Raw genomic sequence first — 72,089 nt, forward strand, 5'->3', positions numbered from 1 at the left:
ATTACGTTTTTAACTAATTACCTCATGGCCCATATTGCAATTTACAAACTGTAGCAGTGGAGTTCGCAAGACGGATCCACTTGAAATTAATTCTCAGGATGACACCAGTTTCAAGATATTAACTTCCGAACTTTGCGGAGAAATGCATTGGCGTTCCAGTTAATTTTGTGCTTCAGTGCAAAAAGCGACGTTTTGTTAAGAACCTAACTGGAACGCCAACGTATTTCTCCGCAATATTCGGGAATTAATATCTCGAAACTGGTGTGATCCCGATAATTCGTTCCAAGTGGATCCGCCTTGCGAACTCCATTAAAACAATTTGTAAATTGCAATATGTGCCATCAGGTAATTAGTTAGAAACTAAAGTAGTGAATTTCTGTTAATTATTCAATTATGCATTTCAATTTCTTGTGCAAGTAATGTCCGCCTCTTCGAGTAGACTAGCTCATGAACTAGAATTGTGCTATCTGCCACAGGCAACCTTTTAGAATTTTTGAAAGTGTTCGCTGAAACAACCTGTATATATATATATATATATATATATATATATATATATATATATATATATCCTCTGCTCACAATTTCCTATTTCTAGCTTTATGGCGAAAGCACTTATATCAACACTTCAGGCAAATTGTCGCGTTTGTCGTCGCCGTGATGTTCCGCATTAAATCCAAAATCCATATACATGAGCAACCCATACCCTGTGGGTGCGGGAAAAAGCACGTAACAGTGAGCCGAAAAGGATGGAGGCTTGATGGGCATTATTTCCCACGCGCTCAATATTCGGGTTAGTTGTAGGTCACGTAATCAAACGCGAACGGGAAGGAGAGAACGTGTCTTTTCCTCTAGCCCTGCCGTAACTGTGAATGCGCAGTTGACGCTTATGACGCTCGAAAAAGCAGGCAAAGTATTTTGAAGTGAAGTGAACATACATCAACATATTCATTCTCTAGGTATAGGCTATCCATTTAGTTGACTACCTCCTTCTCTTTAAAAAATAGAATAAACTTTGTCCTTTGTATATATTTCAATATATTGTCTCTGTGCGTGGTGTTCTCAGCGTGAGGAAACACGAATGAGGTAGCCGCCGCTGGTGTTTCTCATGCACTAGTCCTGCTATTGTCAGGATTTGGCGAAATAAAGCGAAAGTATAAATTAAAGCCGTGCACGTTCGCGCCAACAATAATGCCTTAAGCTTTTCGCCACAATAAAAGTGAAAATGTAGAGGCAACGCAAGAGAATCCTCAAATTATGTGGGTAACAGAACTCCGGTAATGACATTTTAGAAGCGGGGGTGGGGGGCTCGGCCCCCCCGGGAAAATTCCAGAGGAAGCTCGAGCCCCCCCCCTCCGTAGTCGGCGCCTATGAAAAGCTGCATACTGTGCAGCTCTCATAATCCACTTCATCATATCAGTCTCCTTCTTCCTTAGATACTGTCTCTGTTGCTTCCCCCAAACCCCTTTCCTAGCGGAGTAGAGGCTATTGCACTCAGGCCGAGCTCTTTCACTGTCAGCCATTAAATTTTCCCTCTCTCTCTCTGGACAACTTAATTTTAGATCGCAGTGCCAGAGTTCCTGTTAGTAATTTATAGAGGTGTGCGAATATTAATGTTCGACACTGAATTGAATATTATTCGAATAGTTTTCGAATAATGAGCCGCTGGTATCGTCATAACTATCGTCATAATGTTCACACTATTAGCATGGACGTTCTCAAGCGTCATTTGTGAAAGGCACAAATGTAACATTAAGAATAAATAAGCAGTTTATTTGTATACTCAGGGCTAATAGGTTGGTGCAAATGACAGCGGTTTAGCCAAACAAGCTTTGCTCTGTGAGCGACGTAGTGGGCTATGACCACAGCACGCTACGTGTTATGCTATCATAGTGTTGCAATTATGGTGTGGTTCAGGGCACAGCGTGCTATCACCAGGATGAGCATTACTGCAACTTTGCGACACTTTTATGTTTGATTGTACACAGTTGGCAGTGTGAATGAAAGGTCTGCAAACATTGTCGACAAATATTCGTATTTACGAATAGTGACTATTCGGTTTGAAGGCCGGGTAGAATAGGGCAGCATGGTATTGGTTGTTATGAAGTTTTGAATATTCACGCACCTTTACAGATAATATTCGTAGAATGCTCTGGTCGTGGGTACGTGCCATTTCAGCCCGCGGCAACAACGCCGACAAGGTGAACTTGGGCGTGTGCCTGCAGATCGCGAGACAGAAGAAGAGGGACAGCCTCGAGCTCGCGCGGCTCCAGTCAGAATTCCAGGGCCGCGGTAGGGACGCCTGCCACCCCGAAAAACAGTGAGTCGCCGTCGCTTTGCCTTCATTTGTCTTTCGTTCTTCGGGGGTGCTCGATGTACCGTTGTGGGGCGGAGGCCTCGACGGCGTTTCGTTGCTCTATTGCCGCTCGGCTCCTCTGCTCGGGCTAACCCTGGGCTCGGATTTGGTAGCGATCCACATCATTTTTAATTATCTTAAGCTTTAATTCTTAGCATGGATGCCACCGTTACGACTGAGATGAGCCGCTTGGCGTGAAGGATAGGAAACGAATTTAAAATTAAATGGATTAGCGCAAAAAGAAGCTACTGGTCGATTTTTTGCAAGGATTCGCATTAAAAAAATATAATTGCACTAGTGGCGCAAGGCTAAAGAAACAGCGGAGCTGATCGGTACCTAGCTGGTCCTGGCCTTACGGGTTGTGCTTTGCCAAAATTTATTGATTATTGATTGATTATTTATTACATATTGATTGGCTATCGCAAGGTATTGGCCACGTGTTTGGGCTATGCTAAGCACTACCAAGTCATTCCCAGTATTTCCCGGAATTTATTGATTATTTATCAATTATTCATTGGCTATTGATAGGCTATCGCAAAGTCGAGCGAGGCGCAGCTGTGCGCAGTGACGTCGTCGCTAGGCGAGTTTTTGCGAACGCTACACGGGAAAACGAAAAGCTTAAACAGCTCCACTTTTAATAGAGATAAATGGTATAAACCTTTACAAGATGCGGCCATTGGGCACTGTTTTGTGATGGTTCATTTTTTTTCTCGTGGCTTTTCTTAACATCCGTCGCGCTCAGCGACCGATCTCAGTGATAACGGCGGTGGAGTGTCGTCTGAACTAATGATCGACGAAAGGTAAGGTAATGGCAACGGTAAGCAGCTGAGACCAAGGGCGCGAGATCAAAACCCGGACGCGGCGTCCGCATTTCGAGCTTGCGCAATGCAAAAAGCTCTCGTGTACTTTGACGTGGGTGCACGTTAAAGAACCAAGGTGGTCAAAAACTAATCCGGAGTCCCTCACTACGACGTGCCTGATATTCATGTTGTTGTTCTCGCATGCAAAACACCAGAATTGAATATTATAGCGAAGCTGCTAACCTCTAAGTTGGTCAGTGTTTATCGCGGAGCGTTCTCGCGGAAAAATATACCTTCAGCGATTGAGGCGGAAAATGCGTACCTTCTTTGGCATTATGGATAAAGCATGCAACACGGCATTCGTTTCAATGAAGAACAAGCACAAAACCAGCCTCTAAACCATATCATTGATGATAAGGCTCTCCTGATAACAATGCAAAGCACGTAGCGCTCCCCGCATACGTTTCCCGGTACCGATTACTGTTGCACACGCTGCCACGGCGACGGCAGCTTTCGACGTGGGGAGTGACGTCACTATCCTTCATATATGCAAGCGCCAGGCTAGCAACTCATTTCATTCTTGTTGCAGCACCACTATGGGTATGCAACGCATGGTTAGGACTCCCGAGGAGCAGCGTGAATAGGAGGTGTCGCAAATAGAAAAGAAACGGCAATACAACCAGCGGCGGCGTGCTGCTGCCAAAATTACCTTTACTCTCATTACTATAAATTACCATTATTGTAAAGCAATAAAGCATTGCCTAACCCTCAGCAGTTGTAGTGGTGGTTCTCAACAGTTTCGCTGGACGTCCACTTTCGCAGGGCCGTGACGGCGAGTCAGTGTTTTCAATAATGATAAGCATTGCGTTATTGCCATAAACCACGAGAAAAAAAGAAATAGCCAGTATCGCCCAATGGGCGAAGCGCAGCCTTCGATCTGCGTTGCGCTCGAGCTCCTCGGACGGTGTTTCGTAACAACAGGTGGATACGACACGTTGACGCGACGCAACACACGAATAAATTGCTTGTACGCATCAGGAACAGCACCTAGGCAGCTGACGGGCGTCTCACAACGATCGGCCGTGATGAGCGCTACCGGCGGCGTTGCAGGCATCGCACATCGGTGATGTATATACGAGCTAAGACCGACGGAAAATCGTCTTCTGGCAGCGTCCAGTGAAACGATTAGATATATCGCTATAGCTTGACGTTTGCTGTCCGTTCCACAAGCCACTGCATGCACCTAGGTGTGGCATGCACGCAGCAGCTCAGCCGGGACGCAAGTGTGCGTGCGCGCAACGCTAGTGGCAGCAGCGGAAAGTAGACACGCTCTGTCCTGGAGTGCGACCCTATATGATGGTTCGGAAAGCGCGCTTGCCCTCGCGTGATTGGCCAGAATGGCGCTTTCGTCCTTCTTCCCGAATAGCAAGCGAACGGTTTGCCTTCCGAGCCCTTATGAGATCGCGCTCCTGGCTCCCCTGCCGAAACAACCAAGCGTAGCGCGACGGTGCGTTCAGGGGGCCTCGGAGGTTTTGCAGCCGAACGCAATGCGGGCATCAGCACGCGTTTTTAGGCGCCCGCGCGCTCACCGCGCGTGCGCCATCAATAAATAGCGCGGCAGAACGCCGGCTGCGGCGCCGACAACGGGAATATTCGTCGAGTATTCGTGTAATTGATGTCGCAACAAAAGTTGCTCCATTGGTTGAGTTAGCCTTGGCGGCCGAAAATACTTGGTTGGCGGGGGTATGATCGAAATGCGTAAGGGCCAATGTCCCGTTGCGACGGCTCGACCTTCCTCGGCAATCCCCGGACTTACACGGGGCGATAGTGTTCAGAATTTTTCGGAGCTGCGATACCCACCCAAGCAGACTTGGCATTGCCGTTTCACATGCACCAATCACAGCGACCGTGATTTCCGCTTTCGCAAGCACCGAGCTGAACACTACATTATTGTTAGCGTGTTCAGCCTGCTTCTGCGAAAAGAGAGTGAAACAAACTAAAAACTATTCTCGGTGCACTTTTTGGTAACTCCTTACTCCATAGATAAAGATAAGACAGAAAAGAAAAGAAAGAAAAAAAAATGTAGGAGAAACGCTGGTTCTGTTCATCGCGTCAGAGGAGTTTTTAACTTCGATGGTATGCTCTTGTTCCTTTCCATTGCATCTGTGCCACATTCTACGCGCGTGGCCTTCCTTTATATGCACGCGCTTATACCTTCCGGCAATAATGCCCTCGCAAAAGATATTAAAGAACTAAAGTAATTATCTGTGCAAGCCCATCAATTGATCAATCACCTACTTTCCTCGCTAAGCGGACTCAGAATCCGCATACCTGACCGGCACATTTTTTACAAAAATAGATTATTTCAACCATAGCCGATGTAATAGGATTCGAGTTGCCATTTTATTGCGAGACAAGACACTATACTCCGTTTCAGACATCAGGTGCAACGCTGCGTAGGCTAGAGATGCTTCCTTCAGTGGCTGCGTCCGCACCAAGGAGTTAAAAAGAACAAACCTGGTTCCCTCAACACAGCAGCCCAGTATGCTACCCATTAGGCCATGGACTACGTAGTGCCCAAGTTGGGTGGAAGATGTTTAGACAAAGAATGCCAAATGTAATGGTAAACTCGACGGTAAATGTAATGCCAGTGTAATCCAAATGCAATGGCAAACCCGATGGTAAATGTAATGCGAATGTAATCCGAATGCAATGGTAAACTCGGCGCTAATGCAATCGTAAACTCGGCGCTAATGCCGATACTGAACGTGGAAGCTGGGGAAGTGCGGAGCAGTGATGCGCACGAGGCTGGGGTGGGCCTGTCGACACTAGCAGTCCTCTTGAGCATTTCGGGCCAAGGCTTAGGGGTTGGCCTGTCGACGCTGGCGAGCAGCTTGTGTTTGGGCTTTCACGATGTTGGGATTAGCTTGCCTGCGCTGGCGAACAACTTCAGCTTCTCGGGAGCGAACCGCTTGATCAGCCCTGCGTCGGCGCTGTCTTTCACGGGAGAGCGCCCGCTGTAGCTCCAAGTGTGCTTGCTTCTCGGCATCCATGGCGGGAAAGAGTGACCCGGAGCACGGGAACGGCTTTTCTAGACGCGCCCCTACTCTCCTGCCAGATGTCGCGTGTTAGAAGTGATTTTAACGAATTTCAGTTAAGTCGATTAATTTATGAGCATTCCTGTATATTTATATTATTCTCGATCTAGTTAGTTTAATTTTACCCGGTTTCCCGCTGGTATATGCATGTTTTGGCCCTGTTTAGCGTTTGTGTTTTTGGACCGTGACATGACACATTAGACGCCGATTGCCCGGGCCACTAAAGTGCTCCGCACTTACGAGGTGGGCACTTCACCGCGTTGTTCGTGACGATCTGCGTTGTCTTTGATTCCCCGTTCATGACGCACTAGTGATTTCGCCAGCGAAGTTCAAGCTTCTACCGCCGCAACATCGCGCGCAAGAAGGCGTCCATGGCTCGTCTTACGCACCTGAGAGGTCACGCGTGCAAAATTGCAGGTGCGGTGAAAGGGCCGTCTGCCTCGTCATGTGTGATGTTCGCGGTGGTGTACGTTTCTGCGAAAACGCACATGCGTCGCTTTTTAATACCAAAGCAGTCCTAGGTTTCTTGAATGACGTAGTACTACATGTAATTAGCCCTAGATATTCGTAGCACATCCTCCCGCCAGAGGATGCTGTTGCGATAGTATTCAGTATAGCACATGCCTCCAGGTCTTTATGCTCAAGGGCTCTGTTGAGGCAATAGTGCTTCATGCCAATTTTCGCATCGGACATATTTTGCAAATAGTAAAATTTATTTGCAATGCATATTTCATGCTCATAGCACACGCCATTAGTCATTTCCGTAATCCTATTGCCTGTAGATTTCATGCACTTTACAGAGACTATTTTTAGGCCCCCTTACAGCCACGTCATATCCACCACTCGTAATTCATCGCTTCAATTCAAACTCATCAACACTGGCCTGGCGCTATTTGGCCATTATTGGCCCTTGCGCCATTAAAACCCATACATCATCATCATGCGGCGAGGACAGGGAACCAATGACAACGTGGATCGTCAGACACGTCACTGTGGCCTGCCTGCTGAAATTTTGTTTTGATAAAGTAACGATCTCAAACACGCACACTCACACACAACAATGGCACGAAAGCAATTTCTAACTTGTTTTACTTTTGTTTTCACCGAAGCGGAATGACGACAGGAATTATTCAGTCCTTCACTAAAGGTGCTCGCAAATGCGAAAATGACTGCTGTCGTCATTGATGCATGTGTAATCGTAATGCGAAGCTCGCTGTTGCGGAAATAGTAGCTGCGAAAAATACAATGTAACATCATATCATATGAAACATGTTTCAGACTGGCGTGACGTGCATGGCCGCTCCTTCACCCGCACTTTCGCATGCAGCTGTTCAAGCAACGACGACGAACGTTGAAGGAAAGTTGTCGCCATAAGTGAGCTATATAATTAGAATGTGGTGCGTCAGAGCGCCTTAAAAATTAAATTATGAGGTTTTACGTGCCAAAACGACGATCTGATTATGAGGCACGCCGTAGTGGGAGCCTCCGGAAATTTGGACGACCTGGGGTTCTTTAACGTGCACCTCAATCTAAGTACACGGGTGTTTTCGCATTTCGCCCCCATCGAAATGCGGCCGCCGTGGTCAGGATTCGATCCCGCGACCTCGCGCTCAGCAGCCCAACACCATAGCCACTGAGCAACCACGGCGGGTCAGAACGCCTTTGTCAAAGTTTTTGACAAAAGTTGAAAGATGGAACTCTGGCAATAGTTTCTACGGGAGCTGTAAATCGGGTGATTTAAGCTGAATTAGCGTTCTAATTCACGGCGGCCGCATTTCGATGGGGGCGAAATGCGAAAACACCCGTGTACTTAGATTTAGGTGCACGTTAAAGAACCCCAGGTGGTCCAAATTTCCGGAGGCTCCCACTACGGCGTGCCTCATAATCAGATCGTCGTTTTCGCACGTAAAATCTCATAATTTAATTTTTTAAGGCGCTCTGACGCACCACGTTCTAATTATATAGCTCACTTATGGCGACAACTTTCCTTCAACGTTCGTGTCGGCGTTGCAATGAATATATTACCGCGAAATAGCAAGAATGTAATTTTCATAGAATGGTTTATCGGCATATACTTATTTAGGGTTTTTGCGCACACTCCTTTGCTACGAAGTCATCGCTCACGCCAGTTGGCAGGAACGGGTACCCGGAATCATAGGGGTAGTGCGCGCTCAGTGGTCAGGATTTCGACTGGCACTGTAGGAGGACCCAGGCCAGAGACAGGGCTTCCGCCGCGGATTTTCGGCAATAACTATAGCATATGTAATTTATGTGACAGACAACAATCGCATTCATGAACATTTTTTTTTTCGTTTCGGTGCATTTATTACGTTGCGGGGCTGCTTCTCCCCCCCCCCCCCCCTTCCCCCTGATCGCTAGACTAAATATAGCACGCTATTTTACTGCTGCAACAGTACAATGACTTATTGATCTAATAATATGCCCTTGTTTCAACACGCAATTGCGTTGCGGTCGCCCGTGTTTCATTTATGGCCACCGCCAGCTGTAGTATTCTGCAAAAGTTTGACGGCAAATAAATTTACGCCGTTACGACTGTTAACTCCGTGATGCCCGACGCATCATTTATGCCACGCTGAGTTTGGTACAACAAAATTGGGATTTAAGTTCTGGAATATTAACGTGTTCCACATAGAAGTGTTTTTGATACGCTGGAGCGCGTTTCCCTCCCGCCTCCGCCCTCCTCCTCGATTAGGAATAGTTCATTAAACCAATTGCTAAATAAATACTATACTAAGCTAAACTCGAATTCCATTTCCTGTATTGTTCCTGCAGAAGTGTATTCTCCATGTATTTACCTTAAAAAGTGAAGAAGTCTTTTAAGAAGCTTCCTTGATGTCGAATTGCGTTTGGTATTAAAGGGTTCACGTGTTTAGTGCGTGTGCAACCCGTCTTACTTTTCTCGCACGCAGAACATGGCTGAAGAATCGGCGATGTCGACGGCGGAGAGCGGCATCGAACCGCCACCAGGAGCGGCGTGAGTGCTTTCGCATCGGTTATACGCGGTGACATTGCGGGTTGACTGCTGTTTGAGACTTTATCTCGTAATCGGTTGTGTCTGTTTCTATGCAGAACATGCATATTCATGTCAGAGTACATCTTAAATTAACTACAAAACTTGTTTGAAATAGGCTGTTGAGTGAAGGCCAGGCTGCGCAGCAGGTGGCGTTTCCAAAGCAACTAGCTTCTTTCTCGGCAACTGCCGGAATTTAAGATATGCTGTAGCTGTATTAGTAGTTAACAGTTATCGAGAATGTCGAGAAATGGAGTCCCAATAGGAGTTAATCCGAAAACCAATCCAATACGCCGTACGTTTTGAGGCCATGAAAGTGCTGCCAGGCCCGAGGTTGCTTACGAATGGGTATGCTTTGTATACTAGATGGCTTTAATTTTGCAATACAATACGCGACATAATTGTTTATTATAAGCCTAATTAGTATTAATTTTTGGTATATATGTGCTTGAGGTGTAGAAATGTTCGCGTGCGTAATTTTCATCAGGGAGCATAAAACAAGCCGCACTGTGCCACTCACGTATACCTCTGTATAAAGCGTCTATGTTTCCATCACCGATAAATGTAAATAATGAAAGGCCAACTGAAACAAAATTTTGAACAGCGTAGAAAGTCTAGTTTAGCATATTGGGGATATAAAGGAGGGCCTCCGCGCAAACGTTTACGTTTGAAACACAAGTGGAAGCGTCGCAAGAAGCTCGCAAAAATAGCCGTTTTTTTATAACGAAACCGAAAAAAAAAAAGAAAACGCCACCATAAACACTCGCCGGAAGTGACGCATGACCCGGAAACGCGGCTCCTGGCACGACATCCGGGATCGGGCAACGAGCACGGCGCACTGAAAAATCTCGAACCCGACGTGCTGGGGGTTACGTAATGGCCACTAACCACCTGGTGCGCGCGTCGTCTGCTTAGGTGCTGTTTAGAGGTTGCTAGTAAGAAAATTGTGCAAACGTAGGCGTAGGCGAGAGCTTGCGTATACAAGGAATGCACGCTTAACTCAGGCTCGTGAGAGCGAGATAAGGAGTGGTTGTGAAGAGGAACATGAGCTGTTTTCTGCACCATTAGGGGAGCACGACTCAGCACCTTGGGGTAGTGGAGGGGTATACTGAAGAAGAAAGAAAAGAGAGAAGGTAAAGGAGATCACACAGTCCTTGACGGTTAGCGGTAGACAGGTGGCGCATTCACAATTTACAAGGCACCTTCTCGTGAGAGCCACAGCGAGGGTGACATGGCTTCGCAGCGATGCAACACTTCCCATTTCGACCGCACTGCTCCATCGAGGCGCGCTCGTGCCCGGCGTTCTGGCGGAATTGGTACGATTGCACTGAAGGGGTCGGATGCAGCTAGAAAATCTGAAAATTGTCTACTAAAGCCTAAGCATTCTTCGCCAACGGAAAGGCTATGGGTAGACGCGCATAAATGGGAAAAGCAAGTAAGCAAAACTAAGCAGAAACGAAGTCACAGCCGAAGCAAACAATGCTTACACATTAGTAGAGAATTCTCAGAATTTGTGTTATATTTATTTTTTGCTTTAAATTCTTCCTTATCGCTTAAAAGCTACCAATCACCGACATTCACACTATGGTAACAAGTAAATGCCTTTAATTTAATTTTTACGCATTTTTGTGCTTATACGTACGAGGCATGACACTTTTGTCAATAGAAATGAAGGCTAATTTGGTAAATTATTCATCATTGCGCTTGTACTTCTGTTATTGTCGCTCCCAGAAATTAAGAAAATATATAGTGTAACTATCTTTTAGTCAATTGAAGAAGGTAACAAGTAGAAAGTTAGGGACAACTTCATTTGAAGAGGCCTATATAACACTGAGTCTAACCAGACCCGTACGCGGGAGATAACCGGTACACTATTTCGAACACAACTTCATCGAGGACCAATTTGGAACCCCGTACAGCGTCTGCCCACTAATTGAATAAACAATGCAGCCACCATACTTCCACCTATAAAACCCCTAACCTCACCCATAACATGAAGTGCAACATAGTGGCACAAATAAACAGCTGTGAAAGCATACTAAACGCATTCTTTTATAACAACCGGAATTGGTTCTTCATAAATTTTTATAGTTGAATGCCGGAGTTTGCTACAAACGACCATCGGTTTACGTTCAGCGCATACCTATAGTGACAGTGACGAGCATAATTTGCACTACATGATGGTACGATGTTAGCAAACCGTAACATGCCAACTTATCGTTTATTTCTGAAATGAACAAACTCGTTCTTATACAATGGTTTACAGCTGGTTTAGTAGTTCCGGTGAACCAGAAATACATTTTTTTCAGTTATTTTGTCAATATGTGGCACCATATAGGGTTAAGGCCGGATATCTCGAAAGTCGTGCTAGACGTATGATTTCTTCTAAGCAAACGTGACGTCACTATGCATGCTATTTTTTATTTTCACAATTGCGACAGGTGCTCTGAAGTGAATAATAAAATAATAATTAGTGATAGTTTTTGTTTGGATACATGGACATTGCTGTTTTTCGCGCAGAGAACATCCGCCTGTTCCACAAGTACTTCTAAAAAGGTGGAACAGCTATACGAAACGTAGCGTTCAAACTAAAAAGAAAAAAAAAGAAGAAAACCACGGACTGGGTGGTGGTACACTTGAAATCTCACGAGGGCTTTCACTGCAACACCCGAAATTTCAGCTGAAATGACGTGGCAGAATAAGTTCGCTCGCACGTTCTCTTTTCCACGATGAGAGGCACTCGCAAAGTGCTAAAGCTTTCTTTCTGTTTTGGCGACGCAGAGCCGGGGCACCAGCGGAAATGATCACAAAAAAACTGGCCAATTATTGGTGTCTAATTGGATCGATTCCGCTGATCCTGTTCCTGCTGGTCGCCATCCCGACCATCTTTTACGTCAAAAAGTTTTCAGGTAAGCGATGTTTGACTCTCTTGTTTCTGTTTCGCACTCTTCAGCCTCCTCGAAAATCGAGCAATCTAAATAGCCCTTATTTCAACAGCCGTACAGGAGCGCTGTTGTGTTGGCCTGTGGCTTAAGGGGAAGCTTTCGCCCACGGCGAATTCCTACGTTCCGATTCAAATATGTGTGAAAAACTGAAATGCTCTCATGAGACGACTGGCTGGACCAATTTTAAGGGGGTGACGAGGCACTCTAAATTACTTACTTTTTGAACCATTTGTATGAACTGTGCGTAGATATATGTATTTTACGAGCAAATTTCAGAAATCCAATTATTTTTTTGTTATGATATACATTACTTATGGTATACAATACAGATGTGCTTTCTTTATGGCCTGATTAGCTAATTAACAGCAACTTGCAAGGTAACGTACAGCACACGGAATCAATTCTGAATGTTTATAGTGTGTCTTAAACTATAAATCTTTGTTCTTGAACGTTTCGAAGCGAAGTTATAGGTTTTCAAACTTAGTGATAAAACATGCCCACCTTCATAATAGAAAAATATTAGGGTTGTCATTTTTTAAACCTAGTAATACAGCTCATAGTATTTTTGTGTTTAGTACCTCTTTCAGCAGCAGCAACTGAAGAATGAAACCAAAAAACAACCTCTAAATCGATCCTCACAAAATGTGCGCCTGGTTCGGACTTGATGCGCGCCTAGGAATGGTCGCTTTTCATGGGCGCAGCCATCTTTGCTGACGCGAAACATTTGGGGCAGGTTTGAATTGGCCCGCTATGCCAGAAAAACGAGGGAGATTCAGAAATACGAAATCCAAAGGCAGGAGGTCCCTATTTGCCAGGTGGACACTAAAGAACGCAAAAAGCATGCACAAGTACCCAAACGAAGCCGTTTTTTGCATGCGCTATTAGCCACTTGAATAAGCTGTTTCTCCTCAACAACACCGCGTCAAATTCATGCATGGGAGAGACGAGGCTAGTTTCTAAGGTTCCAGAACATTATTCTAAAGCTACATAATAACTTAGATAATGCTCGGTGAATAAGTGGGTATGTCTCTGAGGCCTCAAACTCAAGTGACCTCAGTGAGGCAGTCTTCAGTGTGCCACCCATGCGCGAAATGCATAATTATTAGGCAACTTTAGAAAATCGTTTGGGGACCCTGATAAATACCGCATGCGAGATGCAAAGTTATTGAAGAGCTTTAGAAGAACGTTTTTTTCGTCCATAAAGATAGCCTCGTGTTCACCGCGCACACGCGAAGTCCTTAGGAAGATAATAAAAACATTTGGTGAATCTCTTATATCTACCGCTCATGCGCGAGATGCGGATGCATTGGGGGGTTTTAGAGAAACTTTTGGAGACCCAGATAAATAGACTCGTATCCAACGCGCACGTGCAAGATGCCAATCTTCAAGGATATGTAGGAAGCGTTGGGGACACGATTTAAGGCTGCTGTAGACTCACCCTCACGTTATCTTTTTTTTTTAGAATATGTGAACGCCGAGTACTGCGACACCAAGTCCTGCAAGGACCTGGGTAAGTGGAAAACGCGTACACAACGCGTTTCCGATCACTTTATTGTATAGTCGTAGACGCGGAAATATCCCGCAGTGAGAACCGTTTCGTTATGCTGTTGCTTGTTCCTCCTTTCCGCCCAATTCTACCGAAACATAGTTGTCTCCAGAATCGTTCAATTTCATTTTTCTTCGTGAAATATTTGGGAAAGTGTCTTAAGTAACATGAAACGTTGAATACATTACTACAGACAATGTTATCTGTAGATTTGTGATATTGGAAATACGTAACAGAATGCTAAGAAAATTATACTCCCGGAAACGTATTAAAACCTCATTATAACAAAGCCGGATGGGGAGCCGAAATTACTGCGTTATATCCATTTTGGTTCTTTGCTCGCAACATATGCCCAACGTATGCAACATATGCTCTAGAGTCTGTACAGGAGTAAGTTTATCTAGGTGAATTACTCACAGGGGATCCTGATCATGAGAAAGAAATTCACAGAAGGATAAAATTGGGTTGGAGTGCATACGACAGGCATTGCCAAATCCTGACTTAGAGCTTACCACTGTCGTTGAAAAGAAGTGTGCAATCATTGTATGCTAGCGGTGCTGACATATGGGGCAGAAACTTGGAGGATAACAAAGAAGCTCGCGAACAAGTTAAGGACCGCACGAAGAGCGATGGAACGAAAAATGTATAGGCTTAACGTTAAGAGACAGGAAGAGAGCGGTGTGGATCAGAGAACAAACGGGGATAGCCGATATTCTAGTTGACATTAAGCGGAAGAAATAGAGCTGGGCAGGCCATGTAATGCATAGGATGCATAACCGGTGGACCATTAGGGTTACAGAATGGATACCAAGAGAAGGGAAGCGCAGTCGAGGTCGGCAGAAAACCAGATGGGATGATGAAGTTAGGAAATTTGCAGGCAAAATTTGGAATACGCTAGCGCAAGACAGGGGTAATTGGAGATTGTAGGGAGAGGCCTTCGTCCTGCAGTGGACATAAAATATAGGCTGGTGGTGATGATGATGAGAATGTACTACACTGCAAGCATGGGTCATAAATGTGACCAAGTTCGTTGTTGTGGAGCGCCCTGATACAAAGCCATGCTGTTTATCTATTAAAATGTTCTTAGCACGAACAGAAAGCATGGAATTCAATACAGACTCACACACTTCTGGAGCAGCGCAGAGGATAGAGATAGGCCGGAAGTTAGGAACTGCACTTCGAGCACCCGATTTATATACGAGTACTTACCGTGCTACATTCCAAGCGCCAGGAAACCTACTAGACTTAAAGGAACTGTTGAAGAAGGATGCGAGAACAGGCAAAAGTATGCTCCCATACGTCTTACGCAGTGTGGTAGGAATACCGTGAGGGCAACAAGAAAGGGAAGGTTTCATCGGCGCTTCATAACCTTGAAAACCAGGTATTCATTGACTGACAGCGTACACACCGCTCCAGGCGGAGAAGGAAGGTTACTTCAGGTAGAAACGTCTTTTACACCCAATACAAAACGAAAATGTTCTGCAAAGGCATCAGCAGTGTTCGAGACAACATCGCCATTTTCATCAAGAAGATGACTTGAAAGAGCACGTCAGTAGGACCCTAACAGTAGCTAAAGGATGGAGGTGTAGGATGAGAAAGCCGGCAGATCCCACGCCCTGTCGAAATCGATGTTATGAGAAGCAGTGTGCGGGGAGCTGGCTATGCCGCATCACGAACCTCAGCCATGTTCATGACATGTCATGAGATGTAGCTTCATTACCGCATGCTTGTCATGCATGCACATTCTGATCTATGCGGTGTTATTGAAGTGAAACACGACAAATAGCTCGTCATTAGTGCCATTCGTGTCACGATATATGACAAGCATGTCATGGACATTCGTGTCGTAAATTGCCATTTATTTTTGTCATAAGTGGACGCCATGTGATACCAAGTCAACGAAACAACCATGAGAGCACCAAGACCTAGGCGGCTGCTTTATTCCCTACATGAGCCTGTCATGACATGAATGTCATGACATGTCATTTATGTTCGTCATACACTCTTGTCATACTGTGCCAATTTTGGTACCTACCAAGTTAACGAAACGACCAGGAGAGTACCAAGATGTAGGCGGCTGTTTTATCACCTACATAGCACACATGTCATGACCTATCATTTATGTTCGTCATACACTCTGGTCATACAATGCCAATTTTGGTACACACCAAGTGAACGAAACGACCATGAGAGCACCCAGACGTAGGCGGCTAGATAGATAGATAGATAGATAGATAGATAGATAGATAGATAGATAGACAGATAGATAGATAGATGGATAGATAGATACTCTCAAAGTGGCAAATGTTCGCGAAGAAATGCGTCGCATTTAATATTCAGACTTAAAAAGTTGGTGCCTGAGGTCAGAAAACGATGTTCATGTCTACTCATGAAAATTTTAAATGCGAAGCATTTCTTGGCGTACATTTGCGAATTTGATAGTACCTATCTATCTATCTATCTATCTATCTATCTATCTATCTATCTATCTATCTATCTATCTATCTATCTATCTATCTATCTATCTATCTATCTATCTATCTATCTATCTATCTATCTATCTATCTATCTATCTATCTATCTATCTATCTATATATATATATATCTATCTAGCCGCCTACGTCTTGGTTCTCTCATGGTCGTTTCGTTAACTTGGTATGTACCAAATGCCTCTTGGAGAAGCAGCACACTGTGCCCTTTCCGCTCCTTTGCACATTTTCCGGGATCGGCCCACGATGACGTAACGTGATTACGCAATCACGTCAAACGTCACATGATGACGTGATCACATAAATGGTCGCGTCAAGACATCATCACGTCAAACGCGATGTCACGTGCTGACGTCTTCGTCAAGTGATGATGTCACCTAATGTCACGTCACGTAATGTCTCTTGTAGAAGCAGCACAATGTACGATGCCCGCTTCTTTGAACTGTCTGCGAGATGGGCCCACATTTTTGCATGAGCGTGAGCCGCGCATGCGTACACGAAAAATCCCGACCAACTAGAGGCTAACAGCTTCGCTGTAAAAGGAGGAGAAGGCAGTTAAACGATATGTGAAACAATGACACAACAATGCAAAACTCGGAAAAGAACAATGACAGCGAGTTATGAAAAACATCAAGGTCATGAAAATAAACATTAGAAAGATTCTATTCTGTGGACGGTTGAGTGTTGGTTATGACAGGCAGAAACATGGAAATGTCTATGTTCTCTGGTGATCTTGCGCGGAATACGAAACATGATACAACTGAAGAGTTCGGGGCAGGTGAGGATCCCGCGAAGGAGCTTGAAAAGAAACAGAAGGTCGGTGCGATTACGTCGGCAGCGAAGTAAAGGCAATGATAATAATCCAACAGTGCTAGAACAAGGTCGAGTGTCCGTGTTAACAAAGTGGTGTTGACATATGCTTAGAAACGTTTACTGTAGGAGATCTATAATGTCACTGTTAGACCTAGAAATGCCATTTCCAGACAACCGACGCGATTTCGAGTTGAGGAAGACAGATCGTTGTGTGCAACTTGGGGAATGGTGTAGGCGAATTGAATTCTCCCGATAGTGTGCAAAAAGAGCCAAGGGAGCTCAAACCCCGCATTCTAACGCGCTTAGTGTGAGCTGAAAAGTGTAAGGTCGTACCAAAAAGTGCACCAAGATCATTGATCTCACAGACATTACACAAAGGTACAGAAGCGACAGAATAAGAAAAAGAAATACTTGCTGTTGTGCATGTGAAACGCAAAACAGCAAGTAGCATGGTGAGGTTATTTGCACCATTTATAAAAAGAAAAGAGGTCACACTGCAGGATGCGACAATCACCAACAATATGAATGTCCTCGAAAATCTTTGTCATCGGCATATAACAGGAATAAAGAATTCCGAATAGTGGAAAGAACGTCATAAATAAAAAATAATCGCCCTTGCACTTCGTACACATGGTTAACCAGGGAAGCTGAAACGTGCGCAGTCCCGGTGTTTACCACTGGGTTAATCGCGACGGTACATTGAAGTGTTTCTCAATTATTGGTTATGTTTTTGTGTTTCTTAATGAGGTTACACACACGTTCGGCGGCGACAGAGTAAACGGCGTCACTGACGGTATGCCCGCAGTCCACCGTTGTCACTTTGCCGCTTGCGATTCTATAAAATTAAATTGTTTCAAAATTAAATCTGTCCGTCACGTGAGACAGTGAATTGTTCATACCCCCTTAAGCTCATGCCCCAGTAAACGCGGCCTCCCCAGAAGCGTAGAAGTGAAATTCTACACTAAAATGACGAGCGGCAACGGAGCCAGCTCTAGAAGAAGACGACGACGCTCGAGACATTGCTGATGATGATAGTTTCTTCGCACAGGCGACGAACGAACGAATCGGCTAGCCATATACAGATTAGTTGTAAAATTAAGAAAAGGAGCCATTCTAATACTGATCCTTGAGGGGACTATGCTAGTTGCCATGGAAAAAGAAGTTGGGCCATTGACATTAACATGACATGATCTATCAAGAAGATAACTGCGGAAGAGAGTTACAATACACGAGTCAACACCAAATTATGTAATCTTGATCAGGCGCAGTGAGTGGCTGACTACATCAAAAGCCTTGCTGAGGTCCCCCGCCCCCCCCCCCCCCCCCAAAAAAAAAAAAAAATGAAAAAAAACTTGTCCCCTTTGAAGAACCGGCTTGAAGTCATGAAACTTGCGAGATTTGTGATAGTGGAGCGGCCGGTGAGAAATACATCTTGATTCGGAATAAATGAGTTATTGACTGTAAAATGGAATATGCAATATACAAATAACAATATGTTGTGAAGAGCGAGCTCAAAAATCTTAAACGAGGCATGGATAAGAGAAATTGGTCGATAACTCGAGACATTGGTTTCACAACCAGACTTAAATACAGAAAAAAACACACACAAGCAGTTTTCTACGTGTGAGGGGAAGTGGAAGTATTCAGAGAGTTATTGAATATAGATGTCAGTACTGGGACAAGTATACTGCCGCATGCTTTTAGAATTGCAGACGGGGTGCCTTCAGGGCCGCAGGATAGGGAAGGCTTGAAGCACTTAAGGCATTGGCTGATGAGCTTTTCATCAAACAACACAGCACTAGATGTAAGAACCGTCGTGTGCTGCTGACTGAGACCATTATTGAAACTTGCAGCTTTATAAAAGGATGAGAAATGGGCCGCAAGACAATCCGGTAGTGCTCCTACAGAGTTGAGCAGGCAAAAACGCTCTCCGCGTTTACTAGAGCGCTTGCGGATATACTTCCAAAATTGCGCCGGCCGGTAAGAGGCGCTCTTTTAAAAGAATGCAATATATGAGTAGTGATCCCGCTCGTAGAGGCGCTTGCAGAGAGTTCGAAAAAAGTAGAGTTCTCTCCACGAATTAGGCACGGGACTTCTGGATTTACGGTGCGCGCGATCATTATACTTTAGGGCAGTTACAAGTTCACATGAGAACCCGCAGGGATATTTAGAGCGTTTAGGACTGTACTGCGGAATGTATTTGCCCATACTGCTTAAATCAAGGTTAGTAAATTTATCTACTTGGTCATAAAGTAATCAATCAATCAATCAATCAATCAATCAATCAATCAATCAATCAATCAATCAATCAATCAATCAATCAATCAATCAATCATTTATCGTGCCCAGGAACAACCATGAGGTCTAAGTGCTGGCGCACGTATACATAGAAAAGGAATACAGCAGGGGAATATCAGTAAAAAAAAACAATGAATAAACAACAATGTTGAAAACAAAAGTGTACATTCAACAAGGCACAAAATGCTTACATAAGAAAAAGGAGGAGAAGGAAAGTTGAACGATATGTGAAACTACGTAAGAGACAACAACGCAAAGCTCGGAATAGAATAATGACAGCGAGTTGTGAAAAATATCAAGGTCATGAAAGTGGGCGTTATAAAGACTGTATTCTGTGGACGGTTGAGTATCACCAATAATAATAATAATAATAATAATAATAATAATAATAATAATAATAATAATAATAATAATAATAATAATAATAATAATAATAATAATAATAATTGTCATCTTACACTGCAATACATCAAAAGAAGGCTTGTCAAAGCCAAGAAGTGGCCTGCATGACTAGGCCCGGAACATCGGTAGACGACCAGACGACATAATCATTAACATTGCAAATCTGAACTGATCATTTGAGTACGAGAGCTCGAAAGGAAAGAGATCTGGCTCACTTAAACCAGTGAGAAAACGAAAAAAGGCATAATCTAAACATTGGTAATATGAAATATACTGATTTATAATGCATGCAACATATTTATAACGAAACTTTGAACGGCGGAGAAACTTGCTTTACAAGCCAGACTTTAGAGCGAAAGTTCGCATAAAACCCGCGCCCCAACTTTCTTGTTCAAATCATTGACTTTTTAGTGCGCGATATACGCGCGAAAATGCGGTACGTTAACCACTGTGAATGGAAGTTATCACTAACGAGTGATTAAGTTATAGTATTATTTACTGACTCACAGAGGTAATTGCGAGTTAGAAAGTTACAAAATTAGGTCACATTAACTTGAGTATTCAAGGTACACGTACACACTGCCTCTAACCAACCCATCGATGCGCTCGCTACGTACGCGATGGGAAATACCGTCGGGCCGTGGTCCTGCATATGCCTCGATCACCGCCATCACCACGAGTGCCACAGTGTCAGTCGATCGCAAGCGTTCCACAACTTATAGTTACTCTTGAAGTGTAGGACTGTGTGAGTCGTAGTTTTGAAGACAGAATCGAATACGAATCGAGCCCCATAAGCGGATCAAATTTACCGAATATTGGATACATTTCGAATAGCTCTGGAATAATGAGCAGCCGTTTTCACAAATATGAAAAGATGGTAACATCTTAGTATTCATTACGTTAGCAACTTTATCCCATTACATTGCATATTACGAAGTGTTTTTCGCCACACCCACGACCAATGCCTGTAGAGAGAGGGGGCGGACAAGCGCTTCACCGGAGAGGGTGAGGCGGGAATTGGGGACTAGGCGAGCCCAATAAGTAAACTGACATTTCGGGAGGGGGGGGGGGGGGGGCAAGCGCCCGGTGTGTCCCACCCCTGGCTACGCCCCTGCCTAGGACACTTCAAACAGTACTACTGATCGCCCTTTTGCCGGTAAAGCTTAGTTCCTTGAGCAACGCTACTGGCTACCCTATACAAAATGTCATTTTTTATGCCTATACCTAATGCCCGCGGGATAGTATTCTGCTTTGCTCCATTTTATGTTTGATTGCGCGCTGTTGACTTTGAAATAGTCGAAATTTATTCGAAAGGTATTCGCATTCACGAGTATTGACCAGTCTATTCGAAGACCGAATCGAATAGGACATTATTCGATTCATTATTCGAAAGTTTCGAATATTCGCACGCCCCTACTTGGAAGTGAACGATCCATAGAACGGCGTCAGGACGGTGGAGAGCAGACATCTGATAACTCTCTCTTCCTTTTTTCTCTGTGATGCGATGGGGTGCGAGTTGACTTGTGGCTCCTCTGATGCGCCATTCTGGCACACTATCTCTGCGGATGAAACCTTGAGGGTCAGCACCTCGTGGTAGCGGCTCGATCCGATAAACCACTTAGCGCCGTCGCCACCCCCCCAGCACCATCGCATCGCTTTCAATTACCCGCAGACCCGTTGACTCTCATTAGCCACGCGACTTTATATTTAGGACGTCGAGAGGCAGGCTTTTTAAAAGCGCGGTCGCCTGTTGGCGAAGCACTCAGCAACTCGAAGAGCGAAATTACGAGAAAACAAAAAGGAAAAGAAGTTACAAATACGAAAGCAAATTAAGAACACTTACAAGTATTTGAAGCACGTTTACGAACGCAACGCGAGGGAGCGTCATCAATCTTAAGATCTACGCACACGCGTGCACAGGGTATTTTTAGAGCGCAGGTATTAAGCGCAGACCACACGTACGCTTGCGGACGCGCGCTAGGTCACGTATACTCGCCTTTCGCCTGCCGCGCCTCGCGAGGAATGGCGGTTTGCATCCACAAAGACGCGCGACAGCGCGCGCTCACTGCGATCATTCATAGACGCCTTGGCAGACGCCACTTCGTACTTTGTTATTGACAGTGCTTCAGAATGCGTCGATAACTATAAACGTAGTTGTTATATCTTTAGAGCTGTTACATCAGCACGAAAAGGAAAGAAGCACTTTGTCGCATGATATAAATCTGCCTCACTGAGAGTTGAATGTACCGCACCGCAGCTGCGTAGCCAGGCGCGCCGACGCGAAGCCGCCCAAGCGCGCAATAACAGAGAGGAACTGTTCACCGCATAGAGTTTCTCACTATTGACCCTTTTCGCGGAGCAGTTTGTTTTAGAGAAACGAGATGGCGCTCACGGCGGCGCGCCATACCTCTCCTCGGCGACCGCGCACGAATACGAAACCATTAGCCCTTCTACCTTGCTTCTGTGCGATCAGCTGTGGGAAATGCAACTGAGTTTTCGCTAACACACTGTGCTCAAATCATGCTAGATTGAATAATGTGGATTGAAGACGTGTACAGTAGTTGGCTGCAGAAATAGTGACTGGCATGTTAACGAATAGAATTAATCTTTGTGGCCAAGTTCGCGGACCGCTGCTGCAACTGTCCGAACGTGTCACCGGCACTTCGTGATGTACGGCTTTCCTCGAGGATACAGAAATTTGCTCATCCGCCAGCCTTGTATCCCTAACCTTCAAAGAAAGGGCTTCATCCCCAGAACGTCGGCAAGAGTGAGTACCACTCGTTAACAATGACAAAGGAAGTAGCACCGCCTCCTGTCATAGTAAGTTTCGCGCACATTATCTATACACATCTGTCCCAAATGGCAGGAGAACTTACGCCCACTCTATCGCCGACGTATCAAGAATAAGTGAATGGGCGCACACTTGAATATATGCGCACTATAAAGTATATACGCACAATAAGTGACGGTACTACATCGATAGCGCACGAATGGTCGAAGCTGAATGTTTCGTGACGGTCCAAAAGAGTAAGCGAGTTACTCGCGATAATACGCATTTGCTACAAGGTATTGAAATGTGCAGAACAGCTACGTTTCGAGCCTTGTGCGCAGCAAGAAAAAAATCTATCGGAACTGAGCACACCCGCGAGCCATTAGGCAGAAAATAATCAGATAGTGGCCGCACCGAGGAACTTCACTGAGTCAGAAACTGGCAAGCCACTGCTTCAAAATATTTGCCGAATAAAGAACGAGGAGCAAAGCACACTAATCCTGACTGAATTCATAATCGGAAAGCTTGGATAGCTTGGAACACATATTTAGCCCCGCTTTTAGAACAAGCACCATATACGCTGCTTGCGCCGTTTGGGCATAGCTTAATCAGCTCCGAAAGCGCTTTTGCATGTTTTCTGAAGCTGTGATCAAAGCTTCGTGTCGTCCACCTAGTCACAGACTACGATATCTCCGAAAACAGAGGTTTTCTAAGCCGCGCCGGCGTCATACACTTCCATTGTAAACAAGGAGGCAACGGAGGCAGTTGAGGCAAGCAATGGACGCGTCACCACGTGATCAAATATGGCAGCGCCCACGGGATCGCCGCGAAAAGGGTCAATAACACCTAGAGGGTAGCCTGGCGCCACCGTCTATGCGATTTTCTTAAAGGGCGATGTGCCGTCATGGAAATGATACGATATGTGCCTGCGAGGCTTGTGTTGGCTGGTGTTGTACGAGGCTTCGTCTAAAACGTGGATATGGCTACACAAATAACGCGTTCTTAAAATCTACACAAAAGGCTTCCTTTCACCCATATTACATCTCTCAATAAAGTTTACTCACCTAAAATGCAGAATCAAGCGAAGAAAGGCAAGAAAAGACAAGTTGTTCCAAAGGGCGCGAGAATTTTGTCGTCTGCCCTCCAACTTTAGCGGCCAGCTGATACTTTTTACGTTTCATATAATTGTACATCCCATAGTAAGTCCTCAAAATTAAACAAACCGTGTTTTTGTGTAATAAAAAAGCTAAAACAGCTTTTTACGTGCTGTTTTAGCAGAAAATAAATCATTGTGACAGACGGAACGGTGCTAGCCAGGCGCGTCTTCAAGGCTTTCTGGCTCTCCCGAGTACGATGCCAATCCGAAGTCGCAATTTGCCGGCATTCCCATGGATACCACAGCGCAGCAGCGCCAGCTTTTCCTGTAGGTAATATAGTGAGAAACTCTATGGTTCAGCGACATCGCGCCGCGTTTCGCCGCGTACGAGCCCTGCCGCACCGTTTGCGCATGCGTGGGCGTGCGGGCGCGAGCTTGCGTGCGTCCGCAAGCGTACGTCTGGTCTGGGCATTAGGCGCCCGTACGTGGTTTAAGCCTCGGCGTGCCTCGGCGTCCCTCGGCATACCTCGGCGTAACGGAGCGAACGAGCACAGCGAGGGATGAAAGAACGAACGCGGAGCGCGGTGGGAGATCAAAGACGGCGAAAGCGAAGGGAGCACGAGGAGCAAAGCAGAGGTGAAGGGTGCAGCGGCACCATGAGGCAGAAAGCGGAGGAGGTGGGTAGGGCGAAAGCCCGAGAAGAAGATCATAATGCCTCGCAAGACGGGCTCTGCGGCGACGACCTCTACAAGATAGCGCCAGAGTAGCACACATTCGTCTGTTCACCAATGGCATGCGGCGAGCGCGTGCAACGATACCATATACGGAAAGAAAGCTCTGCATGAGGGGAGGTCTGTCTGCGGCGGCTGCTGTGAATCGCGCCCACGCGTCAGCCACGCGCTTCCTCTCGCGATCTCCCGATTAGCGAGGCAGTCGCGCCACACTTCGCTACATTTGCAACGTGCCGCACGAGACAGGTTGTCCGCGTTATCCAATATATTGCGATATGAAAACACGTATATAGCTGCGCTCAAATTTGGCATAAGGAGGTATCGTAATCATCGCTGAAGTTTTGGGCACTCAAGGGCAATGGGTCGGTTGAAATAAATGAAAAGTGTTTTTCCGGACAGTGGAGCTTCCACATTCGCGGGCCACCCCGACTGACTGATGGTTTTCTCGTTTCAGCCGACATCATCGGAAAGATGGGCGACCAGAAGGACGCGTGCAAGAGTTTCAGCGCTCACGTGTGCAAGCCCAAGCTGGACTACTCCTTTGATGCGCTCAGCAAGATGGCCAAGGAGGTTGAAGTGCTTGAGAGTACGTGACCTGTAACCGGAGAGGTTGTACATAATCAAGAGTGTTTCAGCTTGTTCGTAAACGTCTTACCATTTACGGGTTAAAGGGTTACCGTGGTTGGGGGTGGTAGCGACCTCTTGCGACGCTTTGTCTAGCTACAATATGTTTGACTCGTTTTTGTGTGTGTGTGTGTTTCGTGATCGTTCACTTTGAAGGAAAGTCGATAAAGGACTACACTTGATTATACCACTACCAACGCTTTAAACCAATGGTAAAGTAGAACAAGGTAAAAGTTGCCTGCTGTGTTTCGGCAACATATCACCATCACTTATGCTTGAAAATTGTCACAGCAGCTGAAGCGCAACGCTAAACCTTAATATTTCTACCAATGCATCGCCCTTCGCGCGCAACTTGCCAGCTTGCTCACCCCAACGTTTTGACAGCGAGTGTCAGTGGTCATCGAGTGGGATGTGTTCATGTTTGCCTGTGCGCGCTGAAACAGTCATACTTGTTAATGCAGTTAGTAAGCGAACTGTTGTTCCTTCAATGGTGCGAAACATTTCCTTCGTCTTCGTAGCTGATTCGACTTCTCACAGCGTACATTCGCGTGAACTGCTGTCAGCGTTCGGCGTGGCTTGTGAACTGTGTCGTACGTAAGCATTGAACGACATTACAATTGTGACCTGTGCTATGCGTAAACAGAATCGTAGCGTGAGATATTAAATGTTGCATACTATCAGGTATAAATACACTTTCATGCATTGCATATTGTTTTATGGTATCTAACCGAGGGCTTCACGAAAACTTCACAACGATACCAACGTAGGCGTTGGATCTGTATAACTTTTTTTTTCTCTTTTATAATCTCTTGCAGGCAAAGGAGACAACCCGGGCTTGGCAACATCCACGTTTGCGAAGCAGTTCGTCACTGCTTGCCAAGGCGAGTATGCGCTTCGGAACCAAGATGTGCAGTAGCGTGGACAAGAATTGAAATAATATAAAAGGTGGCGACCAAAGCGTGTTCTCCCAGCGAAAATGTTCTTAAAATGGCACCAAATATAACTACCAAATCAGTTTAGATTGATTAGGCATTTTTTCAATACCCTATTTTGTTTATTTTATCAGTAAGAGGTTCATTGCTAGAAGAAAACACGGAGGCAAGCTTAAAAAAACGTGTTTAAACTTCGCGACAAAGCTTGGCAGTCGGTACGTAAGGGTGACCTCATGCACAATCAGCAGAAATCGAAACGTATACAGAAAGGAACTCATAATTGATAACACCTGTTAGGCGTAATAACACGGGAGTACAATGCGTAGGCAATCACTCCGTAGCTGGTTTATCAGCATCTGTTTATCAGCATCACGGAGGAGAAAGTCCGCCATGTCTGTAGCACAGCTGGTCGCCAGCGCTCGTGTCATTGCGTAGCGCGTCGCGTAATCAGTAACGACGGCAACCCATTTGTTTCCTGAAGAAGATGTAGGAAAGGGTCCGAGAAGGTCCAAACTGACACGGAAGAAGGGCCCAGGTGGGACGGCTCATGGGTTGAAGATACCCAGCAGGAAGCGTAGACGGTTTCGTTGCACTGAGTGGGCTAGGCCAGGCCAATAGAAGCGACGGCGCACGCGGTCATGTGTGCGAGTAGCACCAAGGTGGCCAGCGGTTGGGGCGCCGTGAAGCTTACGAAGAACTGTGGAGCACAGGTGAGATGGTATAACTTGGAGAAAGTCAGGACCGTCAGGGTACACGTTACGCCGCTTAAGGCACCGTCCTTCAGGGTGAACATGCGCGCGGAGGCGTCGCTGGGACAGGATTCCAGGCGCTCAATTATTTCTCGGAAGTAGGTATCCTGACGCTGTTCGTCGGCGCTGTTAAGCAATTGGCTCACGGAAAAGACGCAATCGAGGGATTCAGTGGGCGAAGAGTCACAGCCGGGCACAGAGTAGCGGGACAAACAATCCGCATCTTTGTGCAGGCTCCCGGTCTTGTATACGACCGTGTAGGTATACTTTGCAGGCGCAGCGTCCATCGTGTGAGTCTGCCTGTAGGATCATTCAAAAAGGCAAGCCAACAGAGGGCATGGTAGTCGGAAACTACAGTGAACGGTCGGCCGAATAGATAAGGGCGAAATTTTTCAACTGCTCATACAAGAGTGATACACTCACGTTCTGTAATTGAGTAATTTCGCTCCGATGCGGACAGCAGCCTGCTGGCATAGGCGATGACGCAGTTCGCTCCACGATAACGTTGGGCCAAGACAGCGCCTATTCTGTAACCACTCGCGTCAGTGTGGACTTAGGTTTGGGCTGATGGATCGAAGTGATCCAAAATGGGCGGCGTTGTGAGGAGGGTGGTTAACTCTGAGAAAGCCGCGGTTTGTGCAGGACCCCAGCTAAAAGGGGCGGATTGTTTAAGAAGATTTGCGAGCGGTTTCGCAATCCTTGGAAAGTTCTTCACAAACCGGCGAAAATAGCGGTGGAACCCCACAACGCTGCTAACATCGTTGGCAGACTTGGGCACAGGGAAGTCTTTCAGGGCTGGAACTTCTCGGGAAAAGGTTGCATGCCGGCAGCGTCCACAATATGGGGAAGTATCGTAATGCGGCGATGGCGAAAGCGGCACTTCGACGAATTCAGCTGAAGTCCGGCCCGGCGGAACACGTCAAGAATCGCCGAGAGGCGTTCGAGGTGGGTATCAAACGTACACGAAAACACAATTACGTCATCTAAATAACACAAGAATGTATACCATTTGTACTCATGGACAATAGAGTCCATCATTGGCTTGAATGTGGCTGGGGCATTACACAAACCGAAAGGTATGAACTTGAACCAGTAAAGCCCATCAGGAGTTACAAAAGTCGTTTTCTCTCGGTCCATTGGGTCCACAGCAATCTGCCAATATTGAGATCTAAGGTCGATAGAGGAGAAGTAAGCGGCACCATACAGATAATCGATAGCATCATCAATTCGCGGTAACGGGTATATAAGCGCCTTTCTTTCGTAATGTTGTTGAGGTGGCTATAGTACACAAAAGCGCCAAGATCCATCCTTCTTTTTAACTAAAACACCAGGGGTGCCCATGGACTAGAGGATGGTTCAATAATGTCTTTTGCAAGCAACTTGTTGACTTCCTGCTTAATGACGCTTCACTCAGACGCAGACAACAGGATAGGGGCGTCGGTGAACAGGGCTGGCGTCGCCTGTGTGTATCCGATGCGCGACAACGGACGTCTGGCCCAAAGGCCGATTACCGAAGTCGAAATTATCGCGATGCGATCGAGAATACGTTTAAGGGCTTCAGTGTGCTCAGGTGGAAAGTCATTCGCAGTCATGCTGCGAATTTCGCGGCCGCCACACGCGGAACCATCAATCAAAGCCGAATTGGAGCCGAATTGGCAGAAAGAAAATCAAGTACAAGTATGAGGTCGTGAGGGCACTGCGAAAGGACCGTCAAAAAATTATGCGTGGCTCTGCTACCGCAAACACCAGAGACCAGCGGAGCTGGGGAAAGCCTAGTAAAGTAGTGGCAAACCACACACTTGGTTTCCTGGCGATCAGCATTTCTTCGCGATGTTCTGCGCAGTATCGCGATGAATTCAACCGGCCATGTTCTCAAGCCTCCGGATCTTCATTTCATCGCCTACGCGAACTCTCAGCTTCCCTCAATCTAAACTCGGGATGTTCTCTTCTGCTTCCCTAGCTCTCGCTTCAGTTTAGTCTTTCGGAAGCAACTAGTGTCCAGTTCTCTGGCCGAAACCTGCCGAGCCGCCGCCAGAGGCATCGTCTGCAGTCACGGACACCAGGCGCGTTCCGCGCGAACGCGGGGAAACGCGATCGACGTCGGCAGCAGCTTTACACGTCCCACTACCACATGCCTCACTCTTCCTCTCCACCTTGCATCCACTATGCTGCGCGATGCTATTTTTATACTCTGCTTTCACTCTATCTCAGCTCTGTCTCCCCCAGCTCGGCGAAGCTATCGCACATCTGGTATGGGGTGGCTAGGCAACGCAGGGACGTCATAGCTCGGCGAGGTTTTGCGGCTCGCGGCACAACTTCCGGCCGGCTTGAACAGCTCCGCTGTTAATAACTACCACCTGATGACCCGTAACGGTAACCCGAGCTGTGCACATCCCAACAACAGCGACCGTCGCACCGTCAGGAATACGTAGGACTCGGGTCGTGGGAGGTGTAAGGATCTTCTTTATGCGACGACGAAAACTGGCATTCGTGACAGAGACGTGCGCAGAAGTATCAACCAAAGCTCAGACTGGGACGCCGTCAAAGTGGACTTCAAGATTGTTCCGATGGGAACGTAAGGGAAATAGGATTTTGGGTCAAGGTCGACAGTGCAGCTTCACCTCCAGAAGCTGCGCAGTCTAGTTTTCCGGCGAGAAGCGACGGCTAAAGCACGGCGAAGGAGAACGGCGGCGAGTCCATGAACGAGATGGACGGCGATGCGGCGGAGGTGACAGGGAGTAGCGGGTACCTTCCTCAGAGACAATAGGTGCAGAGGACTCAGCGCGCGGCAGATAGTGGCTCGGAGTATGGAAGGGACCAGAGTAAGTGGGAAATGGGCTAGAAGGCTCAGAGGGTCACTGGCTGCAGCAATAGCGAGCACTGTGCGCAACTCGTCTGCAGCGGAAGCATATCGGCTTGTCATCGGCTGTTCTTCATTCCGACGGGTCTCTCGATCGATGAAGGGCGTACGGTCCGCGGCGAGGCCTGTCCGCGGAGACTTGGGCGGCACCAGGAGTGTTCATGGCACAGACAGCAGAGAAGAGGCCAAGGTTTGCTAATTCCTGTCAAACAACGGTTTGCTAATTCCTGTCGAACAACGGCCTGGAAGAAGGAGACAGCCGGCGTGGAGGTCTCAGATACCGTGGGTTTATAGGAAGCCGGATATGCGCCCTCAAGTTCTCGGCGGACTTGGATGGTTGACAAGGAGTTGTCTCGCAGGACGACGTTGCAGTGGTATTCTTTAGACGCTCGAACTGCGGCTAGATGCGCCGACGTTTCGCTTGCTCTATGCGACGACATTTTTTGATGACACTCTCAACGGTGGCCACGTTGATGAAGACGAGCAAATTGAACGCGTCGTCTGCGATGCCTTTCAAAATGTGGGCGATCTTGTCAGCCTCGGACATCTTCTGGTCAGCTTGTAGACGCAAGGCCAGCACGTCATGTGTGTACGACAAATACGGTTGAATTGACGTCTGAGCACGTAGCGCCAGTTGTTTCTTGGCGGCAAGCTGTCAACCAAACGGGTTGGCGAAAAGGTCGCGGATCTGTTCCTTGAACGTGTCCTAGCAGGTGAGATCGTCCTCGTCGTTCCAAAACTATACGCGAGGGGTTCCGCCGAGGTAAAATATGACGTTGGCCAGCATTATAGTCGGATCCCAGCCATTCTGTTTACTGACACGCTCGTACATACTGAGCCACTTATCCACGTTCACCCTGTTTGCCCCGGAAAAGGTCCCGGGATCGCGGAGCGGTGAGAGGGCGATAAACTAGGTTGTGGTTGCAGGCGTAGTTGGCGGCGACGTGTCATCACCTGGCAGCATGTCGGTAGATTTGAGGTGGCATCCGCTTCGAAGTTCTGTCGTCAGTAGTAGTACCCAGCACCTCCACCAAATAGTTGTTACGTGGGAGCACAGTAGGGAACCTATTTATAAGGTGTATATATAAGGGGCAGCAAGCACTGGTCAACATGGAAGCCAGCCGACATCAAAGAAGACACATCGTCGTCCTCAGATCAGCCAGAGGCCGCCCATGGGTACGTCCCACTACATCGGAGTGTCAACATCATCTTCGAATAGCACATAGCAATATATATACTTGTCCGAGCTTTTCTCCCAGTGCTCGAAGCAACGCTGGAGTTTCTCAAGCTTCATACCATTCAGTGGCCCCAGCGAAGTCATTTTTACGTCGTGTAAAGTGGGGAATCTACTTCCTTTATTAAATTTTCAACTTAAAAAATCGTGCAGGGCTTGGTACGATAAATAGGGTGCGTGAGGAACGCCGGCCAATCCCTTTTGAGTCACGTTCGGTGTGATTTTTTATATCCTGGCAAAAATACAACGCATTTGCTTTATTGCGCTCTGCTCCCTCTGTGAAGTAGGTGGTAAGCAAACAGCGCGGTGGTAACGCGTCGCCATGCCTAATTCCACACTCAAAATTGAAAATCTACTCACGAGAGCTTCAATTCATACCAGCAGCTTCTTAAATCTTGTCAGCTTTGTAGCAGCAGCTCTAGTTGATTTTTTAATCGCTTTTTTTGATAATCTTGTAGTTACGACTAATTGAAGGCCGGAAGCAATAATGGTATTTAACGGACATTTCTCCCCTCGGAACCGCCCAAACGACTCAAAGCTTTGCACGGCTCCGCACCTCTTCCATAAAGTTTAATGCATTTCAATTGCGTTTGTGGGGGTGTTGAGTCTTTGGGTACTTGGGACACTTTTCGGTGACTGACTGTCTCCAACCGTTTCCCGCCAACCTGGGTCACGCGAAGTCCATGGCGGAATGGGTATCGCATCGGTCTGCTGTGCTGAAGGAACATGGTTTAAAACCAACTGTCGCATCAACTTGGGTCACTGAGTACGTGGCCCTCTGTCACTCTTCAAGGAACCTCTTTGTCGCCGACATGAGTCACTGGTTGCGTGCCACTGGGTCTGTGCTGACTTCAGTTGAACTTCTCTGGTACTCACTTGGGTAACTAGGTGCGTTTATGCGTTGGCAGTATACTGTGCTGCTACATTGCTTGAATGCTAATCGGATTGATGTCTGCATTCGTCGTGAGATGGGTTCTGTCGCAATTCTTTTCAAGGAGGAATCAAGATCTCAAGGACATTTGCAGTCCGTTACGAATAGAGATTGAGACTTCGCGAGGGTAGCGCGACAATAGTTCATAGAACTGTCACGACAAATCCGTAAGACATTTTGCGGTGATGTGGGCGGGACGCCGAGTTGTGAAGTGACCACCGACACCCACCTAGCGGGAGTACACAGCTGCGCAATCACGAAGAGCTCCATGAAGCTAGTCCGCATTTTTTGGAGGGTCTTCCCTCGTATACGCGACGAAAGCGTGAAAACGTTGACATTACGACAACGAATGTTCGTCATATTCGGCTTGCTCGCGTTTGAATTAATAGTGACTGCATTTGAAAGTGCAAAGCTTCTGCTACGAAGGCAGGCAGGCTTTGCTGATCGCGCCTGCCGCGGTCTTGGCGAATAGCCGCGCGCGTCCCGTTATGTTGCGCGTGCTTGCGAGAGCACGTGTTCTGGAGCAGGCACTTTGACGAGCACGTGTCTTGACTCGCACGCACAGGTTTGCTTTACACAGTAAATAGGCTGTCAATAGGCTTGTCGCAGAGACGACGCCCTATGGGTGTAAATTGGGCACCCTTTGACATAGGTGCTTTTCGGCACGCCATACAACAAGGGTGCTTATGTAAAAAAAGCTGCATGGTGTTGTGGAAACACCCCAACCAAAAGCTGCCACCTACACCCTTCATTTATTTTTCCTGATTTAACACCAACTGTGAGGGGCGCTGAGATGGGTGTACAGCACCTATATCAGGTGTGTCAAATAAGTTTAACCGAACTGTAAAGTAGTACATTTTGTGGGAGAATGAGACCTTTGACATATTGCTTACATTAGTCTAAACTTGAGTGCTTTGTGAGGTTGAATTCTTCTTTCTGGGCCAAAACCAGTTCTGATTATGAGGCACGCCGTGGTGGAGGGCTCCGGATTAATTTTGACCACCTGGGATTCTTTAAGGTTCACTACAATGCAAGCACACGGGTGTTCTTGCATTTCATCTCCATCGAAATGCGGCCGCCGCGGCCGGGATTCGATCCCGCGACCTCGTGCTTAGCAGCGCAACGCCTTAGCTGACTGAGCCACCCCGGCGGTGAAGTTGAAATAAATTCTACTTACATAGTTATATATATATATATATATATATATATATATATATATATATATATATATAAACATTGATGCCTGCAGGTAGCTTATGTGGGTTTATTGACCAGTTGCCATCGCCCCAAAAAAAGATCAAGTGCTCGTGACGCCTGCGGCAGAAAGGATGTTTCGCATCCGCCGCCTAAGTTTGTGAGTGGTGGCGCTGGCTAACACTCCCAGGGTTAGTCCTAGTAAAGTTCCTAGATATTTTTTGCTTTCTTTAAGTAGCGACAAGCTTTGAAGCACCACCAACGAATCTCATTGGGCGGCGCTCATTCCGGCAGCCATGTTCTTCCTCACGGTGTTCCCCCGCAATCATTTGCACGCTGCTGCGAGCAGCGTAGATAGCAGCGGCCGTTGACGGTCGCATGTTATCTAGGAAGATAATGGCGGGCGACGGAGTACATATCGCTACTTAAAGAAGACCAGGAAATCTAGTGACTTTAAGTTCTAGTTGTAAAACATAAATACCCCAGAAAGTGGATGGGAAGCTCCGCGGTAGTCACTGTACAGAATGCAGCGTAATGCGAGGACTGGGTCGTCCCAACTGGGACAGTCTTTTTTCATCCATTTCATTCCCATATTTATCATTTCTGATTCAAGTAGTATGACAAGCTATTTCCCTATGTACTTGTGTCATGTTTGTTGGCTGTTCGACCGATTGTCCCTCAGCCAATCATCAAATAAACTGTACACGCCGCTAAATTCAATTAGGAGTTCGCATCGCGTGATTTTTCTCTTACATCATCGAAATATTTTGCGTTACGGTTGTGTAGTGTGGTATGAAGGCCTGAAAGTGTCCATACAGACCTAGAAAAGCTTGCAATGAATGCAAATCGTGCGGCCTGGATAGGTCTCTATCCTCTCGACTGATTCTGCTTTGGTACTTTTCGTGTGGCCGTCAAACACTCTGCCCAGGAATACCACAGACCGCTTGAAGAATTCGCTTTTTGTGACATTTATCTTAAACTTCACTTTACTCAGTCCTTCCAAAATCCTGTGATAAATTATTTGCGTATTGGTGCTCTGTTTTAAAGTACAGAATATATCGTCTACGTAGAGGTTCAAAATTGACCAGTATAAGCAAATAAAGCGCAGATCATCATCTTTGAAACCAGGCGCCCGAGATCTTCTAGCCAAATGAGAGCCTATTGTATTCGTACACATCAAAAGGTGTAACGAAATCTGTAAACTTCTTGCATATTTCTAAGAGAGGAACCTGCCAATAACCTTTGCAGAGATCGATTCGCGAAAACCACTCACATCCAACAGTTTCATTAATTATGTCGTCGATCAGTGGCATAGGAAATGGAAACAAATCTGTCCGTTTATCAATCGGTAGTCTGTACACAGCCTAAAAGTACGGTCCTTCTTAGGCACAATTGTTATAGGAGATGCAAACGGGGGTGTAGAGGGCCTGATGATTTTAGCATCTAACATTTGTTCCAGTTCGTTTTTGAGTCATACTTCTCGTGAGATAGTGGATAGGGCTTCTTGAGGATTACACTTGTGTCTCGCAACTAGAACCGAACTTCCAGGCTCCAACTCAGATGAGTTCAGGAAACGTCGTCAGTATCTTTCCTGCGTTTCTCACGGTCCTGATATGCGTTTCTTGTACCAAGCAGCTTTCTTCTAATGTTGAGTCGAGAGTGAACTCATCTTTCCTAGACGTGTTCAACTTTAGGCGCCTCATGTCCGGCTTTCAGAGTATAATATAAATATTCACGTCATTCATTACAATTCGCTTAACCTCGATTGTACGATTTTGGTGTTTTACAATCACTGTAATGCAGAAGTCTTTTGCTGTCATCGTAACTTTGCACCTATACTGCTTTATCTTATCGGATTTCCTTTTTGTCTGCAAGGATCTCATTGATGAGACTCACAAACGCTCCTGTGTCCACCAGCAGATACGTGCCTATGCCATTAATATTAATTTCGGCATGAATAACGTTATTTGCGTAATAAATGCATTATGTAATCAAGGAGTACAGGAGGCATACATGAATATCTTGGCAAATATCTACGAGGATTGCTCAGCAAACTTGGTTCTCCACAAGAAAAGTAGAAAGATACCTACCAAGAAAGGGGTCAGGCAAGGAGACAATCTCTCCAATGGCATTCACTGCATGCTTAGAAGTATTCAAGCTCTCAGACTGGGAAGGCTTAGGAGTGAGGATCAATGGCGAATATCTCAGCAACCTCCGGTTTGCGGATGACATTGTTCTATTCAGCAACAATGGGGACGAATTACAGCAAATGATTGAGGACCTTAACCGAGAAAGTGTAAGGGTGGGGTTGAAGCTTAATATAGAGAAGACAAACTAATGTTCAATAACCTGGCAAGGAACAAGAATACAGGATCGCCAGTCAGCCTCTAGAGTCTGTAAAGGACTACGTTTTTCTAGGTAAATTGCTCACAGGGGACCCTGATCATGAGCAAGAAATTTACAGAAGAATAAAATTGGGTTGGAGTGCAAACGGCAGGCATTGCCAAATCCTGACTGAGAGCTTACCACTGTCATTGAAAAGAAAAGCCTACAATCATTGCATTCTACCGGTGCTAACATATGGAGCAGAAACTTGCAGGTTAACAAAGAAGCTCGAAAACAAGTTAAGGACCGCACAAAGAGCGATGGAACGAAAAATGTTAGGCCTAACGTTAAGAGACAGGAAGAGAGCGGTGTGGATCAGAGAACAAACGTGGATAGCCGATATTCCAGTTGACATTAGGAGGACAAAATAGAGCTGGGCTGGCCATGTAATGCGTAGGATGGATAACCGGTGCACCATTAGAGTTACAGAATAGATACCAAGAGAAGGGAAGCGCAGTCGAGGACGGCAGAAAACTAGGGGGGGGGGGGGGTGATGAAGTTAGGAAATTTGCAGGCGCAAGTTGGAATCAGCTAGCGCAAGACAGGGGTAATTGGAGATCACAGGGAGAGGCCTTCGCCCTGCAGTGGACATTAATATAGGTTGATGATGATGATGAATGTTAGTATTCAATAAAAATACAACGGCTCTGTTGTATGATACAGATGTATTGCCCTTCCAGTTTACCTGGCTTTCCATCCATTCACTGCCGAGTGATCTCTCTTTCACTTCTGCTTTATTCTAGCCCTGGGGTGACTGTGCTGTAGGCGCCCACTTGACCGATATTTTCAGGTTTTTTCCGTGCAGATAGATGTCAGGCGGCATGCGCAAAGAAGGGAACGATAACATTGTTCAGGGTGTGCAAGAGATCCTCGACGGTCTTAGGAGATTTGGCCAGCAGCTGTTTCTCGTAGTCTTTGTTCATGCCTAGCATAATCAGCGGCACAAATGAAGTGTCAGGAAGGCTTGCGTCAGCGAGCAGGAGTAGCCTTCGCTTTTCATAAAAATATTCTTGAAGGCTTGCGACTTTGTGTCTCAACAAAATGGTATTGTTCCACCGTTCTATCGGTTCACTTCAAACGATGTCAGGAAGATCTGTTTCCATTCACTACACGAGTCACTAGGTGGTCCAAGATTCTTATGTCGAGCCACTTTTTCGCGATTCCCGTCAAAATTTGCCTGAGGTTCTTATCTTGTCATCATCCAAATGCCATCGATTTTGTCGGCAGGTGCATTCATAAAAGCCAATCCATGTAACTGCAGCCGTTGACATACCGTTAAAATTGTCCGGCTTTACGGCACCACTTTTTGGAATGACACTGTGTACTGCCGCCTGGCTTAAGATGTTCAAGAGCTGTGACTGTTGCTCAATCTGCTTCGACTGCATTTGTAGTAAGTTAACCATAATAGATTTAGTATTCTGTCCTGAAGAGGACTCATTTGACGGTGTCTGATAGTAGGTCTTTGTCATGCCGTACCTCTCTGGTTCAAGGGACACTCGGGTGGGCTTGCCTTGCTGGTGACGCCGATGAGCGGTTCTGTCGTTGTAGAAGGCCCGCCCGAGTCAGCGTCGCTCTTGTCACTTGCACGGTAGCTCTCTGGCGTACCCATCTTCCCGTTCGGCGAGTCTTCTTAATGCGCACTAGTTTTAAACCTCTGCAGCCACGCCAAAATGTACAGAACTCAACGAAGACGGATAAAGCCGTTCCTCCATTTTATTGAAGTTCTTCGTTCTCCTCTTCTCCTCCTCCGGTTCTCAGCACCACTCGTCCTCATCTCGATGGCACTCCACAACTATAAAAGTTGGAACAGTTATTTGCGTATTCTTTAAGCAAAAACATTGCGGATAAAGCTGCTACTATGCCAGCGCTATCATAAACGTGTTTCGCCACCTATCGGCAGCTGCGAAAACAACCATACCGGGAGGGTTGCCGCATGTTTCCCGCTTCCCTGGAACGCTCACCAACTCCACCGGAACGACTGCTTTTCGCAGCGGCCGACAGGCGGCGAAAGAAGTGTATGCTAGCGCCGTCTCGGTAGGGGTTTGCTTTCTTTGTAAACAAAGACAACTTGGGTTTTTTTTTCTTACAAACCAATTAATTATGTAAACTGTTACATTAATGATCCGGAACATAAAACGCGATCTTTCTGCAGAATTTCATGAAGAACAGGCGAACAGAAGGATCAAAATCACTTTTATGCGATTTTGAGAGAAAAACGCAAGGAATGTAACACCCCATTTTATCCAAACGTTGTGAACGTCACCTGCACGCATTTTAAATACACGGATGGCGAGGTTGAAGCGACGCGCGTTCAGGTTAACCCTTCCACGCGTGACCTGTACTGATGCTCGGCACCACGTCCATTCTCTGCCGGCGCCTATCTGTCGAACTTACTCTGTAGAATCCAGGCATTTCACCGATGATTTAAATAAAAAATTTCAACCATCTTCCAGTTGGGGAACCCTGAGTAGTATGCGAAGCAGCCATGGGGTCGACTCAAGTTCCCATTAGTTTTCAGATTGGCCTGTTGCCGCTGCCGTTTCGTGGCAGCGGCTCGAGCCCTCTTCTCCGCGGCGCTGTCCACGGCGCTGACACTGGCGTTGACGCTGGCGCTGTCCGTGGCACTCATCGCGGTGTTGCTGGAGGAGAATGAGAGGACGAAGTGAAGGATGATGAGTGGGCGAAGCACCTGGGGATCATTCGGGCAAAACGCCGGAAGCATTCTCCGGAAGCCGGAAGCTGGCTTCCAGAACCGGAAGCGGAACAGGAACCGGAAGTGGAAGTGGAACCGGAAGCGTAACTGGAAGCGGAACCGGAAGTGGACGCCGCACAGCGGAGGGAGGGAAGGAGTGACATAGCCCCGAGCATAAGATGCTTCGCATCTAAAAAATGTCACAGTTTCGCCCTAAGGGCGAAGCAATGAATGCGATAGCAACGCAGCAATGTCATACGAAGTAAGGTGAGCGGCTTTGGTAGTAATATGAATTGTAGTAAACATGAGCTGATTAAGTAAGCAGGTGTGCTGCGGCGTAAGTAGACCGACATGAAGAGAGACTCGATGACCACGAGAAGGCGCGTGTGAAACGGTGGTGTTGATGAGAAGCGCTTCCCGTGGGCAGCGCGTGCGAAGGGACACACCTGTAGCGCTGCACTGCCGATCTGGGCAGCATTGCATGTGTAGCGTGCGTTGGAAAATGTGGCCCGACTATTACTAACTGAATGAACAAGCGTGGTGTGAGCGCGCACTACAAACATGAATAGATCACACTGAATGACTGCAGACAACGACTGTCAAAACGCTGGCAGCAAGCGCATACGCCGCAGCGGGCGAAGGTACGTGCGGTCTATCGCCTCAACGGAAACTGAGCGGCGAATGCACAGCGCATACAATGGTCAGAGCCGTGTGGAGATAAGACACGGTGCGGGCGAGCGACGAGTGCGGTTGTTGGCAGAGTAGAAGTGACCCCCCCCCCCTCCCCGCTCCCTCCGGCGCTGGCTTCCCGCTTCCTTGCTTGCGCGTGGGAGATTGAGTGGAAAGTTCCCCTTGCGCCCGGTTGCAAGATAGGCCTTTGGTGCCGGAGCGCAGCGTCGCCCCGCCTCCCTCCCTCCCCCCCCTCCCTCCCATACCCCAACTGCGTTTCGCGTGCCGGTCGCGTTTGCTTTCCGCCGTGCGTTCGCTCTCCGTGATAGCGCGCGTCCCCCGCACGCTTCCGCTCGGGCATACGGCGCGCGGCGAAGATTTTATCTATACGGAACCTCACGGCGACGGCGACGCCGACGGCAGAAATCCGGTTGAAGTGTCCATATAATTGCTATCGCAATAAAATAAAAAAAGCATGATTGATCCCTCTTTTATACGAATCGGTAGAACACGAAAGGGAAACGTGTCCTTCAGAGAAGCTGTTGCATGTTTGCGTCGTGAACTCACGGTACGCTGCAGCGAAAAGCGCATGGTTTGCGGGTCGGCAACCGTGTTGCAGGTTTGCTTGGCGCGCGGCGTCCGGTTGGCGACCAGTGCTCTGCTGCCGAATCGCTTCGGCGAAGGTGCGAGCATTTTGGTCCGGCTCCGAAGTGTCTTGGGCAGCCTGTTGAGCTGCGACGCGTTCAGCTTCAGGAATGCGAGTGACAAAGTTCGCAGCGTGCGCCGCGAACACGCGACGGCGTTCTGCTGCACGCTGGCGTGTCTCTCGCCGGACCAAAGCGAGATTCGCCCGTCGACGTCGCTGTCTTTCTGCGCCGCTTTGCGTAGCAGTTTTCTTAGTTGGTGCCATCCCATGCGAAGCGCAGTAGGCGGCGTGTAAGCACTGCTGATGCATGTTGAAGCTGAACCAGCCTCGCAAAACGTGCACATGATTTGTGTGGCATAATGCATTGGTATTCCAGACATATGCACCAGGAAGGTTTCCTGGGTAAAGAGAAAATAGTACGCCATGAAGTAAACGGTATCCGCGGTTTTAGAAGAAATATCGTAAAACATCTGCAGCTTACCAAATTTGCACTTATTGGGTACATTTTCAGTAGTGGCTGACTTGTATTTTGTAATTACATCATGCTTTTTAAATTGAACTTGAAAGCTACCACATTGCATTAAGCACCTATGTAGTTTATTACTAGGATATATAGGGTGCCCCACGTAACTTGAGCCAAACTTTAAACATATTGACACAATGATGTGGGGCTCACGCACAGCGGGACGGCGCGCGCAAAGGTCGGCGCCGTGAAAGACGACGAAGCGCGTAGGCTGCACGTTCTTCTTCTGGCCCGCCATTAAAGAGAAGCATCTATTTTTCAAGACTCCGTCTTCGATCTACGTTACATTTTTCTGGTGGAGGTGCTGGGTACATGCTACCACTCCCAGATCGAACCCCGCCTACAAGCCCAGTACGAAGTCCGGTCGAGCTGACTCCTGTTCACGTACGGACAAGCCGTCGACTTCAAGGACTGCCACCGGAGCACGAGCCTCTACCCAACCGAGTCAGAACGATGAGTACATCAGTTCCGTCTTCTTCCTCAACTGCACCGACCGAGGTCGTGCTTAATCAGCCGCTAATCCCCAAATCCTTCCATGGGGACACCTTCGAGGATGTTGAGGACTGGCTCGATCACTTTGAGCGTGTCGCAGAATTCAACGGCTGGACTCCGGAGCGCAAGCTACGCAACGCCTACTTTGCCCTCGAGGACTATGCGCGGACATGGTTTGAGAACCGTGAGGCGGCCCTATCAACATGGGACGAATTCCGACGGCAGCTAATCAGCACATATGCCAGCCTCGATCGCAAGGAGCGAGCTGAATCTGCAATTCAGGCGAGAGTACAGCGGCCGAACGAAAGCGTCGCAATGTTTGTCGAGGATATGTGCCGACTTTTCCGACGCGCGGATCCGTCCATGCCGGAAGAAAAGAAGCTCAGGAACTTAATGCGTGGTGTCAAGCAAGAGCTATTCGGAGGCCTGATACGCAACCCACCAAGGACCGTTGCAGAGTTTCTTGCGGAAGCCACATCAATGGAAAAGGCACTGCAGCAGCGAACAAGGCAGTACAACCGCGACGTGTCGACCCTATCACGTGACCATCTCACTATACCTGTTGACAATACCGACGCCTTGCGGGAGCTCATTAGGCTTGTTGTTAGAGAAGAGCTCCAGAAGCTTCAGGTGGCTCCGGCATCGGTACCGCGACTTGCTCTGGCTGAGGTCATCCGAGAGGAAATCAGGCAGGCAGTCCAAGTCCCAGAGCGAAGCGAGACACCACAGCCCGAGATACGGCAGCCACAGCCTCGCATGTCGTATGCGGAAGTTGCGCGAAGTTCGTTGTCGCCGACTTTTCACGGTGTGAGCGACGTGCCGGACTTCCATGGAGTGCGCGCCGTGGAACAAGCAACTGGCGACGTCAGGCCTCGCCGCACGCCATTCATGGCTGAAGCGCGACCACCCCGCAAGAGCGACGTATGGCGCACTGCAGACCGGAGGCCCTTGTGTTTTCATTGCGGTGAAGCCGACCACCTCTACAGGGCATGTCCTTACCGCCGAGCTGGGCTCCGTGGATTTTCACTGAACGCCCCGTGCCCACGAAATGGCGAACGCCCTCTAGAGATTGAAGCCTACCTCGCGGACGCCAGGACCTCGTTTTCCCCCACGATTCCATGACACCCGGTCACCATCACCCGCCCGAAACAGGTCTTCCAGCCCCCTCTTCACGCCGAGCGCAACAAGGCGTCGCTCACCCAGCCCTGCTTCCCGGGAAAACTGAGTCCAGCGACCTGCGGAGGTGAGGTCGCTGACGTTGCGAACGCTGAAGATCCTCCACTACGACGACCGCGATATGACGCAATTGAGACGCAGAGAAATCGGTGCAGTTCGGTGTCAGTATCTTGCGACGTGCCAGTTACCATAGATGACCACGAAGTCACGGCGTTAATCGACACGGGTGCGGACACGTCTGTCATCAGCCAGAATCTCGCACGTATGCTGAACAAAGTTTCGACGCAATGGGCCGGAACTCAGATTCGTACTGCGGGAGGGCACCTCTTAACCCCAATGGGCCGGTGCACGGCACGAGTCAACATTCGAGGCTTCACGTACATCGGCGACTTCGTCATTCTTCCTGAATGTTCAAAGGACCTTATACTCGGCATGGATTTCCTTCAGGCGAACGGCGCTATCATCGACCTGCAAGAGTCTAGAGTCAGTTTCGCTACTACGCAAGCCATAGCGCACAGTAATGACAACGACCGTGACATCGCGCTACGCGTTGCAGACGATCACGTCACGTTGCCACCCAAGAGCAGTGTGCTTACCCTTGTCCGATGCGACATGGAGGACGTCGCCGAAGGAATTGCTGAGGCAAACATCCCCCTGCTTCTTGAGCGCCACATTTGCATAGCCAGAGGACTTCTTGAGGTGCAAAACAAATGTTCAGTCGTTTTGCTAACAAACTTTAGCAACGAGTATCGGCATGTACCACGAGGAACGACAATCGCATTTCTTCGAGAAATCATTCATGTTACTGACATTGGCACATTGGAAATCGCATCGTCTCAGCAATCTGAGTTACCCAGCACCTCCACCAGAAAAATGTAACGTAGATCGAAGACGGAGTCTTGAAAAATAGATGCTTCTCTTTAATGGCGGGCCAGAAGAAGAACGTGCAGCCTACGCGCTTCGTCGTCTTTCACGGCGCCGACCTTTGCGCGCGCCGTCCCGCTGTGCGTGAGCCCCACATCATTGTGTCAATATGGAAATGCGACATAGCTGGACAGAACCAAGGTAATGTAGTTTGGCGTCGCTTGGAGATAATCAGATTATTTTTTGCATTCCGCCTAATTAGATAATTAGTCCTAATTCATTAATCTACTTCTCAACTATTACAGTTAGATGAAAAGTGTCAATGAGAAGATTGTAGAGCAACAACAAACTCCCGATACAGCTTTCTGTTGCTCAATACGTGCTATATAAAAGTGTTTTTCCGAGTGTGAAAGATGCCCGCAAATACACGCAAACTGCCTCGAGTGACCAGTCACGCCAGACTTGCGTACGACGGAAAACGAGTACTCTTGTAATCGCAAAGCCCAGCGTCCAAGATGGCCTGTAGGATATTTCAGCGAGGAAACCCGGCAGAGCGCATGGTGGTCAGTCATTTCCGTGAAAGGGTGGCCAAGGAGGTACGGCCGAAATTTGGAGATGGCCCAAACAATGGTAAGGCATTCAGGCTCGGTAATTGAGTAATTGCGCTCTGGGGCAGACAGCAGGCGGCTGGCGTACGCTATGACGCAGTCACGACCATGCTGGCGCTGGGCAAGGACGGCTCCGATTCTGTGTCCACTGGCATCCGCCCGAACTTCCGTAGGAGCAGATGGGTGAAAGTGCGCCAACAGAGGAGAGGTCGTCAGAAGGCGGATAAGCGCAGAAAATACATGAGCTTCTCGATAGCCCATAAAAAAGGCGTATCTTTCTTGAGAAGGTCGCTGAGCGGACGGGCGATGTCAGTGAAATTTTCGACAAAGCGACGGAAGTAAGAACATAAGCCAATGAAGAAGCGGACGTCTATGATTGAGCAAGGTACAGGGAAATGCTTCATGGCGCGAATTTTTTCTGGGTCAAGTCGGTTTCCTACCCCATTAACAAGGTTACCGAGCACTGGTATTTCGCGGCGACCAAAGTGGCACTTGGATGAGTTGAGCTGAAGACCGGCGCTGGGGAACACTTGAAGAATGGCTGACGGGCGCTGAATATGGCTGGCAAATGTCGTTGAAGAAACAATCACGTCATCTAGGTAACCATGTGAATCCTCGAAAGAGCGAATCCATCATGCGCTCAAATGTGGCTGGCGCATTGCACAGACCGAAGGCCATAACTTTAAATTGGTATAGCCCGTCAGGTGTAACAAGTTCGGTCTTCTCGCGGTCCATAGGATCTACGGCAACCTGCCAATAGCCACACCGCAGGTTGATGAACGAAAAATAACTCGTTCCGTGGGGGCAGTCAACGGCATCATCTCTGTTAGTGATCTTGTTCAGGTGACTGTAATCAACACAGAAACGCCAGGTGCCGTCTTTTTTCTTGACGCGCGCAACTGGAGATGCCCATGGGCTTCATGAAGGTTCTATAACGTCTTTTGCCGTCAGCTTGTCGACTTCTGTTTGTACAATCGCCCGTTCAGCAGCAGAAACGCGATATGGACGTCGGTGAATAGGGTTTGCGTCGCTGGTGTCGATTCGATGCATGAAAAACGTTGTCTGGCCAAGTGGGCGGTTGTCGAAGTCAAAAACCTCCCGGTACGACGCTAACACACAGCAGAGCTCATCAGCCTGCGCAGGTGAAAGATACGCTGCTATCATCTTGTTTAATTCACTAGTGGGCAAGCTGCTGGAACCTGCTGCGCACTTCTCACTCGAAGGGGCTTCCGATGCTAGCGTGGAGATCTGACAGTCGTTTAGGGATGACAATGCTGCACACCCAATTCCGGAAGGTAGAACAGGGCGGATCATCCAATGTTGAGCAGGCAGATAAGCTTCGTTGTTGACAATTTCGACAACCGTGTGTGGTAGGGTCACATTCTGTGCCAAGACAGCGTCCATAATAAGGGATGCAACGTAACCCCCGTCAGCGACAGTAGGAGAAGGCGTCAAAAGAGCATAAGTAGTGGATTGGGGCAGCAATCGCACGAACTCTAAAGAACACAGTTGCGTAGGTTTAGCAGGAAGAGTCTCTGGGGCAGCAGGGAGTTGAAGTTGAAGGACACCGGTGCCGCACTCCACGAGGGCTGAATGTGTGGATAAGACGTGAATGCCCAAGATCGCGTCGAATGGGCACTGCTAAAGCACAAGAGAGAGAGCGCTCATCCGATGGCCAGATATAGTGTACGTTCCAACAACAGTAGGTGTGCTTCTATCGGCGACTCTTACTGTACGTTGCACGGAAGGTGTCAGGACTTTCTTCAGCTTCTCACGAAGACTACCGCTCATCACACAGATCTGTGCACAACAGTCGATAAGGGCCGTAACAGTAACACCGTCGACTTGGACTTGGAGCACATTAGAGCGGGTAAGGACAGTAAGACGAGAATTTCGAAACCGGGTCAAGAATGCAGCGTCACCTCCGGGCGCTGCACTCATTAGTTTTCCGATGCGACATGGACACATCCTTTTTACAACCTTTTGGGTGTAAAACCAAAGAGATGCAAAAACGAGACGGGCGAATAACAGTCCACTTCAACGTTGTCTTTCATGTCGTAATTATTTCTGCATTTCAGAGCATAGCAGTAGTACTTGCGGAAGAGGCCGACATTCTAAAGACCACAGTCACAACGCCCTTTAGGTTATTCGAATACAGCTGTGAATTTGCCTTTTGGAATGAGTAATGCATGGTACACGTGTTAGCTATTCATCGATAAAGTCACCGGAGGCTTGCATTTCTGCTGTGCTCACGTCGACGACAGCTTCCTTGCTAATATTGCGTATTTACCTACGTAGTCAAGCAGTCCGGACTGTTCTATGAGCGGCACAAAATGTCGCTTGCTTCCTTGGCAATGCCATACAAATTCCACCGAGATCAAGTTTAGGGAGAATAGGGGGCGACTATAACAAATCAGTAAACGAAGTGTGATGCCGTTACATCAAATGCAGCCTTTGCAAAAAGCTTCCTAAAAAGTGTTCTAAGGTGTCACACGGCCGTTATCGGTATTGTTTCCAAAGATCCCGAGAAAGCTCTACGTTACAAGTTTATATTTGGTGCCAATAAAGTGCATAATAACTATAATGCGTAACGATATTTTCATTTCTGGGCTAATCAGGAGCGTTGCAAATACGTATTGTACCTTTGTATTTTTTGGTATATTCATGCGTTATGCAGGCTTCGTAGTAGGTTTTCCCGCTGTCCTCCGTAAACTTTAAATTAGTGTCATAGTCATGGCGCTCTTCAGCCTGTGACAACTTTGCGCCAGTAAACCACGTTAAGAAAACTTAACAAGGCACTTTATTTATGTTAGATGAAAGTAAGCCTCAGAATATGAGTACTTTAAAATTGAGCACATTAATTGCGGCCTTTGCTATAAATTACGCATACAAGCGCGCCTGAGCATGTGTTGTACAGGCGACGCAGAATTTGCCCGTTGGCCGGGCAGAACTACATGCCACCAAGACAAAAAAATTCTGCGTAAATGGGAATGCTTTGGCAGAGTTTTGTGCTAATCTAAATGGACATGGATCAAGTGCAGCTTATGAAAAAAATAAAATTCTTAAGTACGTCTCGGACAGTGTCATACGGCCGTTATCAGCTGTGTTTCCAGGTGTCCCGGGAGAACTAAAAGTTACATCATGTTTATATTTGATGAAATGGGGGCCACGTAGAGCGCATTATGTTACGGAGTTAACTTTAATCTTCCTCGCATACTCAAAAGAGCATAAATTATTACTTAACCATAGTTCTTTCCCTATTTTTATGCATTATAAAAGGTTCGTAGTAGGTTTCCCAGGGTCTTCGGTGAACTAAACAAGGCCCCTGCATGGTTCGTTTGTTTAAAATTAACCGCACGTTAAGAGTAGTGTATAGGGGAAGTTCGAATTATGTGGATTATAACGGCCTCAGCAGTACAATATGTATGCATGGTATCCGTAGCCTTATACTTGTCCTGCGAATAATGAATTTAACGTGCTGCCCTGTAACTATCAACGCCACCAAGGTGAAATTTAGTGGTAACAAGGGGGACATTATGGGGAATGTTCTCGCAAAGTTAATATTTGCGGATGAATGAATAACGTTGTAAAAATTTATTAGCAGCTGGTCGAAGGCGTTATAAATGGGAAATGTTTCGAACTTGTAAAACTATGTAGTTTTACAAGTCACTGTGGAAATTTCATTTTGACTGCGCAACGTCGCTCCAGTCTGCTGCCTTTTTTCCCCGTATTGTTTTCGCAAGTTTAGTTGGTTAGGACTCCGATGAAGAATGAAATTGATGCCCTTGCGAAACTAGGGCCGCAGCACTATAGCCGTTCGTTCCGCTAAGGGTTTCGCATGTGGGCTCACAACCATATTCGCTTGCTATCTGGACTTACATCGAAATACGCTTCTAATAGTGACACTTTCACACACAGCACAGCAGATCACATGGACTTTTGTGTCCATGTGATCACAGAACACAGCACTAAAAAAATGGTTGATCCCCTTTCCTAGGAAGTGGAGTAGAACACGAAAGGGAAACATGTCTTCACAGAAACTGTTGCATATTTGCTTCGTGAACTCACGGTCCGCTGCAGCAAAAGGCGCACGGTTTGCGGGACGGCGACAATGTTGCAAGTGGGCTTAGCGTGCGACGTCCTGTTGGCGAGTGGCTTCCGCGAAGGTGCGAGCATTTTGGTCATGGCTCCGAAGTGTCTTGAGCAGCCGGTTGAGTAGCGACGCGCTCAGCTTCAGGAATGCGAGTTGCAAAGTTCGCAGCGTGCGCCCCGAACGCGCGAAGGCGTTCTGCTTCAGCCGGGAGTGTCTCTCGCCGGACCAAAGTGAGATTCGCACGTCGACGTCGTTGCCTTTCTGGGCCGCTTAGAGCAGAAGTTTTCTCAGTTGGTGTCATCGCAAGCGAATCGGTATAGGCAGTGTGCATGCGCTGATGATGCATGTTGAAGCTGCACTCCGTAGGCAACGAGGCATCACAGGCAAATCCGACGCGAAAGACAGACCATGTGCGGAAAGTGAGTCGTCACTTCAGAAGCCTAAACCACTTACACCAGGCTACACCGCGTTGTAGCCTCCGCTGCGCTGATACTACCGAAATGCTCATTGTCGGCGCTCGTTAGCATCATGATGATGTGCTCCGCTTCACCGCTCTTAGATGGCGGCGCTATCCCTGTCAACATAAACTACATTTTAAGCGTTCGCGCCGACATCACGTCTGTTACAGGAAGATGATGGTGGGCCCCGGCATAAGACACTTTCGTGGCAAAAAATTGAAAATATATTATATGTATAAAATATTGTGTTTTTTGACCAAGTTTACCGCGCTATTAGGCGGTATCCTTTGCAAACAGTTTGAAAATTTAAACTAGATAGCTTAAAGTTCTGCAATGTTAGAGGTAGTTGTAGCCTAGGTCCGCTATCCATCCCTCCGTTATTAAGGAGTAGATTTAGCTGTGGCCTCAAGTGGAGGTGATGAAAGCATCAGGCGTACCTGCTGCTTTCTACCTGGGCTAAGCCGCCACTACTGATGGAAATTACATAAATTGCTTGTGGGCATGTAAAAAGTGGGGAAAAAGATCTGTTTCAACCTTCTTTCAGAGGGGTTGGTTGTAACACGAAAGTGAAACAAGTATTCTATGAACCAATGGCAGAATCGTAAGCAATCGTCAGAATTTCTCAGCAGGCGTCATAGATGTATTCGATGTGACGGTCAGTTCTTAGGGAGCGAGAGTGCGCCGCCAGAAGTCGCGTTCACATGGCTACAGTGGAAGCGTATCGTAATTATTTATCGTATCACATGTACTCCGTCCGGCCGCGAAAACACAGCGAACGGCGGACTGTGCCCCCGACGCAGATAGCATTCAAGATACAGCGGCACGCATGGGTGCCTCCACCGCCCGCAGTAGACCCCTCCCCCCTATCCTATCCTATGCTATCCTATCCCGGAAGCCTTGCGGCCCGCGCTGGCACGCGTGTAGCTGTTGTATTACCTAGTTGCACTACTGACCTCAATGGGTTCGGGACAACGTCCACTAAGAATTTCACGGTGGAATGCAAGGTTAATTTACTACAATTTCAACATTGAGTATTGCAAGGGTGATCAAAATCTCATAGCTGATGCATTGTCGCGTCTTCCTGTTCCTCCTGAAACTGCACTAGTGCTAGATGAGGAAATAGTACCTTTGGTGTCCGTATGCATTACAAAGGGAGAATTGCAGACAGCTACGCAGAATGATTCTGTTTGCCAAGTTTTGAAAGACAAAATAGTCCATGGTTGGAAAAATGCTTCCGATCTTTCTCCAGATTGACAGGCATGCGCATTGTTACAGTCTGAATCATCCTACATGAATAATCTTTTACTCCGAGGAGATCGCATTTTTCCTCCAGCTTCGTAGCGTCATAAAGTACTGTCCATCGCTCACGAAAGTCATCTTGGCATTACTAAAACAAAACTCGGACTTTGAGGCATCTACTGGTGGCCTCGCATGGATAAATAAGTTGAGGAACTTCTGAGGAACTGCTTTGTTTGTCAACAAGCCGATAAATTTGCCAAACCTTCTTTCGCTCCACTTCAAACTGTGGAATGGGCTCAGAGACCATGGGAAAAATTAGCCATAGACATAATCGGTCCTTTAGATCGTTCTCGACCGTACGCACGTTTTGCTTTAGTCATAGTAGACGATCATTCCAAGTGGCCTGAAGTTGCTTTCATGCCTTCAGTCACGTCTGAGGCTATCATGCAAGCGCTTATTACAATTTTCAGTCGTGAAGGATTTCCTGGCGCAACAGTGTCCGACAATGGACCACAGTTTGTTTCCACTGAGTTCGAGAACTTTCTAAAGGAGAGAGGCTTTAAGCATTTCCTATCTTCACTTTACTACCCTCAGGCAAACGGTCAGGTAGAGAGATTCAACCGCGTCCTCAAAGAGTTCATACAGGTTGCGTTATTGGAACGCCGTGACCTTAGACTTGCAATCTTAGAATACTTGGCAATTTACAGGTTTATGCCACCCATCACTACAGGTGTCTATCCAGTTATGCTGCTCCATAGTCGTCAACCAAGGACTCGACTGGATGGCGCTAACATGCCTCCTATTCATCCAGAATTTGCTTCTTCAATGTTACGCCAGAAAGTTCAAAAACGTTTCAAAAGCAAGAAAATGTCAGAACGCACGTAAATAGTCGTCGTGGAACACGAATTCCTGTTTCAACCAGGAGATCTCGTACGAGCACGAAACTGGCGTAAGTCTGGTCCTAAATATTCACGTCCTTTCAAGATACATAGCCAAAGAGGTCGACACACTTTCTAGCTTGAGAATGGCAAGCGTTGGAATGCTTCCAGACTGGTGAAATATTATGCTCATCCACGTTCTCTTGAAAACATGAGTGAAGAGAGTAATTCCTGTGATTACTAATCTCTTAATGATGATGGTTTCCCACCTTCTCTTCCAATTCCTAATGGTACAGGTTTTCCTCCCGTTTCACAACCGTCACCTGGTTCATCTCCCGCAAACGAATCCGTCGAGCTTCCGTCTGACCTTTCGTCTCAGGCTGACGCCCTTGAAGAGTCTCAAAACAACAGTGCACAAACATCCAGCTCATTGTCCAATAACGATTCTTCTATTTCTCCTTCTCAACCAGAGTTAGTCCTCCGTAGGTCTACTCGATCTAAAAAACCTCCAGCATGGAATAAGGACTATGTTCCCAAATAGTATTGCTGTCTTACAAAATTCGTGCATTACTGGCGAGATCGTTCAGGTTGCTATAATTAGCACGACTTCTCCGCAGGACATTGTCTCCATGTTTGTTTTGTGGATCTCGTTCTCAAAAGGTATGAGCGCCCACTGTGGCTTCATAATGCTGTTGAACTTCTGATTATCTTTCCGTTGCTGTCCTCAGCGTGTAAGGCACTTCGGCTGATGCGAGTTTCTCTTTCTTTATACGTCTACAGAGGTTCGTCCTCCCATGTGAATTCGGCCTCTTACGCCAAGAACTACAAATGTCTAGTACATTTCATGTTTGGTTAGGTATTTTACCGTCAAGTAAGGGCTTTACACGGACTCGCGTAGTCGAGAATCCGATATATCTGCTTAACCGTGCGCTAAACACAATTCCAAGTCAAAGCAGTCGTGCAGCGGTGTACTCTGATTCAGGCTCAGAGCGAGTGAGCCACACATCTGTGTCTCCAAGCAGGTCAAACGAATGTTCACACTTCTTCCTCATTTAAGGTATGTCACCACCTTTTTCAAAAAAAGTTTTAATTTTGGCCATTAAATTTTTATTTCACATTGACCTTGTAAAGGACCATTTTAAATGATATTCAAAAGCAAGAAAGAGTGAAAAAAATTATACTGGCATTTGTTATTGACAAAACATTGCCCAAACTTGGCTGTTACGTGAACATTCATAACTAGCGAATGGAGTGCAGGAATCGTAAACTTTTTGGCACAGAGGTAGCCAACTAACCAGACTGTGCAACGAACTAGGATCTTTGCCATCCGATGATTGGGAATCAAGATATAGTAAAAATACCAAAGAAAACAAAAAATGTGTCATTTTTGTCTGCATTGCTTGGAATAAAACTTGAGAACATCAAAACTTATCATTCGTTTTCATTAATCCTAGTTCATTGCACAGTCTAGTAATAAAGGAACGAGCGTGCAAAGTTTCGTTGAAAACTATTCATTGATTTTGAAGTTACAACTGTTTGCGCAACAGGAAAGTGCAAGAAATCAAGTTTTGAGAAAAACAAGATTAAAGTTTTCCAATCCTTGCACAAACAAGATCATCACGCCCTAATAAGTTAAAATCCACTAGGTACATAGCTAAGGCCCTTCTTAGCTGCCACGAGCTCTGTTTTGGCTTTTGTTGCAGCCCGTCTTTTCTTGCGGAGATATTTTGCCTCACCCGTTGATTGACGCTGGGCCTTCTTTACACGGTACTGGTCACTGGTGCAACATGCTACGAGTGTGTGATGGCCAGGTTCAATGCCTGCTTGCCTCAAAATATCTGTTGTACTTCTGTTGCTATCTTTGAAGTGGCACACAGCATCATATAAACCAAAAAGGAGGATGGGCAGGCCACATAATAAAGGGCAGGCTCACGCGGACGTCTTTGGCACCCGTTGCCATATCATACCTTTGAAACTCTCGTTACATTTTGGGATTTTCCGTGCAGGCACTTCTTTAAATCCGTACAAAGGTTAGCATAAACCGGCTTCACTTTCGTTTGAATCTTTGTTTGAATATTTTCTATTTTTTCGAAAGTTTTGATTGAAGCTTTTGTTTCAATCGCCTTTTTACCTTGAACTTGGCCATGCCCTCCTATAAAAAGGTTCAGCCTATGTTATTACTGTTGCTACTAAAAATAATAGCTATAAAAACGACGATCCCGGTAGCATTCACAGCGGCAGCATAAAGCGCGCGCAACGTGAACAACAGAGACGCACTTTTAACGCTTGTAGCGTCAGGCATCCCCCTTACGGAAATTTGGGCAATGTTTTAAAAAAAGGAAGCCTTACAAATTGTCTTTGAATAATATTTTACGTATCAATCTAAAACATAACAGAAAAATCTCAATATACGCCGTTGATTTTCGCTGAGTTATCAGTTTCTGTTACCACACCACATTCGTTTCGGTTTCAGAACCATTCGCCAGCTGTTAGTAAGTTGGCTATAACTTTTGAACTAAATAAGATAAGAACATAATTCTTTCTGCAGAACATTTTTGAATGTTTGGGAATTCTCAAAATCTAATAAAGAGAAAATGTATATTTTTCTTAAAAAGTGCCTTTTCAAAGGTGGTGACATACCTTAAAGCAACCTTGTTGTACAAGGCTACCCAAAGGACGAGTATTTCAGAGATTCTTTTTCAGTGTATAGATTTTTCAGTGTTGCATTGTTCCAGTGTTTTCATGTACAGTTGTGCATTCTTCTGTGCTAGAGTTACTTGCGTCATGTTCTTTCGAAGAAAAAGGGAGCCAACTTTTGTTACTGTTTAAACAGATGTCTTAAAATTAAGGTACCTACAGTTAGAGATAACTTTTTCTACTATATAATGTCTGTACTTAGTGCACATCTGTCCGTTTGTCAAGTGATATATCAAAATGTTTAAAAGTTCCTAGTCCTGTTCCCCATAGGGTGCTTCTCCCACCACTTATGCTTCTTCGGCGAGGAAAGGTACTTTCAGTTTTTTTTTAAAGGGAGAGGTGATGATGTATTCTGTTTGTTTCGGTTTCGAATTTACCCTGACCACTGGCGCCCCGCCGCACCTCACGTTGTAATCCCCCCCCTCTCCGAAGAAACTGAGTCGTCGTTTGGTCCCCAACAGAAGTCGTCTCGTTTCCCTGCGGCGCTCAGTGCCCCAGCCGTTAGGACTCACCACGTAGGCCTAGTGCACGGCCGCCTAGCCGTGCGAGGCCCCGATACCACCCCCGCCCGTGCTGCAAGGCTCCGCAGGGCTCTGGTGTAACACCAAAGGTCTCAAAAAATTTCTCTTTAACATGGTTGCCATAACTGCCATAATTAATTCTATCATAAATAGCGACTTTGAATGCTCCCACAAACGTAGTATTCGGGCCCCTGCACCAAATCAAGTGTTCACGCGTGAACTATCGTGACTATTACGATACCTTGGGGGGGGGGGGGGGGGGTTGTATACGGAATTTTAGAAAACGTTAAAGAAACTACAGACATTACATCTCCCAACTATTATACAAGCGAAGACGTTTAAACATTTAAAATCAAGAATAGTAAAGTAAACGCCACAGCGTGTCACCGAAGTATGCACAGCGAGCGGGCGGGATCATGGGGTAGGGGTGTGTGTGACGCTGCGTATTTGTTGATGCCACTTGGTGCAAACATTTGCCATGGGTGCTGGCATATTTTGGCGTTAAAAAAGAAACGAAAATGCATTTAGTGAATTTTGCTATCCATCGCCCCTTAAAGCGCAATCTGCTCATTAGTGGAAGCGACTTGTTTTTGGCAGTTACATCGAATGGAGGCAAAGAAAAAGCAGTGGACATTCAGCTGCAGCTGAATTGAACCCTCTGTCATGTCTTCACTTCACCCGCTCCGAATTACTACAGACGACCGCGTTGCTCTGCCATGTTTGACGTAGCCTTCGACGCACCACGTTCCGGAAGTAGCGTAGGAAGAATAATTGTTCTTTTCTCATATAACGCCTGATGCCAATAATAAAACTGTGCAGCGACGCATTACTGCGACTGCACATTAAATGTATATTTAAGTACTCTCTAATTAGGATGACTCACTAGAAAATGCCGAACGCACCCTTCTACCTCCTTGCCAATCGGGCAGTGCAGCGTCGAGTGGCTTGGAATAAAGTTGTGTAAGCTTACATTTGTCGATAATCGATCGTAATTAGCGTGCTAATGTGCGTAACAAACGTATCGAAATACATTTGCTTGGAGGAAGAACCTGTCGACAAGTGACGAGTAAACACCTCTCATCTTTTTTAAACAGGAAAATTTGAGCCTGTGGAGGATATAGATACCGGGATACCTGACATCAAAGGACTTGATTATGATGGCTATCTTGACCCGGCCAAAATCTCCGGCTTGATGTCTGTGTACGGCATAGATGGCCTTGTGAGAGCCGTGGCCGTCAGGGGGAACACAAGCGGAAATCAAGAGGTTAAGACCATACTGGAGGTGAGCACGAAGGAGACCGTTTCTTTCTTGGTGCCACGACAGCTAAAGTAGTAGACACCGGCATATATTGCTTGGGAAGTGCGAAGAAGTGATGCGCCGTTGCAGGAGTAGCGCTGGAGGGAGGAGCAGGAGGAGGAAATAAACTATTTCGCAATCGAGCGCTTGTGGGGTGGTGGCGCCCTCTCCTGTGCTGCGCTGGTACCAGTCTGGCGTTTTGAAACCGATTTTAACGAGTTTTTGCTAATTAATGCACTTAATCCTTGATTATGCCTGTCTTTTGAATTATCCTGAGTCATGTTAGTTTATTTTGAACCCTTTATTGATCAATTAGGCACTTGTTTTGACCCTGTTTCGAACACTTGCTTTTGAGCGTGATCATGGCAGATCACGCCGACGCCGACAGCCCGGGACCCTAAAGTGTTTCGCACTTAATACTAGGCACAAATGTGTCGCTAAGGGTAGCAGCAGAGTGTTTACCAGGAATGCGGGCACCGGTCAAGCTATCCAAAGCTATATGCACAATACGCATAGGGTTAATTGCGTCCAAAAATGTTTTAACGTTAGTCTTCACCATAGACGGAAGTACATTGGATAAAACATTAGAACTCGTGCTGTTTAATGCTGCTACGTAGGTTTCAAATGCATTGCTATAAGCAGTCCCCCGAGAATCGGTAGGCAAGTTTCTTGCAGAGCGATAAAGGCGATAGCATAAGAACGTTATCAATACTGGCCGTGGGTCTTAAACGTCACTACAGTGTGAAAATATATTACTGTACTTATGCAAGCTTGACACTACTGTTCCGCGTAACGGAGTTGAACGAACCAAAGCGACAGGAGAATGGTTTTGTCATGCATTATTGCTGTCTTTCTGTTTGCTTTTTCATAGACAGGAATGGGATAGGCACTCCATCTAAACACACACCCGCACACGCACGCACGCACGCACGCACGCACGCACGCACGCACGCACGCACGCACGCACGCACGCACGCACGCACGCACACACACACACACACACACACACACACACACACACACACACACACACACACACACACACACACACACACACACACACACACACACACACACACACACACACACACACACACACACACACACACACACACACACACACACACACACACCACGCACACACACACACACACACACACATATATATATATATATATATATATATATATATATATATATATATACAGGGTGTCCCAGCTATCACGGAGCACGATTTAAAAAAAGAGGAATGGTGTTAAGCGAAGCAGACCTATAGTGCGTATTCCAGTAAAGTGGAGTAGCCGCCAGTAATTTTTTCGTTACTGAGATTTAATTAGTTGTAATTAATTATCTAACTCGAGAAGTACTGTTCTAATTATCAAAGTGTGAATCAGAAAATTGTACAGCAACATGAAAAACTCCCGATACAGCTTTCTGTTGCTCAATACGTGCACAATACATAAGTGTTTTTCCGGGCGTGAAAGAAGCCCGCGAATACGCGCAAAGTGCCTCGAGCGGCCAGTCGCGCGGCAATTCTGCGTCTATTCGCGGGCTCCTTTCACACTTGGAAAAACACATTTATATAGCACGTATTGAGCAACACAAAGCTGTATCGGGAGTTTTTCATGTTGCTCTACAAATTTCTCATTGACACTTTGATAATTAGGACAGTACTTCTCGAGTTAGATAATTATTTACAATTAACTAAATAAATCTCAGTAACAAAAAAAAATTACCGGCGGCTACTCTACTGTACTGGAAACAATACGCACTAGGTTTGCTTCATGTAACGCTGTTCCTCTTAAATCGTGCTGCGTGATATCTGGGACACCCTGTATATTCTGGTGTGTTACGGTGCCACAACCACGATATAGTTCGGCGGCACGCAGTTGTGGGACACTCCGGCATAACTTTGTGCACCCAATGCACGGACCCGCGCTCCGCCGCCATCGAAATGCGGCCGCTGTGGCTGGGGTTTACACCCACGACCGCTTGCTTAGCAGCGTGACGCCATAGCCACTAAACCACCACGGCGCGCCATATATAGTCGTTCAGTGTCTCGTAACGCATGAAAACAAATCTGCTGTGGCAAAACTGTGACGGGCTTTCTTTTTCTCACCGAATTGCAGCTAAGTGCTCCCATTGAAGACATGTTCGTCTACCAGTTACTGAGCTTGCTGGGCATGAAGTTGAAGGAGGTAGTCTTACAATACAATAGCGACGACGACGGTAAACTGGGGAACTTCGAAAAGTTTGTACAAAACTACAGCATGGTAAGTGGCTTCGTCCAGAGTGCCTTTCTGTCTGTCGCTTGAGGAATGACTCGCATACCGTTTAGTTACACTGTTTGCTTGCCATAGCGACATCTGTTAAAGGTCAACTGCAATGAAGATAGTGTGGATACAAAACAGCCCCCGCAAATACTTTTGCGGTTGAAATACGAGTCGATGTGTCACTAAAGGTTCGCAAAATAGACGTTTTGATACCGAAACTGAAAGGAAAATGATAACATAAATCGCACAAATTGATAGTATTGATAAGGAGATTTACTGACGGCAAGCGGCAGGCGAAAAACCAGTTCAGTCGCCAGAGAGCAACGGTCTCAACGCCAAGAGCTCGTGATCTGCGCTCGCGCCCTACATCTATGAGAGCGCCCCACTACTGCTTGCTCCCTGTTCTTCTTCTTCACTACAATAACCCCGGCGGCGAAGGGGAGCCATCCTGGCGACTCAAGGGGACGCAAGGATGAGAGGGTCGTGATGCGGCTTGAGGCGGCTGACGTGGACCGTGTCGCGACCGAGACGGCGCTTGTCCGAGGAGGGGTTGACCGGCTCAATGACATAAGTGACGGGAGACCTGCGCTCGATGACGCGGTATGGCCCGTGGTACTTGGCAGCAAACTTGGGGGTGAGGCCAGGAGAGTTGAAAGGTATGCGGAGCCAGACGAGGGATCCAACGGCAAAACTCAGCACATGCTCATCGGTGTCGCGGCGATCTTTCTGGAGGGCTTGGCCGTCGGACGTGAACGAGCGGGCCAGCTGACGACACTCCTCGGCATGCTGGGCGACGTCAGAAATTGCACTGAATTCGGAGGCGTCCGGGCGGTACGGTAAAATTGTGTCAAGCGTGGAGGATGGTTCACGGCCATATAAAAGAAAGAATGGTGAAAAGCCCGTCGTAGACTGCGTCGCGGTGTTATACGCATAAGTCACGAAGGGGAGAACGACGTCCCAATTGGAATGATCAGAATCAATGTACATCGACAGCATGTCACCGAGCGTGCGGTTGAAACGTTCCGTGAGCCCATTCGTTTGAGGATGGTAGGCAGTTGATGTGCGATGAAGAATACGACAAGAGCGGAGCAGCTCTTGTATCACGTTGGACAAAAACACACGGCCTCTGTCGCTCAGCAGTTCCCGTGGGGCTCCATGACGGAGTATGAAATGGCGCAATATGAAGGAAGCGACGTCACGAGCACCAGCCGCAGGGAGTGGAGCGGTTTCTGCGTATCGCGTCAGATGGTCCACCGCGACAATTATCCAGCGATTGCCAGCAACAGAGCATGGAAGCGGTCCATAAAGGTCGATTCCAATGCGTTCAAAAGGGCGGGCAGGACATGGTAAAGGCTGCAGCTGACCGGGTGTATGGTTAAACGTCTTTCGTTGTTGACATGCGGAACAAGACCGTATATATTTACGGACAAATGTGTACATCCCACGCCAGTAGTAGCATTGGCGGAGCCGTTGATACGTTTTCAGCCCGCCAGCATGGGCATGTTGCGGATCAGCATGGAAGTATGCACACACATCGGCTCGCAAGTGCTTGGGTATGACCAGCAGCCATTTACGTCCGTCCTCCAGGTAGTTGCGGCGGTACAAAAGTGAATCGCGTATTGCGAAATGCTTGGCTTGTCGACGAAGGGCACGGGGTTGGCTAGCGGGTGAAGAGGCGCAGAGAAATTTCAAGAGGGACGCGATCCATGGGTCCTTGCGCTGTTCCGAAGGCATGTCGGTGATGGTCAGAGCGTCCAGGGAAAAGTCTACCGCTGAAGGAGGCCCTGCTTCGGATTTGACGGGTGAACGAGAGAGCGCATCCGCGTCAGAATGCTTGCGCCCGGATCGGTAAACGACGTGAATGTCGAATTCTTGAATACGAAGAGCCCATCGACCGAGACGACCAGAGGCATCTTTGAGGGAAGCCAGCCAGCAGAGGGCATGATGGTCGGTTACAACGTCGAAAGGCCTGCCGTACAAATAGGGGCGGAATTTTCCTAACGCCCATACAATCGCGAGGCACTCTTTTTCGGTGACCGAATAATTCGCTTCCGCCTTGGTGAGGGCGCGGCTTGCATAGGCCACAACATACTCAGGGAAGCCGGGCTTGCGTTGCGCGAGAACTGCACCAAGACCGATACCACTGGCGTCAGTATGTATTTCGGTTGGCGCAGCAGGGTCATAATGGCGTAGCACGGGGGGCGAAGTAAGTAGGCGGCGCAGTGTCGCAAATGCGTCGTCACAGGCCGGTGTCCAGTGGGAAAGGTCGCTGGGGCCGGCGAGGAGCTTCGTAAGCGGTGCGATGATGGAGGCGAAATTTCGGACGAAGCGACGAAAATAGGAGGCCAAGCTGACAAATCTTCGAAGTTCTTTGAGGGTAGAAGGCTTCGGAAACTCGGCAACAGCACGTAGTTTTTCCGGGTCAGGGAGAATGCCATCTTTGGAGACGACGTGGCCGAGGATGGTTAGCCGGCGAGCCCCAAAGTGACATTTCTTCAGGTTGAGTTGAAGGCGTGCGTTTGTAAGGCAGCGGAGAATTGTGCGTAAACGAGAGAGATGTGTAGCGAAATCGGGAGAGAACACGACGACGTCATCCAGATAGCACAGACATATCTTCCATTTCAGACCGCGTAAAATGCCGTCCATCATCCGTTCGAATGTTGCGGGGGCATTACAAAGTCCGAAAGGCATCACGGTAAATTCATACAGGCCATCCGGTGTGACGAACGCCGTCTTCGGACGATCACACGCCGCCATAGGGACCTGCCAATATCCTGATCGCAAGTCGAGGGAAGAAAAAAAATTCGGCACCTTGAAGGCAATCGAGGGCGTCGTCTATTCGAGGAAGAGGATAGACGTCTTTGCGAGTAATCTTGTTGAGGCGTCGGTAGTCCACACAGAATCTAATAGAGCCATCTTTCTTTTTGACCAGTACAACAGGAGAGGACCAGGGGCTGCAAGAAGGCGTAATGACTCCGCGTTGAAGCATGTCGTCAACCTGCTCCGTAATGACACGACGTTCCGCAGGTGACACACGGTAGGGGCGCTGTCGCAAAGGAGCGTGAGGCCCAGTGTCAATCGTGTGAACAACCGCATTAGTTCGGCCTAGGGACGCTTGCGGTAAGTCAAACGAAGTGCGGAACTCGTGTAGAAGGGCAAGAAGCTGCGTCCGTGCAGCCGGATCGAGGTCGCTGTCGATGGAACGGTGAAAAGATTCCGAGAGCACGGCGTCGGACGCAAGGTGAGGGGTCAGGGCGTTCAGCGGATGATGAGTCTCAGGCACAGAGGGGTCAAAGGGTACAATAACAGCAGCGTCTACAGGCTGAACGTGGCCAAGCGTTTCATTTTGGTGTAAAGTCAGAGGGCCTGAATTGGGGTTGCAAACAAGTAGTCCGGTATTCTCCTGATGAAGCGCGAGGATGGCAAAAGGCAGTGACGTATTGTGGCGGCGACAAAACAAGTCAGATGGCGTGAACAGAACGGTGGCGTCGGAAAGGGCGGCACAGGAAACGGGAACAATGACGGCACTCTGAGGTGCCAGGTCAATATCGGCGGTGACGACAAGCTTTCTATCCCCAGGACCGGCCACATGGGTGGAAGGCGTCTCGGGAAACACAGCGAACTCTACCTGAGCACGAGCGCAGTCGATAACAGCGTGGTTACGGGACAAAAAATCCCACCCGAGGATCAGGTCATGGGAACACGAGGCCAGCACAAGGAACTCAACACTGTAGATCACGTCTTGTATGAGCACCCTGGCCGTACATGCTGCAACGGGTTGAATATATTGTGCGCTCGCAGTACGGAGAGAAAATCCTGAAGGTGGCGTCGTCACTTTACGGATAGAACGGCAAAACGTATGGCTCATTACAGAAATAGCGGCGCCGGTGTCCACAAGCGCAAGAGTTCGTACACCGTCAACAAACACTTCAATAACATTGGCGGGGGACAAGCGAGGACTTAGACAGGTTGACGACGGCGCAGCTCGTGCCTCAGAAGCTGCGGTAGTCAGTTTTCCGCCTCACCAGTGTTGTACCGACGACGCATAGGCGAAAGAGAACGGCGGCGCGGTGAGGGGGACCGACGAGCAGCAAAAGGTTGGGTATCGGAAGTGGGCTGGTGATCACGGGCGCAGGTTTCAGGCTCTCGTTCTGGCTGCGTGCGATAGGGAGGTCGGAAGGAGTAGTCGTGACATATCGGTGTACGCGTGGTCGCCGCGAAGCGTCGACGACAGAATCGCGCAACATGACCCGGAATTCCGCAAGCATAGCAGATCGGGCGGTTGTCTGCAGTGCGCCAAGGATTTGCGTACTGTGGCTGCGCCCCGAAAAGCACCGTCGCTGGTGGTCGAATTGGTGGTTGAGGGGTTAGTACTGGTTGAGGACGTGGCTTCATGACGGCATCCGCATACGTCAGAGGCGCGGCAACAGGAGCCGGAGGAGCAGCAGACGGCACCACAAATGATAGCGGCGCGGTGACACCAGTCGGCTGAAAGGCAGACGGCAAAGCCTCGGTGACCTGCTCCTGTATCACTTGTCGGATGGTTGGAGTCAGCCTAGGCGTAGGCACTTGCGTGGTCGGAAAAAATGAAAGCTGTCGAGCAACTTCCTCACGCACAAGCTCCTTAATCTGTGACAGGAGCGCCGTGTGGTCGCCGCCGATGGTCAACGCAGCGAGGGAATCGTCTGTTGACGTCTGCCGCCGAGCTAGGACGCGCTGCTTACGTAGTTCGTCGAAGCTCTGGCACAAGGTCACGAGTTCAGACACGGTGCGTGGGTCCTTGTCCAGCAACATCTGAAAGGCGTCGTCGTCTATGCCTTTCATGATGTGCTTTATCCTGTCTTGCTCAATCATAGAAGGATTCACGCGCTTGCACAAGTCAATGACGTCTTCAATATAGCTCGTGAAGTTCTCGCCCTGCTGCTGCGCACGTCCGCGTAGACGCTGTTCAGCGCGAAGCTTGCGCACTGCGGGGCGACCGAACACTTCCGCGAAGCTCGTCTTGAAAGCCGTCCAATTGGCGAAGTCTGACTCATGGTTACGAAACCAGAGGTTTGCGACGTGTGTTAGGTAGAACAGGACGCTGCGTAGTTTTGTAGCGTCGTCCCACTTGTTGTGCGCGCTCACTCTTTCAAACGACGTTAGCCAATCTTCTACGTCATAGTCATCGGTGCCGCTAAAGAAAGCGGGATCGCGCTGACGCAGCGCGCTTGACACGATGACCGATGGAGCTTGGGCCGCGTCTTGCTGGGTGGCGTCATCAGGCATTGTCGGAGCAGTGGTGGGCAACGTCCGGCTTTGGAGTTCCAGGTTTGAAGGGGGTACCCAGCGCCTCCACCACTTTGATAAGGAGATTTACTGACGGCAAGCGGCAGGCGAAAAACCAGTTCAGTCGCCAGAGAGCAACGGTCTCAACGCCAAGAGCTCGTGATCTGCGCTCGCGCCCTACATCTATGAGAGCGCCCCACTACGGCTTGCTCCCTGTTCTTCTTCTTCACTACAGTATTATAGATAAGCGGGATATATATATATATATATATATATATATATATATATTGTTACGAAGCACTTGGGGAAGTCAGCGTTCGCGACTAGCACGATAAAGTAGCGAGAGGTAGCACAGCCGATCGAGCACGACACAAGGCTTATCTCTCTCGTCGTTCTCTCTCACAGACACATCCCCACTGCTCCTTATTTCACAGTACAGTTACCTCCACCGCGAAAAAAAGAAGCCGTCCCGGCGACCTAGGGGTAGGACAAGGCAGGCGGATCATAGTACGGCTTGAGACGCTGGACATGCACAATGTCGCGTCCTCGACGGCGATGATCCAGAGATAGCTCGAGCGGTTCCACGATATAGTTGACTGGAGACGTTTGCTCGATCACGCGGTAGGAGCCCTGGTACTTCGACGCGAGTTTCGGTGACAGTCCAGGGGTAGGGGCTGGAACCAAAAGCCACACTAGCGAGCCAGGAGCATAGGATGCAGGAGCATGTGAAGTTTCTCGTTGGTGCTTCTGGCGTTGCTGGTCTTCTGACGTAAATATACGGCATAGCTTGCGACACTCTTCAGCGTGTGCAGCAGCTTCAGACAAGGTAGTGGTTTCTGTGTTGTCAGGGCGGTACGGAAGGATAGTGTCCATTGTGGAAAAAGGTTCGCGTCCGTACAGGAGAAAGAAGGGCGAAAATCCCGTGGTTGTCTGCGTGGCGGTATTATAAGCGTAAGTCAGAAATTGTAGAACATGGTCCCATTTGGTTTGGTCGGATGCAACGTACATGTCCAGCATGTCGCCAAGAGTTCGATTAAAGCGCTCGGTCATGCCATTGGTCTGCGGATGGTATGCAGTAGTGGTGCGATGAATAATGCGGCATTCTTTGAGGAGAGCCTCGATGACGTCGGAGAGGAAGACGCGGCCTCTGTCACTGAGTAATTCCCTGGGAGCTCCATGGCGAAGGATGATGTGGCGCAGGAGAAACAAGGCGACGTCACGTGCAGAAGCGCTGGACAAAGGGGAAGTTTCCGCATAGCGCGTAAGATGGTCGATGGCCACGATTACCCAGCGGTTGCCGTCTGATGTGGTTGGCAAAGGTCCATAAATGTCGATGCCTACTCGATCTAAAGCACATGCTGGGCAAGGCAAAGGCTGGAATGGAGCGGTTGAACGACGAGGGGGATCTTTGCGGCGTTGGCAAACGAGACAGGAGCGGACATAATGACGGATGAATCGATACATCCCTCGCCAGTAGTAACGAAGGCATAGACGCGCGTATGGCTTTAGTACACCTGCATGTGCGCACTGGGGATCGTCGTGGAACGCTGCACAAATATCCGAACGTAGATGTCGAGGGATGACAAGCAACCATTTGCGGCCGTCCGGGAGGTAGTTACGACGGTATAAGAGCCCGTCGCGAATGGAGAAGTGATGGGCTTGGCGACGTAAGGCGCGATTGGTAGTGGTTGTCGATGCGGTGGACAAGAAACTGAGCATTGACACAATCCAAGGATCTTTCTTCTGCTCCAGAAGGATATCCGTGGCCGCAAGGGAAGACTCGGACAATGGGGCCTTCGGGGAGGTAACCTCGTCTGTCAGTGGCGAACGAGACAAGGCATCCGCATCCGAGTGTTTTCGGCCAGAACGGTACAGCACTCGAATGTCGTACTCCTGCAGTCGAAGCGCCCATCGAGCAAGACGACCGGATGGTTCTTTTAAGGACGACAGCCAGCACAGCGAATGGTGATCAGTAATACGTCAAATGGGCGGCCATAGAGATACGGGCGGAATTTGGTTATGGCCCAAATTATAGCCAGGCACTCTTTTTCAGTTACTGAATAGTTCAATTCAGGTTTAGTGAGTGCACGACTGGCGAAGGCGACGACGTACTCATCGAAGCCAACCTTTCTCTGAGCAAGAACGGCACCAAGGCCGACGCCACTGGCATCCGTGTGGATTTCTGTTGGAGCGCTTGGGTCGAAATGGCGCAGGTTTGGGGGAGACGTCAAGAGACGACGCAGCTTCGTGAATGCCGCATCGCAATCTGGTGACCAGGTCGACAAGTTGTGGTCACCACCAAGAAGCTGCGTCAAAGGTGCTATTACGGTGGCGAAATTGCGGATGAAACGGCGGAAGTATGATGCTAACCCAATGAAGCTGCGCAGGTCTTTCAAGGTCTTTGGTCGCGGAAACTGGGCAAGAGCTTGTAGTTTCGCCGGATCAGGCAGTACACATTCTTTCGACACGACATGGCCGAGGATGACCAGCTGCCGGGCGGCGAAGCGACACTTCTTCAAGTTAAGCTGGAGGCCAGCATCGGCTACGCATGTGAGGACGCGTTCAAGTCGAAGTAAGTGGGAAGGAAAGTCCGGTGAAAAGATAACGATGTCGTCCAGGTAACACAGGCATATCTGCCATTTGAGGCCGCGCAAGATGTTGTCCATCATTTTTTCAAATGTGGCAGGCGCATTACACAGGCCAAATGACATCACGGTGAATTCAAATAAACCGTCGGGTGTGATGAAGGCCGTTTTTGGGCGGTCTGACTAAGCCACAGGCACTTGCCAATACCCGGATCGCAAGTCTAAAGATGAGAAGAATTCGGCTCCTTGGAGGCAGTCTAGCGCGTCGTTAAGGCGAGGTAGTGGATAAACGTCCTTGCGGGTGATCTTATTGAGGCGCCTGTAGCCCACGCAAAAGCGAATTGTGCCATCTTTCTTTTTGACAAGCACAACAGGAGAAGCCCAGGGACCGTGCGAAGGTTGTATGACACCGCGTTGGAGCATGTCTCCAACGTGCTCAGCGATGACGTCACGCTCCGTGGCGGATACACGATACGGCCTCTGGCGTAAAGGCGCATGGTTGCCGGTGTCGATATGATGGACAACAGTGGAAGTGCGACATAAGCGAGATGGTTGGAGGTCGAATGAAGTGCGAAAGCGGTCAAGGAGATTGGCGATATGGGCGTGCTGACTTGGAGTGAGGTTGGGATCAATACATCGGGGAAATGTTGGGTCATATGGCGGCGTCGGAGGAGAAACTTGAAGGGCCATAGCGTCAACCTGAGGAGAATCCGGGTCGTGAGGCACATCATAAAGGAAGCTTGGCTCGATTGCATCAGCATAACCAAGACACTCATCGTGGAGCAGTCTAGCAGTGCAAGGAAACAGGTTCGATACATAAAGTGCGCTGGAACCTTGTCGAATGGCAAGAAGGGCAAAAGGAAGCAAGAAGGGATGACGGCGTGCAACAAGTTTAGACGGCGTGAAAAGAACTGTGGAGTCGGAAAACCCAACGCAGAATACGGGCACAAGTGCAGCAGAGTATGGAGGAATCTCTGTGTCGGCGGTGACGAGCACACGACCGGAAGCGTCATCAGTGTCTTCGAAAACGTTGGGGCCGAATGGCGACAGAGGGAGTTTAGCACGGGCGCAATCTATAACGGCACGATGAGATGACAGAAAGTCCCATCCTAATATCATGGCATGGGAGCAGCGGGGCAGCATAGCAAACTCAACACTGTATAAAGTGCCGCTTATAAGAACACGCACGGTACACTTCCCTAAGGGTTCAATGGGCGCCGCGCTTGCTGTGCGTAATGAAACAGCAGAATATGGCGTCGCGACTTTTCTTAGTTGAAGACGAAGCTGATTCGAAATCACTGATATTGCTGCTCCCGTGTCTACAAGCGCATGGACGACAATGTCTTCGGCATAAACTTCAAGGACGTTCGCAGGAAAAAAAATTAGGTCTTGAGCAGTTCGTTGAGATCGCAGTTCTTGCCTCCGGAACTGTGTTCCTTAGTTTTCCTCTCGGAGAACTTCAGGGTGGCGGACAAGCGACGACAGAGAACGCCGACGGGGTGACGGAGACCGACGGGTATTGAAGGTTCGGGAAGCAGGAGGTGAGGCTTCGAATTGCTGAGCGGCAGAAGCGGAACGGAACGGAGAGTCGAAACCGTTGCTTGGTGCCCTCGGAGAATCCGAAGGATACCACCCGCGCCGGCGGCAAAACCGTGCTACATGCCCAGGCAGGCCGCAAAAATAACAGATAGGGCGGTTGTCATGAGTGCGCCATGGATTGAGAACAGCGGGCTGAGACTGATGGATATATTGGCGAGGTGGGCGCACGGGCTGCTGTGGCGGCCAGTAGCTGCTTGGAGGCGCATATGTTGCAGCCACTTGCGGAGGTGAGGGAAAAGCGCTGGTAAGTCTGGATTGAATAGATGCAGACGGAGGCCTTGGATTTGCGACAACGGCAGCGTAGGTAAGTGGAACAGGCGTAGGAGGCGATTGATGAGCAAGTGGCACGGCGCTAGCGACTTGGTCTTGTATCACCTGACGGAGATCAGGAGACAAGGGTGACTCCGACACCTGACTGGCGGGCAGAAGAGAGAGCTGGCGGGCCACTTCTTCTCGTGCAAATTGCTTGATTTGGTCGAAGATTGCTGTACTGGAAGAAGTAGCACTGACACCGTCACCCAGAGCTGAAAGCGCGACGTCCGGAGCGGAAGCTCGGCGCGTAGAAAGCCGTTGTTTGCGTACCTCTTCATAGCTCTGGCAAAGCGAGGTGAGGTCGTTGACCGTCTGAGGATTCTTTGCCAAGAGCATTTGGAAGGCGTCATCGTCTATGCCTTTCAATATGTTCTTAATTTTGTCATCTTCGGACATATCTGGGTTGATACGCCGGCAAAGGTCAACTACATCTTCAATGTAGCAGGTAAAGCTTTCGCCCGTTTGTTGGGCACGACAGCGAAGCTGTTGTTCAGCCCGAAGTTTACGCACAGCAGGGCGACCGAATACTTCTTGAAGTTTCGTTCTGAATGCTGTCCAGGTAGAAAAGTCAGCCTCATGGTTGCGGAACCAAAGATGGGCGACCCCGGACAGGTAGAACGGTACGTAACCAAGCTTGTCAGTGTCATTCCATTTGTTGTGGGTACTCACTCGGTCGTACGATGACAGCCAGTCCTCTACGTCATGATCGTCAGTGCCATTAAATACGGGAGGATCCCGTTGGCATGGCGCACCAGGACCGACGACCGAAGGCGGTGCCGGGGGTGGATCGGTAGGACGAGTCTCCTCAGGCATAGGAGATGTGACAGGGATTGTCCGGCTGCGGAGATCCAGGTTTGCAACAGGCCCAGCACCTTCCACCAAATGTTACGAAGCACTTGGGGAAGTCAGCGTTCGCGACTAGCACGATAAAGTAGCGAGAGGTAGCACAGCCGATCGAGCACGACACAAGGCTCTCGTCGTTCTCTCTCACAGACACATCCCCACTGCTCCTTATTTCACAGTACAATATATATATATATATATATATATATATATATATATATATATACGCTGTCTTTGTAGACTGTAGAGAACCTTTACGCTGAGGAGTTTTCTCTAAAGGAACGAGGTGGTGAGACTGCACCGAGAAAAGTTACTGCGTCGGATAAATGACAAGCCGCTTCTTCAAAGTGTTCGCCAAATAAATAACGAACAGCAAAACAGACTCGTCCTGATTTATTCATAAGCGGAAATCTTGGAGAGCTTGGAATGCATTTTTAACCCCGCTTTTATTACATTCACCACATAAGCTACTCGCGCCGTTTGGACAAGGCGTAATGCGCTTCGAAAGCTCTTAGATGTCCCCTGACGCTGTGAACACAGCATCATGTCGTCTACCCAGTCACCGTCTACAATATCTGCCGATACAGAAATTTGCCGAGCTCCACCGGCGCATGCACACCCGTTGTAAACACGGAGGCAGCTGAGGCAAGCAATGGACGCGTCACCCCGTGATAAAACATGGCGGCGCCCATAAGATTGCTGCAAAAAGAGTCTATGGAGGTAGAGTCCAGATGGCTGACTAAACAATCACGCACTAGGCCGTGCACAAACATTGGCGTCTTCGGCGTCGTCGTCTTCTTTCATCGTTCCGTAACAGGACCCCCGGGCCTGAAGCGCCGTCTCGACGCAAGTCTGGCGAGCAGGGAAGTACGGCTGCCAAGTGCCTCGAATCTTTAATTAATAACGCGGAAACGTTAAGGGCCCTGTGTCGCAGAAAATCCGACGTCGGCGCCGGCGTCAGTGTTGACATCCGTGGCGGAGAAAATCGCCCCTAACCACCCCGACCGCGCAGGCCCTCCGCGCGGCGCAAGGTGTTAGTGAACAAAAATTGAATTTCTCACAGTGAAATCCATCAGAAAAATAGTAAAGTACGACTTAGCCGCAACCTACAGGCATGGTGGCGTCGGATTGTTTTTTGAATGTACGAGAAAACATAATTGTGTTACGAGGAAACTCAAACACAAACCCCTTTTCCAGCATTTCTGCCCTACCAACATCGCGCTCGGGTAGGGTACTTGCGAACATCATGTCCAGATGGTGCTCGCATCCTCGGCAGGTTAGGGAGCCTACATGCAAGCGCTGTTTTAGGGTGGTGACAACTCCAAAATTTTGAGCGCTATTTACCGCCAAATTTGGGGAGTAGCCATTTTGATTCCCAATTTCGCTAGAAGTCGCGAAACACCCTGCATTCTTTTTGTCACGCTCTGGTGTACCCATTTTGGCACGCGATCTAATAAACTTCTTTAATTTAGTTCTGCACCAATGCGCACACGAAACCTGCATACATCTGTAATATACTAGTTGACTTTTCCTTTTATTTTAGCACATCAAACTTATTTTTTTTCCATAGCATACAAAGCAACAAGTTATAAGGCACGATGGCGTGCTCGTGGTAGTATTTTCTCAAGCCAAGAATGTGAACGGCATTAAACATTTTCGTTGCCTTTCACTTGTACACACTATATAAAGGGTGTTTTTCGAAGTGTGCTGTAATAAAAACTGTGCTTACAAGCCTGTTTAACTAAAACGTAGACGTGCCATGCACTGCTCTCAGGCACGATATGGGTCTCTGGCTGATGAGCCAAAGTTTATTTTAAAAATTGAATTAGTTTCACGGCACCAACGGGTGCGGGAAATGTGGTCTGGCGGCTGGTCTTTTCGCCATTTTGATTCCCACATGCTATATTTGGCGGAAAATTTTACCCGCCAATTTAACTGGATGCGGCAGGTACTCTTACAAAGGTTGTCACCACCCTAAAACAGCGCTTGCATGTAGGCTCCCTACGGCAGGTCAAATTGGGACTTAGCCTGCCTAATGCGCTTAGGACACGCGCGCGCGTCGGGGCAACAGCGAAGAATTATTAAAACAATAAAAAAGTCCTAGGGCCTTGGAAATTTAATATAAGACGACTTATATTGCCCCTGGAAAAACGTCTTCCCAGCAATGCATTTCTGCTTAAAAGTGAATCCAACATTAACGGGGATCGGTGTAAGCTTGGTCTTTGTAAGTCGGCTTTGCCACGTTTTACCTTGCAGTGAAGCCTACTCATAACGAAAAATGCGATCCTGAATGTGGCCATAACGCTATCGCGTTCCACTCTTAAAGGCGAAACTCAAAAGTCCCCGAGTTTTTTGCCCAACGCTTTCTTATTTCTTTTCTTTCTGCATTTTTATTCCTTGAATCATGGCAACATAATATTTTGTCATGGTCTCGACATGAAATGCACGACGCAGGGCGTTTATGGAAGAAGGCTCAGAACGTACACAAGTTAACACCCTTGGAAAAACCATCTAAAAACGACGAACAACAAAACCCCTCCACGCTACAAGTTATGCGCTATACGCGCACTATAGTTGCCAAGTTTAGCTCATTGGAAAGTATGAAAGTGTAGCGTAGAGCAGGCCCCAACACTTCGGACACCGCATGGCACGGCTCGACGTTGTGGCTAGAGATCTGTCATCGCTGGTTCCGACGTCAGGGCGACTGGTCTAGGTTAGAGGTGGCGACCACGTCAGGTCGATGCGGCTGCGCCGCTCGGACGTCTCTGCAAGGACTGCTGAGCATAGCCGCAGGAGCGCTGGCACATCACCATGGTGAAGCCGCCGTCAGGTCGCTGCTACAGAGAGCAGTAGAAAGCTACTCAGAGAGAATGAGTTACGTCCTCGGAGAAAGCATAACAGGAGGCGAAAACTCTGGTCCGGCGCCTGCGTGAGCACTTGTCGTGATACGACTAGCGGAGAGGGCAGCGAAGCGCCGCATCGTATGAACTGAGTAAGAAGAACGTAAACTTTATTATCAAATCGATAAGATTTGAGTCCGGCGTACTTTAGTGGGTCTGGGCACCCGCCGCGGACGCGGGTGCCGAGACCTTGTCTCGAAGCGGCTTCCTCGGCTCGCTGGACGGCCCAGAGCTGTACTGTCAGGTTCATATCACCCTCAAACCAATGGACTCACCGAACGCCTAAACCGTACACTGACCGACATGCTTTCCATGTACGTTTCCGATGACCACCACGATTGGGACGTTGCGCTTCCGTTCGTCACATTTGCATACAACTCATCGCGTCATGAAACTGCCGGCTACTCACACTGAGTAAGGCTCCTTTATTTTTCAAAGGCAGCGATCTACATGCGCGCCCTCTAGAGGGGTCCAAGGAGCAGCGCTAGCAGACGACGCGCCGCTCGCTCCCATGCATTTCGCGGCCGCATGAAACCAGACTCAGTGCGCGCTTGAACCGGTTAATTGCTAACATTTGTGGCCTAAGCTGCTCAGGAAACTTAAATCGAAAGGGACACTAGTTTGAACGAGCGCGGAGTACGTTAAACGTTGAAATAAAACGCGTGCGTTTCCGAAGCAGCTCATTCTCCGAACAGTTTTCTACAGCGGCGGTTCATACGAGGCATTTTTTCCTTCGTTGTTTTCATGTTTAGAAATTCAACCTAACTTGAAGTAGAGATGATATCTGGGTCAGCTGATAGTGTTTGTTTCCTAGTTGGCAGAAATAGGCAGGTTGAGAGCCTGCTGTAACTTTCGGAAATGTTTAGAGCACCGAGTGCTCTAATAGTGGGCATTGCAGAATACGCGCTATTATAGGTTTCATTGCGTTTGTCAGTGTTGCAGTATTCCCACGGTTCCACAGTCTTTTTAACATAAGGCTGTTTCGTTCATATTGTTACGGGGAGTATTTAATTACCGGTAAACGGCTAGCGCTTGTCTAGTCAAGACTGCACAGAGCGCACAGGTTCCAGCAGGTTTCAGTCTGACAGAAGAGCCTCTGACCGAGCCCCACTACAACGTCTTTGTCTTTGCCATGGCTCGTGACATTATCCCCGGCCGATGAAGCACCGTCCCGGTGCTTGTTGTGGTCAAAATGGGTTATCAAAGTTGTAGTGTTTGAGGCGGGAAACATGTACGATGTCACTTCGTGGGGCGGCAGTCGATGAGGTGGATGCCATGGGAGATATCTCATAGGTGACAGGAGTCACCTAGCGCAGCACGCGGTAGGGCCCGACGTACCTCGACATTAACTTTTCACAAAGGCCGACACGACGAGATGGGAGCCAGAGGAGGACGAGAGAGCCCGGTGGAAAATCAGTATCCCGGTGTCGACGATCGTAAGTGGCCTTTTGTGCGGTCTGCGATGACGAGAGTCGAGCGCGGGCGACTGTGCGCGCGACGAGCGCACGCGTGATGGCACCTTGCGCATAGGAAGTCGTGGACGGGGAGGCTGGATCAGAAGGGAGCAAGGTGTAAAAGGGTAGTAAGGTATGACGTCCAAAGAGAAGATAGAAGGGTGAGTAGCCGGCAGTTTCATGACGCGATGAGTTGTATGCAAATGTGACGAACGGAAGCGCAACGTACCAATCGTGGTGGTCATCGGAAACGTACATGGAAAGCATGTCGGTCATTGTACGGTTTAGGCGTTCGGTGAGTCCATTGGTTTGAGGGTGATATGATGTCGTGAAGTTGTGGTGAGTAGCACATGATCGAAGTAGATCGTCAACCACACGAGAGAGGAAGCAGCGACCGCGATCTGTGAGCAGGTGACGTGGAGCACCATGTTGGAGGATGACGTCTACAGTAGGAAGTCGGCTACGTCTGTGGCGCAGCTGGTTGGCAACGCTCGAGTAATTGCATATCGAGTGGTATACTCCGTAGCGACTGCAAGCCATTTGTTGCCTTTCGTGGAAATTGGAAAGGGACCGAGCAAGTCCAGGCCCACTCGATAAAACGGCTCGGTTGGAACGTGAATTCGCTGAAGTAAACCAGCAGGTTGGGTTGCAGGTTTTGTTGCGGCGCTGACACAGGTCACAAGATGTTACGTAGCGGCGAACGGACCGATAAAGGCCCTTC

At 48.1% G+C, this 72,089-nt stretch overlaps 1 protein-coding gene across 1 annotated transcript; it reads left to right on the plus strand.

The window, feature by feature from the left end:
- The first annotated feature begins 2,238 nt into the window (after nucleotides 1–2,238).
- On the plus strand, nucleotides 2,239–25,912 carry LOC125947720 (uncharacterized). Its single transcript, XM_049672970.1, has 6 exons — nucleotides 2,239–2,317; nucleotides 9,182–9,246; nucleotides 12,064–12,191; nucleotides 13,690–13,737; nucleotides 24,827–24,958; nucleotides 25,812–25,912. The coding sequence occupies exons 2-6, from the start codon at nucleotides 9,185–9,187 to the stop codon at nucleotides 25,910–25,912; spliced, it is 471 nt and encodes a 156-aa protein (XP_049528927.1). The 5' UTR covers nucleotides 2,239–2,317; nucleotides 9,182–9,184.
- The last annotated feature ends 46,177 nt before the right edge of the window (nucleotides 25,913–72,089 follow it).

This window comes from Dermacentor silvarum, chromosome 8, assembly GCF_013339745.2.
Source record: "Dermacentor silvarum isolate Dsil-2018 chromosome 8, BIME_Dsil_1.4, whole genome shotgun sequence".
Classification (NCBI taxonomy): Eukaryota; Metazoa; Arthropoda; class Arachnida; order Ixodida; family Ixodidae; genus Dermacentor; species Dermacentor silvarum.

Coding starts and splice junctions, on each gene's coding strand:
- LOC125947720 (XM_049672970.1), top strand. CDS start 9,185: ATGGCTGAAGAATCGGCGATGTCGACGGCGGAGAGCGGCATCGAACCG. Junction 12,192..13,689: donor TTACGTCAAAAAGTTTTCAG/GTAAGCGATGTT, acceptor TTTTTTTTTTAG/AATATGTGAACGCCGAGTAC. Junction 24,959..25,811: donor GGAGGTTGAAGTGCTTGAGA/GTACGTGACCTG, acceptor AATCTCTTGCAG/GCAAAGGAGACAACCCGGGC.